The following is a 72,089-nucleotide window of genomic DNA, read 5'->3' on the forward strand; positions in this document are numbered from 1 at the left end:
CTTGGATTAATTGCCATACAGACCCTCCACTTAGTATCGGTACGCTTATGGCAGGTCTTTCCATTTCTTTGTCAGTGTGCTAACCTGAAAAATGGGGATATTAATGAGCACAAAAAATAGCCTGGGTTACTGGATTAGTTCAGTATCTGTCATATACTACATGATGAGGAGTTGACTATCCTTTCCAGAATCATCTAACTCATTTGGAAGAAGAAGAAGTTGAACTCATTTCACGTTGAGGATTCATTTATGGGTACTCTCTGACAAGTCAATGAAACACACATAGGAGTGACTATTAAGATCTAGACTGTGAGAAAGAACAAGACAACTGGTTAATTTCATACTGTCCTGAAGAGCCAAAATGGAATAGCTGCATTTATCTATTACACATCATGACGGAAGTTAAGCTGCTGCTAATCCTTGGAACTATTCAGACTTTCCAAAGTGGGTGGGAGAATAAAGAAAGAAAGAGAAAACCCACACGGCTCTAGGTAAATCTTTGCAACTGTTTACAAGACAAAAAGGAACTCTCTATAGAAACCAAATATAAACAGCATATGTTATTAAACTCAAAACACATGAAAGAATAAAAGAAAGTCACATATATTTTTCAGTGTGACAGAGTCTGAGACAAGTTTTGGGGGAAGTTGAATAAGGCCACAAAAAAGGCCTTTGCTTCTTTCAAACATCATTAAAATACACTTCCCCTGCCTCCCCCAAAAAAGGATTTTGCCTCTTTAGTATGGATGCCGCTCAGAAGCCCATAGAATACATTAAATTCTTAGAGCATACATCCAGTGTCATGTGGTGGAAGGCAACTAGAGATGTATAATGTAAATTTATAACTGGATAATGAAGGTCTTTCCTGCTGAACCCCTGAAGCAGATGGGGGTTGTTCCCTGAAGTTACTGTTCATTTTAAAGGTTTCATTACAGTCCCTTCAAAGAGGATAGTGAATTTCATTTATTTTAGAGTTAGTTCTTATAAAAAAAAGTTTGTCGTCCTATCTATCTGTTTTCTACTGTTGGGTAACAAATCGTCACAAATTTAGGGGTTGAAAACACACCCCCTTATTAGCTCACAGTTCGGTAGGGTTCTTTTTGCAATCTCACCAGGCTGCAGTTGGCTGACTGTATTCTCATCCGGGGTTTGAGATCCCCTCCAAGTTTATTGCTATTGCCGACAGAATTCAGCCAACAGCCATGTAGCTATGAGACTGAGTCTATTTGCTTACTGGTTGTCAGCTTAGAGCCTCTCCCAGTTTTTTAAAGTCACCCACATTCTTTCTCATGTGGTGCACTCTCTCCCACTTCCTACCAGCCCTGGTGGGGCGTATTCTTCTCAAGCTCTGAGTCTCTCTCACTTCCTCATTCCACCACTGGCCAGAGAAAACTGTCTGCTTTTAAAGTGGCTTGTATGATTAGATTAGGCCCACCCTTATCTTTAGGTCAGCTCTGCCATATAACGTATCGTCATTACCAGAAAGAGATCTCATCACGTTTATAGGTCCGAGGGATGAAGGCGTTGAACCTAGGGGGCCATTCCTGGAATTCCTCACCGCACTCTGGAAGGGACCCACAGGACATCTTCTGTTTCCTTCAAGTCATATCAGCAGCATTAAAATACTGCTTTTATTTAAATAAGCATTGCTAACATAACCCATTTTCCTGTCCCACACCATTCCCAGGAAGGTGAAGATTGGTTTCTGGGTTAGTTCCTCTGATTCTGAATATCCATTTAATAAAAATGTACTGAGGGGCGCCTGGGTGGCGCAGTCGGTTAAGCGTCCGACTTCAGCCAGGTCACGATCTCGCGGTCCGTGAGTTCGAGCCCCGCGTCGGGCTCTGGGCTGATGGCTCAGAGCCTGGAGCCTGTTTCCGATTCTGTGTCTCCCTCTCTCTCTGCCCCTCCCCCGTTCATGCTCTGTCTCTCTCTGTCCCCAAAATAAATAAACGTTGAAAAAAAAAATTAAAAAAAAAAATGTACTGAGCCACACTAGGTGCCAAGACATGTGCTGGGTTCTTTGGATCCCAGTGTAAAGACGACAAGTTCTACTGCCCATAAAGAAGCTGTATTTGAGTGCAGAGAATGGATAAACAAACCACTAGGATGTATGACTACATGTGTTAAGTGTTGTGCTGAGGGCCTGGGTGAAGATCTACCCAGTGCAGCTGCTAGTAGGTAACAGCACCTTTGATGCAATGTGATAGAACGTAAAATGTATACTCCTTGGAGACCACAGAAGAGATTCGTAGATGGGTTTCACCACTTAGTAGTTACTCAACCTTGGGGTATTTGCTTAACCTTTTAGAGCGTCAATTTATTGAAATATTTAGTGGAAATAACCAAAGATACCTCATGAGTTTGTTGGAAGATTATAGGGAAAACAACATGAAAGCACACAAGTAGATCTTAACATTTATGTGTCTGTTTCTCTTTCAGAGAAAGTTTTTATAACCTCTAACTCAATGTCAGCCACAGCAGTTCAGGCAGAAGGTGAGCCAAACAAGCAGCTTTATTTTCAGGCTTCTGAGAGTCATGGGGAGGATCTACCCCAGAAACTGTCCTATCACTTGGCCCCTCAGGCTTCCATATGTGGTATTTTGGCTAAGATTTAATGAAAGGTGCTATACAAATTGTTTTGCATATAGGTACAGAACAGTAAATACTCTCATTGTTTTGTCTCTCAGAAGCTTTCAGATTACTCACAGTTAATAAGCACCCAGCATGTGATGACAACAAAGTTGAAATAATAACGTACCAATTAACAACACAGATCTCAGAAAAAGGCTTAACAACAATTGGTCAGTTCTTGTCTGTCAGATATCTCCCTAGAACCCCTATTTGCACTGTTGCTCTGCTTATCAGATTTTTCTTCAAGGGGAGATAAAAAGATATGTTTCACACATAATGTCTGAATGACTCCAGATTCTACATTCACGGGGCCTCAATCAATAAGATATTCATCAGTGTACATGTTCTTTCAAGTACTTTTCACTTGGGTTCTTTGGGAAATTGCAGAATTCATTCTACGGAAACAGGTTCCGCGTTAGGCTTAATTCTGAGAATTATGAACTTCCTGTGTTTATAGTAAACACTGGGAATTTGAGACAACTGGGCTCTTTGTCAATCTCATAATGAGTGACTTTGAAAAGGTGAACAGATCCAAATGTAAGATAAAGCCAGAAGAGCTGGATCATGTGTCTCAGTTGCCTAAACTTTGTCAATCTGTAAGAGTTAACTATAAAGGTTATTCACAATTAACCACAGTGGGAAGCTCACAGTAACTTGTTGGTCATGGATTTAAAAACAACCTCAATCGGGGGGAAAAATCTAAGATTTCAATGTTTCCACTCTCTTTCTTAATCATATTTTTTAAAAATAGAATTTTTAAAGCACAATACACATTATATGTGAGCTTCACTATACATTTTCAAGGATCCCTGTAACTTCATAGTAATCCCACTGATCTCTTTTATTCTACTTAATAGATGCTGTATAACAGTTTAATAAAGAGCAGTTAAAGTAATCTGCCCTTCATCTCTCCACAGAGAAGGTAGGATACCTACCTATCTATAATTATGTATATATGCAACATATTTATACATATAATTATATGAGCTTTACCATATATCTAACTCCCTTGGAAATTTGCCCCAGATTATAGCAACACTTGGTTATAGCCACTCTGTTATCCGAGATTGAATATATCATTTGTGGTTTACATAGGTCAAGAACTTCCTACTTCCTTTGTTCAATCTCACAGATTAGAACCACTTCATTGATAGGTAGAACATTTTCCCATAAGTATCAGTACTAGTAACTATGAATGTAAAATGGAAAAAGGTAAAATATTTTAGGAAGATAGTGCACCATATAGCAAAATGTACTAGGTAATTTATCTGTGATACAATTATTTAGCAATACCACAGATTTTTGATACAAACTGTATATGGGCAACATTTTTCCTTACCCATAAAATATGCAGTGATTGAGTTTTCTAATAGACTTCACATTAACTGCAGTTATATATTTAAATAATTTTCATTTTCAGAAAAAGAAAATGTCACAGCATTACTCTTCATCCTAAATCTTGGCAATTTCAACTCCTGTGTTTTTCAACAGTATCTCATAGCTTTATTTTCTATACTCCAGAAAAAAACCCCTATAATTATTCACAAAGCAGTTACAATAATCCTTTAGAGTAATTATTATTAATCTCCATTTTAGAGCTTATGCATGAAAGAAGTGTGATTCAAACATGTCTGTTTTATATTTCTTCCTCCTCTCTTTCCCCTATGCCAGCTAAACATGGAAATAGCTAAGTTACTAAGCTACTCATAAATTAAGATCCCAGATATTTCAAACTTTGAAACCACATACATACACACTGCACACAAATCTTATTTTAGTTTCTTGGAGGAAGTGATTCCTGAGGTAGTTTTCAAAGTTTATATTTATGTTTAGATGGATTAAACATCTATCCACTAAAACTTTGAACTTTGTAGTTTGTCATATATTACTATGAGCATGTCAACATGTTCCAGTTTGAATTCTTAATTTTTTTAAATGTTTTATTTATTTATTTATTTATTTATTTATTTATTTATTTATGAGAGAGAGAGAGAGAGAGAGAGAGAGAGAGAGAGACAGAGACAGAGTACAAGCGAGAGAGGGGCAGAGAGAGAGGGAGACACAGGATTGGAAGAAGGCTCCAGGCTCTGAGCTGTCAGCACAGAGCCCAATGCGGGGCTTGAACTCATGAACCCCAAGATCATCACAAGATCATCACCTGAGCCGAAGTCAGATGCTTAACCCACTGAGCCATCCAGGCACCCCTGAATTCTTAATTTTTAATTTCCAAACTAATAACCTTTCAGTTACTCAGAGACACTGATGATCTAGAACTACAAAAGGAAGAACATCAGTCAGTGTGTACTATGCTTTGAAATGAAATAAACAGAAAAAATTCTTCATCAAAGTACCTGGGTCTTCATAGGGCCCTTTTGTTGCCATAGGATAGGAGACGAATCTTATGGTTTCAAAGATGTGTGGGAGGTGGACTCATTGACTCCAGAAAGGGAGGTAGTAATGGTAGAGAAAGAACCTCTCCACCTCAAGTGGTTGAATTTTTTTTAATGTTTTTATTTATTTTTGAGAGAGACAGAGAGAGAGAGAGAGAGAGACAGAGAGAGAGACAGAGAGAGAGAGAGAGAGAGCATGAGTAGGGGAGGGGCAGAGAGACAGGGAGACACAGAATCTGAAGCAGACTCCAGGCTCTGAGCTGTGGGCAGCTGTGGGCACAGAGCCGGATGCAGGGCTCGAACCCATGAACCGTGAGATCATCACCTGAGCTGAAGTCAGATGCTTAACTGATTGAACCACCCAGACTCCCCTCAAGTGGTTGGCATTTTGTCAGTCCAGGTTGGGACTAGCGCATGAGAAGCTTCAGAGATGTGAGCAAGAAGAAATGGGCTTATTTTTAGTGGATAACTGTCCTCTAAGCAAAACAACTCCCCTGCAGGGTTAGGTGGAATAGTGGTTTGTGCCACAGATTTAGAACTTTGGGAACTCTGATTTTTAAATATTTGTGATTTTTATGATATTTATGAAATGAGTTGCCATATTCTTGAATCAATTATACGAGCTTTCTTACACAGCTTGTAGTGATTGAGCATGGGGGGGGGGGAGGGGCTGCAACTGTTTCTCTCTTAACTCAGCCCAACTTCCCATTACTGATTTTTGAAAATGCCCTATGGACTCTCTAGTCATCAAATATTATTGAAACCCCATGTAAAATAACCAGAACATTTGTATTTACTTTCCATATGGATCATGCAGGGGTTTCCAAAATAATGCAAAATATATTTGGCTCGCTTGTTTTGCACTTTGTGAACCCAACGTTAAAACAAACCAACAAAAACTAACAATTTTTTCATAACATATAAACCTAGGACACAGCTGGCTTTGTCAATTAGGCCACTAATAAAGAAGAGATATGGAACCAAAAGCCCAAAGAACGGCTCTTCTTAGAAAACAAACAAAATGTTCACCGAGCAAGTGGAAAGATGCAGGTCAGCAAAGCACTTGTAAAACAACAGTGTGGTGACCAAGGCCCTGCCTGGGGTCAGACAGACTGGGGCCTCAGAACCGCTCCACCCTATACTAGACGTACCTCTGACAAATGATTTGTCCTTTCCAAGCCCCACTGCTATTTTTTTCCATGTATAAAACAGTAATAAGGCAATTTTCATCCATTTACATTCCACATGTGTTGAGTGCCTATTATGAGCTACACCCTCTTCTGGTGCCAGGAAAACAGCAACGAATAGACAAGACTGTCTGTCCTTGTGAAAGTTACCTTTGAGTGGGGGTGAAAGAAAGATACACAAAAGAATCAAGTAGATGTATAATGTACTGAAAGATGAAAAAGAGCAAGATAGGGAGGACGAGGTAAAGATATTTTAGGTAATGTGGTCACAAAGAGCCTTAACATTATGGTAACATTTGAGCAACTATTTTAAAGACCAGGGAGTATGTATACCTTTCCTGGGTGAAGATATTTGAGACAAAGAGAATGTGGATCCACGTTTGTGGCCCCCAGGCTGCTGTTCCTTAAAATAAGAACACTTTGCTCTCAAATGCCAAGTCCCATTAGGGTCAACGCCTCAGGGAGCCTGGATTTGAGGTTGTGTGTCCAGTAAGGGATGGGGGGGGGGGTGCTCTGTATGTCAAAAAGACAGCATGCGGGAGTTAGAAGAAAAATTCATGGCAGGTGACCAATAGCCATCATAGGCATCGTAGCAGAGAAACAGTTTACAAATACTATTTCAGAAATGGAAAAACGGGATTTGAAATTCTCTGATTGGCAGTTCTCCTAAAGGATAAACCAGTCATGAGAACAGGAAAAAGAAGAAGAAAAAAATGTTGTAATGTTATTCTAAAGGAGTGTTTAAAATTACACAGAATCACAAACACTGGACACTGGTGATGCTTTTCCCAGGTTATACATATGCTAAGAAAGGTCACATTCTAGAATATCTAGTTTATGACTATTATGTTGAATATTAAGCTGATTATTAAATAGGCCTATAGGATCTAGTCATGTTTCATTATTTACCTTCACTTTTAAAAAATGTTTATTGGGGCGCCTGGGTGGCGTAGTTGGTTAAGTGTCCGACTTCAGCCAGGTCACGATCTCGCGGTCCGTGAGTTCGAGCCCCGCATCGGGCTCTGGGCTGATGGCTCGGAGCCTGGAGCCTGTTTCCGATTCTGTGTCTCCCTCTCTCTCTGCCCCTCCCCCGTTCATGCTCTGTCTCTCTCTGTCCCAAAAATAAATAAACGTTGAAAAAAAAATTTTTTTTATGTTTATTTATTTATTTTGAGAGAGAGTGAGCATGAGTGGGGGAGGGGCAGAGAGGGAGAGAGAGAACCCCAAGCAGGCTCCACGTTGTCAGTGCAGAGCCCGATGTGGGGCTCAATCCCACAAACCACGAGATCATGACTTGAGCCAAAATCAAGAGTCAGACACTCAACCGACTGAGACACCCAGGTGCCCCATACCTCCACTTTTGATATGTAGAGAAAGCTTATGAATTACCCCCTGCCTTACTTATAAGCATCTAATAAACTGATTTGGCTATTTCTCAACTGGTTATTTAATGGGAAACTTCTGTGAATCATTTGATAAATCAGTCTCAAGTCCTCTGAATACTTAGATATTTGTGTATTGGATTTTTTTAGTATAGGGAAAGCCTGTTTCTTCTCCAGCAGGAAGGACAACTCAGTGTCGCAGAAAAAGAAAGCTGGTCACTTTATTTCTTCCCTTCACTGTCTCCTGCCCAGCCTAGCTTGCGTGACCCATGGAGGAGCTAAGCTGAACACTGTTAGAACACCTTGAGTATATCACCAGGGAAGTGAGTGAGGACTGATCTGCTGACCATTTCAGCCTTGTCACAAAGCCACCCTGCTGACACAGAGAGGATAGATAAGCAGCCCAAACTGACCATGACCCTGGGAACACAGAGGAAGGCTGCCCCACCTCTCCGTCACCCATGAATCTGTAGTTAACCTTTGTATATAAGTGTTGAAAGCTTGTGCTTTATGGAATTCACAGGCATCATTCTCCCAATTTCTCAGCAAATTCACTAGCTTTAGCGGGTGAGCTTTATGGTGAAATTAAGGCATTGGCAGACCATGTCATTACACTGACGAAATCTTCTAAATACAGCTCTAAGATTTAAGAATAGCATTCATGCATAATTCTTATAACCTGGAATGATATAAATAAACGAAAACTGGAGTAATATCATAAAGACCAGGCTAATGAACGGAAGGTGGCCTCTCCATGGTGGCTCATTTAAGACCCAAAAGTGGCGTGGATGGATGCTATTATTAAATATACAAACCTGTTTATACAAATAATTGTTATGGCATCTTTAATAACACCAGTATTATAGTTTTGCCCACGTCCTAAAGATGTGTATACTTATTTTTCCTCACTAACCAATATATGTCCCGATAAAAAATTAGAAACAAGGCCCTAATCCTGAATCTATTCATTGCTCTCAGCTCATCCTAAACACGGCCTCCCAAGGAAAAACTACAAATAATCATGTTGATCCTCAACATCCTCCATTAACATTATTTTCCTTCATTTCCTGTTGGTGCTTATACATATGCCTCTGGTCTTCGCGATGTGTTGTCTATCAAGAGGAATTTGCAAACCATTCATGAAATTTAGTCAAAGATGTGTTAAAAATGTGACTAGTACCAGAAATAAAGATTTCAGAAAATATTGGGGAAACATAGGATAAAAGAGAGAGCACAGAGAAAAAGGTAGGTATCCACTTTTCTTTGCTTCTCTACATAGTTAGAAGAAACAAGTATTTTCCTGGAGTGACAATAGACAAAAGAACACTTTTCAATTATGTCATTTATGCCTTTTTTATAACTCTATTCATCATTTGGCTTTGTTTGTATGCATATGTGCATGTGTTTTCTCTTTTGAATAAATTAGGCCTAGAAAGCAAGGAGAAAGAGGGAGGCAGTGACACTGCCCAGGAAGGCACAGAGAAAGTTTAATGGAGTAGGTGATGCTTGGGCTGGAATCTAAAAGACCAGTGCTCTAACCCCTGAGCTATGGCACCAACCACGCTTGGGTTGGAATCTAAAAGATGATGCTTGTGGTTGGATGAAAACGGGGAAGGAAAATCAAGGCAGACAGAATAGAGGTTGCAGAGGCAAAAAAAAAAAAAAAAAAAGTGACATTCTAGGCTTGCCTCGAAAAGCCATATAAGTGGAGCCTTAAAGTATGGCTTTTAGCTTGGCAGTGAGGAGAGGGATAACTTTCCATCTTGAGTTCCACTAAAGAAGATTCTGAGGCAAGGATAGTGGTGCACATGGTTTACTGGACAAGAGATCTCAGGAAAGTCATTTAAGGGAAGATGGGAGTAAACGGGGAAGGGGGGGTGGCGCACAGAAAGGTGAGGTATGTAGCCATTTATCGCTGTGGACAACTGGAATCCCGTGAGGACACTTTGGAAGAGTATGTAGAATATACTTCAGAGTTTCCCAGGGCCTGAGCAAGCCGGGACATTCATTGCCCAATTCCTCTGTCATCACTGGAGGAAAGCACTAACTCCGGCTTGTTTTCTGCATGCGCTAAGTATTGTGCCGCCACCAAAAGAAGCCCTTGGTCGGAGTCATAGGGGCTTGTAGTGAGAAGAAGCTTTCTGTGGTTAGCAGTAAACCTGAGGTGATGAAAGGAGGGCACCAACTTTCTGCCCAGCCTTCTTTCCTACTCTCTTAATGCTATTCTCACATTATCCTCTCCATGCCAGCCTTCTCCATTACTTAGGAATGGCTCCATCAGGGCTCAGTTCTGCACCGTAACCCGAGATAAGAGATGTTCCCCTCAGCTCCTGGAACGAACTAGTCTCTTGGGGGAGAGGTGGAGAAAATAACAGTGTTATTTATATACTCTAAACCCCCAGTCCACAAATTCTTTTGACTTGATATCCTTCTACCAGATCCACCCAAAGATCTGTTGGTTGTTGAAGTACTAAAATATTTAGTGACTTAGAAACAAGTAGAATAAACTCTTCCCTTCCAGAAGAGCCCAGAGTCTGAGAACTTCCTTTCAATGAGGTTTTTGACAATCTTCTTCAAAACAATCGTGGTCAAACTCAGGAGCCCAGGTGTGTGGCCCACCTAAAGACTTTAGATTTAGATTAGAAAATGGAAGGGAGAATTTACATTAGCTTCCAAAATTTTTAAAAATTCTCCTTCTTAGTTAAAGTGCGTTTGGAAGATCCTGTCTCCATATTCCTTGACTAAAAAGACACTAAGCCTTTTTTTTTGCCCTGAGACATTTTTGCTTCAATAAATTACAGTTATTTGTTGAGTACCAATGGCTTCCTGTTACAGTTAAAGAAAATCTAAAATCTGGGGCGCCTGGGTGGCTCAGTCGGTTAAGCGTCCAACTTCGGCTCAGGTTATGATCTCACAGTTCATGGGTTCGAGCCCCGTGTCGGGCTCTTGTGCTATCAGCTCGGAGCCTATGGCTTGCTTCGGGTTCTGTGTCTTCCTCTCTGCTCCCCACCACCTCATACTCTATCTCTCTCAAAAATAAATAGTAAACATTAAAAGGAAGAAAGAAAATCTAAAATCTAAAATGACCTGCAAAGCTCTGGCCCTTCCTGCTTGTCTGGCCTCATCTCAAGTTAGGCCAATATGAGCTTACTCTGGTCTGGCCACGCTGTTCCCTTAACATGGCAAAGTCCTTAGGGATTTAGATGTTCACTTTGCTATACTTGAAATCTCCCCACATTTCCGCTTGTCTAACTTTCTCATTTTATTTACATCTCTGGTTAGATGTTACTTTATCTGAGATGTTCCCTAACCTTCTGTTTTGAAATGTCACCATGCTTTATCTTTATCCCCTTAGACTGCTTCCTGGTTTGGTCACTTTATTTTTGTTCACAGATCATCCCTAGTGCCTGGTACACAGAAGGTGCTCAATGAACGTATGCCAAATGAATAAATGCCTTGGGGTCACAGGATTGTCAGACACTTTTTTTTTTTTGTCCATAATATTTTAATGCTTTTCCACTTTTAAATACTGGTTCCAATTTTGTGATTGCAACATTTGGGATGACAGGCACTTTCATACAAATAAAATTTAAAGGAAAAAAGATCTTAGATGGATTGCAAGGATTATATTCTTATGGAGAAAAAAATAGCATAATTTTCCTATCTGCAAGGAGAAAGTTGTTTTCATTAGGGAAGTCGAAATTTATAGGGAAAGGCTAAGGTTGTATTTATTTGAGGACTAGTGATTGACACAGTCATACTTTTCTATGTGCTTATTTTGTTTCCTTTTTTTGTGTTAAGTGTTTCCCTCTCACTCCAAGACATGGTATATAAGGTTATCCTGACTCCTAATGAGGGCAGGGCAAGGTATTAGTTTCACTTTGTTCAAGTTCTTGCCTTCAGGCAAGGATTTGACAGCATTCATTAAGGTAACAATCTTCTGAATCAGTGTGATTCATTTGGTGTTTTATTTGCCTGTTTTGTTTACATGAACACAGTAAGAGCGGCTGATTAACACACAAAGAACTTTTTAATGTGTGGTTAGTAAGATAGTCTGAAATGATATTAAGACAAAAGAAAAAAAAGCCTTTATATGGAGATTTTGTATATCCTCAAGGGTTATAATTTCGACTTTTGTGTGCCAGAAATATCAAATTGCCTTTATTAGCTTGCTTAAAGATAGCAAGAACCAATAAATATTGTTTACTTCTCCAGGTTTGGTCTGGCCTTCCTATCACTGCAGAGATACCTGTTTTTGTTTGTTTGTTTAAATTCTGAGATCCCCTAGCTTGTCTATGCTTCTGTCCTGAAAGAAGGAGACTATTTAACTTCCTGTAAAGCTGAGGTCCCTTTAATCATAGACCGGATAACAGACCAGTTACTGTGGAAGACTTTTTAGGTACCAAGTCTCACTTTCAATTTAGCTATATTATCTAGAATTTCTAAAATAAATACGTTTCTCCTGCACATAGAAAACACACACACATTTATATATATAACACACATATATATTAATTATAATATATATTATATATATGTATATATATAATGCATATATATAATATATTATATATATTATATGTGTGTGTGTGTGTGTGTGTGTGTGTGTGTGTGTGTGTGTGTGTATGTATAAAGAAAAGATGTAGGAATGATGTTTCCCCTTCTGGGCACAGCATTTGAGAGAGAACAGCTACCATCCATTGAAAAGTAATGCAGGAAGAATTGGCAAACAAAAGACATAAGGAAAAACAGGTTCTGTTACGAACTCCAATTAAATGATAAATATGGTGTCTGGAAGTAGTATGGTTTCAACGAGGTGGTCTGATAATTGATTAAAAGACTTGATCATAAATGTTTTCTTCAGTATCAAGCCAGTACCCCAAGGCATCTTCACTTTAATTCCATTTGTGCGCCACGCATATGGCATACTCCCCACGGAGGCTAAGTGCGGAGCTGTTTGATTTTTCACAGCCACTGAGAAACAGGATTTCTGCAAGAATGGGTGGCTTTCTGGTTCACTTTTCCCCACAGACTTAGCAAAATTACTCACAGACAGTAGAGATGCAAAAATGATTTTTTAAAAAATGCATAATATTGGGGCGCCTGGGTGGCGCAGTCGGTTAAGCGTCCGACTTCAGCCAGGTCACGATCTCTCGGTCCGGGAGTTCGAGCCCCGCGTCGAGCTCTGGGCTGATGGCTCCGAGCCTGGAGCCTGTTTCCGATTCTGTGTCTCCCTCTCTCTCTGCCCCTCCCCCGTTCATGCTCTGTCTCTCTCTGTCCCAAAAATAAATAAATGTTGAAAAAAAATTTTTTTTTAAAATTAAAAAAAAATGCATAATATGAATTTATTCTGTGATATTTTCCTCATTGAAGATATTTTAAAATAAACTAAAATAGCTGATGTTACATGAAGCAGAAATATCTACCAGAATTTAGATAATGGTAATATACATGATTTGACCCCCAAATATCCATTTTGGCTTTCATTTCAAACATCTCTTTTTTTTAAAAAAGTAATATAAAAATGATAGATTGCTGCACTCCTTATATTTCCTTCATCTGAAAAATTTTAATTCAATTTCCAGTTATTTTCTCAACTAAATATGTTAACAGTATTTGCTCTTATTATTTTTTTTAATTTTTAATGTTTATTTTTGAAAGGCGGTGGGGAAGGGCAGAGAGAGAGAGACAGAATCCGAAGCAGGCTCCAGGCTCCAAGCTGTCAGCACAGAGCCAACAGGAGGGCTCGAACTCATGAACCATGAGAACGCGACCTGAGCCAAAGTCAGAGGCTCAAATGACTGAGCCACCGAGGCACCCTTGCTCCTATTTTTGAATGGGAAGAGTATCCATTTTCTGTTTCTTAATGGTAATATTTAGGTCTTCTTTCTCTGATTTTCCAAGAAAATGGTTCATGCTGAGTTCAAATAGTAATTGAGCCCTGTCCAGAACGTAATGGGCAATTACAGATCTAATTTTGAGAGCCTGTGATATGAGTCTGTCCAAGTGGTCAGCTCCATACCTACGAGAAGAGCATGTGGATAACCATTCTGGCCACTTGGGACTACCCTGAAATCTATCTGCAAATTCCATCCCCTGCCCAAACACTAAAATGGCTCTGATGCCCACATAGGCTTCTGCAGCAAGCTAGAATCCAATCTTGTCAGCTTCAGCCTCTGGTGGTCTACTGTATGGTCTATCAAGCATACACTCAAGAAATTTAGACTGTCACTACTGTCTCCAATGTGCCAAACTATCTCAAGAACAAATGGCCCAAATCATTGTGAGAAAAATCATACTTAAATCCAGTAAATCAACCAAACTAGGCTTTTCTACAGCATGCCCAAGTACTGCGTGGCTATTTCAGGGCCCAGAAGAAAAGCAAGTTGATGAATGTCAGTTACACTATTCAAAAGCCCAATGAAGTTAAACACTCGTCCATTTGGAGTCACAAAGGCAATGCTCACTTCGCAGCACATATACTAAAATTGGAATCACAAAGGCATTTATACCCGAGAAATCAACCAGTTGAATAATCCAATAGATCTCAGAGACCCTGGGGTATCTTTATTATGGTCAATTACATAATAAACCACTTCTTTTTAACAGTCTGCCATTGGATATCTTTCTCGGTTTGCATATCATTTAAAAGTTCTTCCATCCATGCTTCGTATTCCAGTTCTGATAAAAGTCTGAAATGTTCTTTTCTCAAAAATAGTAGCTTGGGGGCGCCTGGGTGGCGCAGTCGGTTAAGCGTCCGACTTCAGCCAGGTCACGATCTCGCGGTCCGGGAGTTCGAACCCCGCGTCGGGCTCTGGGCTGACGGCTCGGAGCCTGGAGCCTGTTTCCGATTCTGTGTCTCCCTCTCTCTCTGCCCCTCCCCCATTCATGCTCTGTCTCTCTCTGTCCCAAAAATAAATAAACGTTGAAAAAAAAAAATTAAAAAAAAAAAAAATAGTAGCTTGCCCTTTCCTATGTTGGACTCACTGCCAGGGGAGTAAAAGAAAACACTACAAATAGCAACCCAAAACTAGTCAACCCAAAGAATAAGTTTCGTTTTTCCCCCTTCCTTACACTTTCATTAAATAGTTCTTTCTCCCTAGGAGGGAGCGCTTACCACCATTTCCATACGCCCCAGCATGTTTACAATGATCTCCAAGTAGTTTCTGCACTGGTTTAAGAATTATCAACAGGAGAGAAACCAGTGCCATTGAAACGGTAAAGAAGCGTAGAAACTCCTAATGTCTCTTAAGAGAGAACCCCTAGAGGACTCAACACTGATGAGCAGGAATGGCTGAAACTTCTCCGAGCAGTAGCTGCCTGGAAAAAGAGTCATTCCACGTTGTGTGTTTTTGGGTAAACATCCAAATGTCCTTACTTTTGGTACTCCAGAGGCATCCTGTTCTTTTGTTATTGAAAGCCCTATAAAAATCAAAGTTTCCAGGCAGAAAAGCGAATCTGTCACACTGACTTGCTTCCAGGCCCTGACACTTATTTACTATGTGGTTAATTTGTATTTGATGACAGTCCAGTGAGGTTATGTACAGCTACTGTGTTACATTTTCTCCAGTTGGTCAGTGAATTATATCAGGAAAAAATGCAATTCAGTAGCGGACTGCAGGCCATAGATGAAGGTCATCTTTGCTCGATTATCTAGTCGTGGCAAATTAAAGGTGATTAGATGACTCCTTCCAATTAGTGAATGTGTTTCTTTGCTTGCTTTTCTGAGTTAGTAGGTATTGCAATTCCTATATCCTTTTTCTTCCCAACTATAAACTCAATGAGAGAAAGGATTATGACTTGTTACTATTAGAACATCAACACCAGGGACAATACCTGCAAATAATAGATGCTCTGTAAATATGCTGAAGGAAAGAATACACCAGCCAGCAAAGCTGTTTCTTAAATGCCCACCAGAACACCCTGGTGAAATCAATTAGCCTTGATCCAGAAATCAAAAAGTTCAAGGCACAATGCAGTTCACTTTCATTATCTATCCTTTCATATCTCTTGAACGTTCTGAGCCTCAATTTCCCTGTCTAAAGAATGAGCAGAAATTAATCCAACAAGCCCTTCTGAGACTTGTGTGGTTCTCTTAAAATAATGTAGATGAAAGCACTGTGAGTTATAAGCCGCTGCATAAATGTATGATCAGACATGGCATGTCACCCTGACACGGATCAGGGAAATAATTTAGGAAGTGAGCGGGGGGGTGTAAGAAGGTGGAGAATGCTTAATTTGCCAGAATTCTCTGGGGAGTATGGAATATGGTTGTAAGAAACATTTGATACATTACTTGAGGTACTGAGTGAGATCTTTTACCACTCCTACCCCAAGAGGCATGCTCCACTTTCAAATAATGCTGAATGAAGCTTTCTTCTAAGAATGAGCTCTCCACTTAACTGCAGATTTTTGAATACAGAGTGGGACAGAAGTATGGAGCCAGAGGGGCACTGCTTGAAGCACAGAGGATGACTTCCCTACGCCCAGCAAACTTCCCTGAAAATTAAAGAGACAATCATTTATTTCTTTAAGACTTTGAGATGATGCTTGCCTATCAAAGATAACAAAGCAAAAGCCTGCCTGGGATGTACACATATTGTACATCCAGTCTCATGTATAATCACATCAGAATCATATCGGACCTAGAGAAACTCCAGACTGTGTATCGTGAAGTCAGAATACATTCATGTAGGAGGGATCAAGCTCAATCTTAGCCAAAAAGTTAATCTCAAATAGCAATGTTGGGACAGACCTGGAGTCAGAACCCAATATTCTACCTCCCAGTGTACTAAACGTTTTACAAGTGATTATATTTTAAGCATTGATTCAAAACCATTGAACAGATTGGTGGTTTGTGCCACATTTTTCCATTCTCTCTCTCCAAATGGATGGCCTACATTCAAACCAGGCAGATGAAAACTGGTAACAGCTTGCTAATGGATGTCAGAATCTTAACTCATTTTATTCAAGTGTTCCTTCATTTATTCCTTAATTCATCAAACATGTATTAGATGCCTAAATGGTCCAAGCATCTGGAGTTGCATAGGGAATTATAGTAAATACAAACAAACATTGTGTGTATGTGTGATCTGAAATGTTTACTAGTTGTGGTATGAGAGAAGAAACATACCATTAAAATAAAACATTTGGCTCTTGGGCTAATTGCCAAGATGTTTGAAAAAAAAAAAAAACAACCATGTCCATTTTCTGTGTTCCTCATCATGACTGTGTTAAATCAAGAATATAAAGCCGCCACCAGAGATTTGACTGCAGTATTTCATTTCTCTTACACAAATTAAATAGAATACTGACATTCAAATTATGCCTATTTTCACCTTAATGCTTTTGCAAGATCACCTGAAAACTTCAAAGCAGTTTGAAATAGACTCACCCATATATTAGTTAATTCGGCAAACATGTATAATACCTCTCACGTTCCAGGCACAGTGAACACGTACTGGGGAGTACAGATAAAAAACTGCTCCAAAAGAACTCGTCATTTGAAAACAAGTAGCGGTTGAATAAATAGCTTATGATTCAGCACGACAGTACAACTCCTGCAAGATACAGAGAATGCACAGAGGTACATGGAGGAGAGTGAGGTTCATTGGACTTGGGTGTTCAGAGGTTTCCTGGAGAATGCTAAGTTTAAGTTACATTTGGAAGGAAGGATAGGGGGTGAGGGTAGAGATGGGCATGTCAGAATGAAGGATCAACATTCGCTGAGGAACAGAAGCATACAACAAATTGTGTGCCCTGGGAAATACAACCAACTCATGACTACGGGAGCAAAATACACAAAACTAATTATGATAAAGTTGTTTTTTAGATATTACTAACTTCCATAAGACAAACCCTTGGGCTGTATTAGTTGAAATTTTTACAGAGTCTTCCACATTCTCTGTCTCTCCGTCAGACTGTTACTTTTGTGATCATATAGTTATGATATGGAAAAATGGCCAGCCAAATGCACAACTGACTACATGATGGCAAAGACAGAATTGGGATACCACTTTGAAATACCTTTCTACGGCCACCGAAAGATTTGTCTGAGGTCCGGATCCCTCCTTGCCATCTCCTCCCTAGCATCTTTTATTTTCTAGTAAGTTTTTCATCCCTTCTTCACTCTCCTTCCTTGCCCCCCCCCTGTCCTCCTTCTCTTCTTCCTCTTCCTCCTCCTTCTATGAGTCTACAACCTTCTATGTCTATGACTGCATCCCAAACCTACACTTCCGTTTGTAAAGTGCTTTTAAATCTATGTTTCCAGAATTCTTCAGAACATCCTGTGGAGAATCCTTGCGGAAGTCTGGGCCAGTGGCAATGCGGGCTTACTGTCTTCACAGATCTTTGACAGATTCACATAGATCTGCTATTTAAATTCGGGCTTTGGGCAAGATTTCAGGTGAAAAAAGAGTTCTTATCCTTCTTTAAATTTTAAAATGACTCCCCTTCTAGTATGACTCTCATCTTTTGAAGATAAACTGAGGCAAACAGAGGAGTAGTGACAGTATTGATACTGTGCAGCTATCTAGACAGAATGACACTCAAATATGGGTCTTTTGTTCTCAGATGCTCATCACATTAGATGGTTCCAGGCAAGGGGTCTTTTCTACCACCTCGCCCACTGTAGGGAAAGAAATCCCTGTCTGGGAACTGTAACGACAAGAGGGTCACCGTGCTCCGTGTTTCTCCTTAGGTATAGACCTAACTGCCTCCTAACCTCCTTTAAGCTTTCATCAGAAACCCTCTGTCCATAACTTTCCACATTTAATTCAGTGTGAAGACGTTAATTATGAATTTACTACATTTATTATGCTCAGTCTTGGAAATACAAGGTTAAAAGTATATGTAGTCTTTGAAATGGAGTTTCTCATCCACTTCTCTGGGGATGGGAGACACGGACACGCACGCAGCGGACTCCTTCAATGAAGGAGGCATGTTGTTATGGGTTGAATTGTGTCCCTGAAAAGATATGTTGAAGTCCCAGTCCCCAGGGCTCCAGAAAGTGCCTTTGTTTGGGAATGAGATCGTTGCTGATGTGACTCGTTAAATCAACGTGGAGTCACGCTGGAATAGGGTGGGGCTCTAATCTCACATGATGTGCCCTTATGAGAAGATGGCCACGTGAAGACACAGAGACACAGGGAGGGAGAGCACCATGTGACATGGAGGAGAGACTGGAGTGGCACATCCACAGTCCAAAGAACACCAAAGATTGCCAGCCATTATTAGGAGCTGGGAAAAAGGTATGGAACAGATTCTCCCTCAGAAACCTAAGGACTCAACCTGATTTCCATTCCCTGATTTCAGACTTTTAGCTTCCAGAACTGTGAAACAATAAACTATTGCTTTAAGCCACCCGGCTTGTGGAACTTCATTATAACAGCCACAGGAAACTGATACAGCCGCATAAAGTTCACAGGTGAACAAGTCATTTTCCAGTCAGCTGTGCGTGTGGCACACCTGTGGGAGTAGGTGACATTTTAGTTGGATGCTCAGGTGTAAGTTGGACGGGTCCGAAGGGAAAAGGGAGGGTAGGCGTCCACAGCAGAGGAGAAACAGAAGCAAAGGACAAGGTTTGGAAAGATCTTCTGGCATCTGAACAATGCTGAGGAGTCCTGCACAGCCCCAGCGTGGAACGTGAGGTGCTTTGGGCAAAGCTGTTGCAATGCCCTTTTGCAACAAGAGTTTACTTAAATAAATAAAAAAGAAACAACTTCAAGTTTTGAAATCACTGTGTGTTTGTGTGTGTGTGTGTGTGTGTGTGTGTGTGTGCGCGCACGCACATGCACGTGTGTGTGTGTCTAAATATGTATCTATCCCCAGATGGTTTTCCTTTCTTTCTTTTAATTTCTTTTTAATTATGGCAGCTATTCTCCAAACATGTTTTTGTTTATCTCAAACTAAGTATACAGTTTCAACATATGGAGCATATTTTGTTTTACTTCAGTTTATCTTAAGAAATCAGCTTTCCTAACTCTTGTTGGCAGTGGACCCAAATGATTTCTTACTTTTTATTTCCCCCTTTACTTTCTCCTCTTCTTTTTTTCCTTTTAATTATGATTTATCTGTATCTCTCTCCCTCTCATTTTCTCTCCCTTCTTTCTTCCCTTTTTTCCTCCCTCCCTCCCTCCCTTCCTTCCTCCCTTTCCTTTCCTCCTCCCTCCCATCCTTCCTTCCTTCCTTCCTTCCTTCCTTCCTTCCTTCCTTCCTTCCTTCCCTCCCTCCCTCCCGTCCTTCCTTCCTCCCTCCCTCCCTCCCTCCCTCCTTCCCTTCCTTTCTTTTTCCTTCTGGAATGTCACAAAAGGTGTCTGATGTTGATGAACTGGTTCAATTAGTGGCAAAAACCAACCGTTCCTTGGCTTGTGGATATTTAGTCAGCCTAGAACATACACAAATTAGAAATAATGTGAATAAACAAGCCAGCAGTAATATTTGCTCTTATGTTTATAGTACCACGAACCTGGTAGTCAAGTCTGTTCATAATCTCGACCCAAAGTTTCTTATCTGCTTTGTTGTGCATGATGCTTTTCCAACACTGTTTATTCGCCTTCTTTGTTCTTTCTTTCCTCAGAAAGCTCATTTGCATCTTCTCAGCCTATTGCACTCCACTCACCCTTCAAATTCCAGTGCATGTGTCCCTCCCTTTGACACATTTTATGATGCTCCCTGACAGAATTAATCCTATTCTCCCCTGCATGTTCCCAGAGCTCTGTATATCCCTCTATCCTTGCTTTCTTGTGATTGGAATTTATTTTCATACCTGCCTGCTCCACTAAACTGTGATCAAAAAATGGTTTCTCATTGCTCTGAAGTCTTCAATCTAGCAGAGCAGAGGCACAGAGTAAGCACTCTGTAAGTTCTCACCAGAGACATGTTGGAGTGAAAAGGGATTGCAATCCTTGTACAATGAGTAAAAAGCTTATCTTTAATATCCTTGCAACACCTCTGAAACCATATGCACACTTCCCAATTTGAAGAGTGCTGGGAATGTCAGGAACTGGGCACTTGAGGCAGAAAGCCACCAGGAATGCTGAGCCTAAGACTCTAGGGAAACTGATCCTTTCTTGGTATGTACATTCGTGTAGCAGAAACTGGGCATTAAGTAGACTTCACATGTAGTGTGGAAGCACAGTGATACAGTCATGAATGTTTCTGCAGTGACACTATACAAAAGCGTTTACCACTTAAGCCAACGCTAAAAACTATTGCTGAGATGGCTTCTGAGGGTAAGTGTGCGGTAATGACTTGTGAGGTCTGCTGGAAGCATGAAAAGAAGAAGTAATGGCACGTGTGAGGCATACTTAGCTTGTCTGTACTCCACTAAAACAAAGCCTACGTCTTTCATCTTAAGACCTCCAGAACCTTATTTGACACATTGAATATGATCTACATGGGGCTGTTGGAAGGAAGGAAGGAAGGAAGGAAGGAAGGAAGGAAGGAAGGAAGGGAGGGAGGAAGGGAGGGAGAGAGGGAGGGAGGGAGGGAGGGAGGGAGGGAGATCGTCTAACCTCATAAATAGCACACACAAGAAATTGCCAGCTTCATAGGTACAGGTCTATAATTCCTGCACCCCTCTATTATTATCAAGTCTTTCCGACGGCCTTGTGATATAAGAAACCTTAAAAATTACATTGCATGACCCCTCATTCCAGCAACTTAATTCTAGCAGTGACCTTATAAAAGCCTTTTATGTCCCTCAAGCACTGCTCAATGGAAATCTATGCACTGAGTAGGGTTAGTGGCCCACGAACTAAGCACTGGTTCTGTCTATGTTGCTCACAGTGACTGCGGTCCCCTTTCTCTGACCACCTCCTTCTAACAAGGGGCTTGGAAGTAGCAGTAATATAAGGTGGTAAGGAGAAAAATGCAGAGAGGCTACAATAGATAAGGTGGGTTGGGAACCCAGGGAGGGAGATAGAATGCAGGTAGGTAGGGTGCCAAGCAGGTCTGGTCGGGGAGGAGGGGCAGAGGGCTATGGTGCTGTACAGGGACCCACCGTCACCAGGAGTCAGCCTCACTACAGTGCCCCCTTGGACTTAACTGTGTTCCTCCCTGATGTCCTCACCTTCATTTCTTATGGGCAAGTCAAACAGCTTCTTGCCCTGTGGGAGTAGGACTTCTACGTCTATATGGCTCTTTTCACCGGACAGCCACAGCACTGGACCCCGGATTAAGGTATGTTTGTGCCACATCAGGACTAGGGGACACTGTGACCTGGGAGAAATCCTAATGGGTCGTGTGCATCCTTATTACAAAGATGGTGTGTGAAGGACTGAGATGACAGATGATAATTACAGAATGTTCAATGCTACAGACACATGTCTGGACTATTGTCCTTATATTGTTCTTATGGTACGATATTCCTTCCCACCTGAGGACACTCAATCCCAGGCCAAAAACCAGAGATTGAAAGAGCACATGGTTTATCAGGGGCAGAGTTCTAGAACCTCACTTTGTGACTTTTTGTTTCCCTCACCCTCATCTTCAGAAGCCAGGCTGTCTCTGCTAGGAAGTACTTGTGTTTTGTTCATCTGTTTTTTTGTTTTGTTTTGTTTTGTTTTGTTTTGTTTTCATTACAAAAGGGTAACCTTCCTTATTACATTAGTATCATTTATGTACCTTGTTTCATTTTCATTTAAACTGAAAGTTGAGCAATCTAAATAAGGAATTTATATTTATAGTTAGAAGGGAATTTTCTAGCTGAACATCTCACAGGTCTGGATCCTGAGGTTCTGGGGGTTTGATAAATTGCTTGCCTGGTGACAACTGAAGTAGAGTGGCAGAGCGGGAGTGACAGCCCTCACTGGTACATGTCTCCTGGCCCAGCGCTGCCTTTGAGAGCTGAGTTAATGAAGAGATAACGATCTTTCTAAGCAACATTCAACATTTCAAGTGGTATGGGACAGTGGACTTATACACCACCCATGCTGTCAAGTCTGGGGTCTTAAGAGCTTTGCCACACCTCTGCGGTACCTGTATCTATCAGGCAATTGTTCTCAGGTGTCCTGAGTGAAAGAAGACGGTTTTTGATCCGGAAGGAGATGGGTCCCCATCCCCCGTCTCCTGCCATGTAGACAGGGTGTGGTCTGGTCCTCCTTAGGAAGCAAACCCAGAAGGCAGGTAGGCAGGACTCCCACATGAGAATTAGTAATGTTTTGCCACGGGGTCACCCAACTCCCACCCATCAGTCACCAGCTGACAGGTTTCCCTCTCCTGCTTTCCACTGTGGAAAATCCTCCTCTATTCTCTGTCCTGGGAGACAGCCGGGGTTTCTCAGGTTCTTTCCCTCTTCAGCCAAGAAGCACACACTTACGATTAATCAAACTATGAATGCATATGTCAGTCTGAGGGTGGCTTCTTTAGAAACAGCCAGGGGACTGTGTATTTAATGCTCTGAAGCACATTTTCGCCCAGGAGTCAGGCTAACTTCTGTTGAGAATTGTCTCCAGCTCTGTCAATGATGAAACAGAAGCTCTTCTGTAAACCCCAATTTCATGCCATGAGAAGATTGCACTCTTCGCTAAGACTTTAAGAATGGTTTTGGGGAAATGTTATAGACTTTAAAATAGGAAACCAGCAAAACTCCCACAATCTTCACATTAACATCGTGATTTCTAATTTACAAAGCACTTCCCGCTGGCTGGCCTTGTCAGTCTTTGACTTCAAACCACAGAACAACCACACTGGTTAGGAGGAGTTGGGTATGGAAATCTGTGTCCCTATGCTCCATCCAACTCCACTGACAACACTCGGGCCCTTGAAAAAGCCCTTCCCCTCCTGCCTTCAGCAGCTGCTCCCACTATTTTCTCTGTCAGAACTTTCCAAGGGAATCCTGCCCATCTTCTCAGGGCCCATTTAGTTAACTTCCTCTTATCCTTCAGTTGTGAGCTCATATCAAGTTTTTCAGGGAAGTCTTCCTTCCCCGACCATCCCTCGTCTTTTGTCATCCCAACATGCCTTAATAATCCTATTAGGCTACAGGTCATTTTTATGTTTGGCTTAACTATTTTATCCAGGGCACGTGTTCACCATATAACAGCCCCGTAAATACTGGAGAAGGGAGTGAGTGACCACCACCCACCTTTCTTTTCGGCTGAGAAATCTGAAGCTTAAAGCAGCATGCCAAAGGTCATGTTTCTAATAAGAGTTTGAGGAGCCAGACTTGTAATTCTGAATTTCGGCATTGCCACGTGCTCACTTGGGTGATTTTTCTCTGAGTCGCTGGTTCTCTTTTCCTTTATTTGTTAAATTCAGATAATAGAAACAAAGGGAATAGTTAAGTACGATGAGAGATAAAGTATATACAGGGCTTCTGTACTCAGCATACTCTTAATAAATTCATTCACGTCTTTTAAGTCTGTTAGCTGGACTACTGATCCTAGTCTATAAAATTATCTCTATCTTGTTCAAAAACATCAGTGTCTTGGGGCACCTGGGTGGCTCAGTCAGTTAAGCGCCTGACTCTTGATTTTGGCTCAGGTCATTATCTCACCGTTTGTGAGTTTGAGGCACGCATTGGGCTCTGCACTGACAGTGTGGAGCCTGCTTGGGAGTCTCACTCTCCCCCTCTCTCTGCCCCTCCCCTACCCATGCTCTCTCTCTCCAAATAAATAAATAAATAAGCTAAAAAAATCAGTGTCTCCTCCTATCCATGGGAAATCTGAAGCAAAAAGAAAGGAGGTGCTAAGTGCGACTAGTTTTCTCTTTTCTCCTTTAGTTCATAATGCAGTGACAGAAGAGATTGTGAAATAAACTTTTCAAGGCAATAGAAACAGGCAAAACTCATATTTATTTAGTTTATTTAGCATCTTCCTAAATGCCTGGTATGTTTGTTGCCTTCATCTTTATTCCAATTAATAAGGACTGTTCGAAAGACAGGCTCAAGATGGAAATGCAAGTGTTTTGGAGTAATTGAAATGAAAGATTTCTCATGGTGAAACAAGGTTGAACTCATAGTGCTTGTACTGGTGGATATGCTAAGGGATGGAGCTATGGAAGCAGCCAAGATGGTAAAGAAGTTGTCTGAAGAGAAGGCTTAAATGGTGAGAGAGAGAGAGAGAGAGAGAGAGAGAGAGAGAGAGAGAGAGAAAGAAAAGAAAGAAAAGAAAGAAAGAAAGAAAAGAAAAGAAAAGAAAAGAAAAGAAAAGAAAAGAAAAGAAAAGAAAATAGAGGAGAGAATAAGCATCAGATATCAAGAGATATTTCACTCAAGCTTCTTGACACTTAATCTTGTGTTTGACCCAGCAGGTTACCTGGGGTGTTCTATAATGTTACTATGTCCAATGTATGATTTATATCCTCTGTATCATATTCCTAAGCTATTAAAGGCACAACACAGACCAAGGATATTTATAGAAATTATTGTACTATAATAGCAATGGAATATAAAAATACTATTCTTCAAGGATTCTATTTCAGGCTAAACATTTGAGAAGGATATTGGAAAACCCACACATATATGACTTAATATGTATTATCTAATTCATTGAACTTCAAAACTACTTTCAAATAGCTACATTAGAGGCAGTAATTACACATATTTAAAGCTGGCTAGAGAGAGCTGATCGAGAACACTGACATGGATAGCAAGATGTTTGTTTGTGTATGAGAACAGGCAAGGGAACTGCAGTAAAAACCCGGGTTCCAATTCTAGCTATGCCATTGTATGATCTCTGTGACATTAAGGTTTGGAAGTGAAATGTGGGGATAGTAATGCCTGCATCATAGGATAGATATGATTAAATAAGAATGAAAATAATAGGAGTATTGTCCATACACTAATACCTGTAGTATAGTTTACTTCATAAATTCTGTTTTTCTCTCTAAAGGCATTTGTTCTTTCTGACTCTGTTTTTCTTGATAGTTTTCTGCTTTTTAAACAGGAGAGAAAGAGAAAGTACCTTTGAATACTAAATCATGTATGGTTGCCATGCTGCTGGAAACCACAAAGTAACCATGCTTTGCCTACTGCGAGGGTGCCACTCTCACCCACTGTACCTCCTCCACCTTTCTCCTCCTCTACCTTTACCTCGGCTACTTTAAGGAAAAAAAAAACAATTAGGGGTGAGGCCAAGATCTCTCTTATTCTAAAGGGGACCAAAGTTCATACACATACATTTCCTGATCTTCAGGAGAAGATTCAAGCCTTTTTTACTCTGCATATATATACAACCAAGTCACTTTCTTTTTCTTGACCTATTACACTGGCTAAACCCTCTAATACAATATCAAATAAAAGTGATAAGACTGAGTATCCTTGCCTTGGTCCTGACTTTCAGGGGAAAGTATTTGGGTTTTTCACCACTAAAATATGGTGTGAACTTCAGGATTTTCATAAATGCCCTTTTTTAGATTAAGGAATGTGTCTCCTACCTATAGGTTAATGAGGCTTAAAAATTAAAAAAAAAATTTTTTTTAATGTTTATTTTTGAGACAGAGAGAGACACAGCATGAGCAGGGAAGGGGCAGAGAGAGAGGGAGACACAGAATGTGAAGCAGGCTCCAGGCTGTGAGCGGTCAGCACAGAGCCCGACACGGGGCTCAAACTCACAAACTGTGAGATCATGACCTGAGCCGAAGTTGGATGCTTAACCGACTGAGCCACCCAGGCACCCCTAAAAAAATTTTTTTAATGTCTATTTTTGAGAGAGAGAGACAGAGTGTGAGCAGGGGTGGGGTAGAGAGAGAGGGAGACACAGAATCCAAAGCAGGCTCTGGGCTCTGAACTGTCAGCACAGAGCCCCACATGGGGCTCAAAGCCACAAACCATGAGATCATGACCTGAGCTGGTCAGATGCTTAACTGACAGTCACCCAGGTGCCCCGATGAGTCTTTTTATTCGGGAATGGATGTTGGATTTTGACAAATATTTTTCTACATTTTTGAGATGATCTTTTTTTTTTTTTAGCTTGTTACTATGGTTAATTAAAGTGATGAAGTTTAAATTGTAGATAGTAAGCCAATCTTGCATTATTGAGATAAAATTATTTTGATCGTGATGTATTATCCTTTTTATATACGATTTGAGTTAGGCAAAATCGTATTACAATTTTTGGATTTATATTTATGGAAGATATAAGGCTCTAGCTTATTTTTCTTCTTATTTCTTCATCTGGTTTTGATATCAGAAGAACGCTGGCCTCACAGACTGATTTGGGATGAGATGTTTCTTCAAATTTGTGGAAGAATTTTTGCAAAATTGTGTTATTTCTTTCTTAAATACTCGGTGTAATTCACTATTAAAACAGGTTAACCTGGAGTTTTGTGGGAAAATTTCTCACTACAACTCAACTTCTTTAATAAAAATAGGCTATACAACTTAACTATGTCTTCTTTCCTGATTGTATTTGTATTTATTGTTTTTCAAATAATTTTTCCATTTCATCTAAGTAGTTGAATTTATTGGCATAAAGTTGTACATAATATTCCATCAAATTTTTTTATATACATAACATCCATATTGATGTTCCATCTGTCATTGTAATATTGGTAATATGGGTCTTCTCCCTTATATGTAATCTATCTAGCTAGAGATTTATTGATTTAAGGATATTGATATCCTTAAATAACCCATTTTTTATTTTTTATTTGGTTTTGGATTTTTTTTCTAACATTTGCTATTTTTTTTCTATTTCATTGATTTCCACTGTAGTCTTTATTATTTCCTTTATTGCTAACTTTAGATTTTATTTACTCTTCATTCTAATTCTTTAAAAAATTTTTTTTAAATGTTTTTATTTATTTTTGAGACAGAGACAGAGCACGAGCAGGGGAGGGGCAGACAGAGAGGGAGACACAGAATCTGAAACAGGCTCCAGGCTCTGAGCTGTCAGCACAGAGCCTGATGGGCTCGAACTCACAGACTGTGAGATCATTACCTGAGCTGAAGTCGGACGCCCAACCAACTGAGCCACCCAGGCACCCCGACTTCATTCTAATTCTTAAGATGGAAGCTGAGGTCACTGATTTGAGAACATTTTTTCTTAATAATAGATATTTAAGGCTACAAATTAATCTCTAATTCTGCTTTTGCAATGTCCTGCACACTTTGACATTTGTTTTCATTGAGTTCAAAATACTGAATTAAAAAAAAATATTTTTTCATCTTTTTTTGGCCCATAGGTTATTATTTGAAGTATATTATTTAATTTCCCGTGTTTAGAGATTTTTCACATATCTTTGTTATTGATTTCTAATTTGGTTTTATTGTGACAAAATAGAATAATTTTTTACTTGAATCACTTTCCAGTTTTTGGGAAGAGGGGCCCAGAATATAGTCTATCTTGGCAAATGTTCCGTGTGCACATAAAAAGAAATTTTATCCTACTGTCATTAAGTAGCGTGGTCTGTAAATGCCAATTAAGTTGGTTGATAGTACTGTTCCAGTGTTATGTATTGTACTGATTTTTTGTGTACATTTTCTGTCAATTAATAAGGAAGTAATCTTGAAATCTCTGACTCCAATCGTGGATTTGTCTATGTCTTCTTTGAAGATCTGCTAATTTTTCCTTCAATATGTGGAATTTCTGTTGTTTGGGGGCATAAGTTTTAGGATTTTTATGTCCTCCTGATGAATTGTTCCATTTATCATTATGAAATCCTCCCCCAACCATACCCTTAGCAGGGTTCTTTGTTTTGAAATCTTTTTTGTTTGAAGTTAATTAAGCTGCTCTGCTTCCTTTGATTAGTGTTAACATAATGTTTTCCATCTTTTTTTTAACGTTTTTATTTATTTTTTTTGTTCCTTTGTATATAATGTTTCTTTTTTTCTTTGGCTACATTAAGACTTCTTTTTATCACTGATTTTAAGCAATTTGATTGTAATTGACCACGTTACCATTTTCTTCATGCTTGTGGCATTTGTGTTCATTGAAATTCTTCAATATATAGACTATTTTCAACAAATTTGGAATATTTTCAGCCATTATTTCTTCAAAAATTATTTCTCAGGCCACCAGGGTGGCTTAGTCGGTAAAGTGTCCAACTCTTGATTTGGGCTCAGGTCATGATCTCATAGTTTGTGAGTTTGAGCCCTGCACGAGGCTCTGTGCAGACAGCAGGGAGCCTGCTTGGGATTCTCTCTCTCTGCCCCTCCCCAACTAATGTTCTTGCTCTCTCTCAAAGTAAATAAATAAACTTAAAAAATTATTTCTCTCTCCTACTTCCTTTCATTTGAGGACTCCTATTCCTCCTATTACTAGGCCTCTTAAAGTTCCACAGTTCATTGATCCTCTCAATTTTTCTAGTCATTTCTTTTCGATGAGTTTCATTTTATATAGTTTTTCCTCTTGTACCTCCAAGATCACTAATCTCTTTTCCTGCAGTGTCTAATATGCCATTAATCCCATCCAGGGTGTTCTTCATTTAAGACATTGTACTTTTCATCTATAAAAGTTCAATTTGGGTACTTTTTTGGTATTCTATGTCTATTATATTTTAAATATTTATTCTGAATTCTTAAACATACAGACTACCATTATAATGTCTTATTTAATGTCCTTGTCTACCAGTTTTATTCTGTGTTCATTTTGTATCAGTTTCAATTGATTGACTTTTTTCCCTCAGTATTGATTGTATTTTCCTGCTGCTTTTGTAAACTTTTAATTTTTTATTGGATGCCACAACTGTGAACTTGTTTTTGAGTATTGGATTTTTGCCTTTCTAAAAATATTCTGGAGCTTTATATTGAGATGTGGTTAGGTTATACGAAAATAATTTGGGGGTGCCTGGGTGGCTCAGTTGGTTAAGCGTCGTCTCTTGGTTTCAGCTCAGGTCATGATCTCACAGTTCATGAGTTCAAGCCCTGCCTGGGGCTCTGTGCTGACAGCTTGTGGAGCCTGCTTGGAATTCTGTCTCCCTCTCTCTCTGCCCCTCCCCTGCTCACTCTTTATCACTCTCTCAGAAATAATAAATAAACAGACATTTAAAAAAAAAAAGAATTTGTTTCTTTGACTTTTCCTCTTTAAAGCTTGTTTGGCCAGAATAGGCAGTCTTTAATACAGGATTAATTTTCCCCACTATTGAAGGCTAATTATTCTGAGTATACTACCCAATGTCCAGTTTATTACGAGATTTTCTGCTCTGACTAGTTGGAACATGCACTATTAATGAATGGTACTATGTGACCTCTCAGTATGGTTCCTCCTAATTCTTTTAGTATTTTTTTCCCTCAACTTTGGGTACTTTTCTCATGTGCTCATGCTAATCAGTATCCAGCTGTGTGCTCAAAGGAGGCTCTTCCCCAATCTCTAAGATTTTCTCTCTGTTAAGCTTTCTCCTCTCTGGTATTCTGCCCTGTGGACTCTTGCTATCTCATCTTTCTTGGACTTCCTGCTTCATTTCCTCAACTCAGGGAGACAGCAAGGCTCTGCCTGGGCCCCCTCTTCCTGCCCTACCGTCTGGAAACTCACTCCAGGCAATAATTTGAGACGATCATAAGATTCATCACATTTGTTTCCCATGTTTTGGTTGTCATTGTCCTTCAATGTGTGATGTCCAAAATACTGAGAACTACACTTTCACAAATTTTGACCAGTTTTTAAATTTTTTTTCATGGTGTTAAGGTAAATTATGTCCCTTTTATTCCATTTCTCAAGAGGTGGAAGTCATAAACCAGATCTAGTTTGTGGTTCCAGGTCTCTATACTTTACTTACTCTGAAAAGTCAGTAGCCAGACTAGAAGTTTTATTGGTCCACATGGAGATGAAATACCTACTTTACTTTCAAAACTTTTTTTTTTTTCAATCAGATATACCATTAGTGTGAGTGACTGGAACCAGTTGGCAGACAAATAATAATACTGTACTCTAATGATTCAATATATTTATTCTTTCTTCCCTTCTTTAGAAAGTTCAACCGCCTCAGAAAAATCATTTGCAACTTGAAAAAAAAATGTACTATGCAAATGGTTTGATTTGAAATTAAAATTTAAAGCTATGCTCACTTTTTTTTTGGTCTTTATTTTCCTGGAGGGAAATCAGAGCAGCATACGGCGACAAGCCAACGACGGTAAAAAACTCTTTTTCCTGAGTGATGAGTCATGTTTCCTGTAGTTACTGTCCTTCATGTGAGAATCCTTAATTATTAAACATAAAAAGTGACTGTAAGAATCAAACTGAAAGGTTTTGAAGTTTTGCAAAGAAATGGATTATGCGACTTCACTGCCTAAATCATCCTAATACTTCCTATTTGAATTCAAATTTCATATGACTCATGTCATGCAGCCCTATTAATTATCTCCAGTTTGAAGTGTGCATGGTCCTTCATGATCTTATCTCTCTCCTCTTGGCACTTGGGCCTTCTGTTTCTTGTACCTACAAAGCTATCTCCTACAGCAAAGCCTTCATCCAAGTTATTTCTTCTGCTGGAATATTTTTTCCATGATTATTATATGGCTGGCTTCTTTTCAACATTCAAGTTTCAACTCAAATATTACTGCCCTAAGAAGTGTTTCTTGACTATGCTAGTTAATGTTGTGGGCTTACCACTGTGGCAGTGGTCAGAATTCTAAGATGACCCACAATTGCCTATAGCTTTGCATAATCTACCGTCTTTCGGTATGCACAAGACCTGTGAATAGGTCGGGGTATCACTGTTATCATTATGCTATGTTATCTGGCACAAGGAAGTATACAGATGTAATTGTGTCCTGAATAAGTTGACTATAAATTAATCCAAAGGGCGATTATCCTGGGTGGCCCTGAGCTAACCAGGCAAGGTCTTTGAAAGCAGAGATATTCTACTGTTTTTGTGGAGGAAATAATTGTTTGGTGAGAGTCTATGGTGGGAGTCACCTGACATGGACCTGAGGGCAGCCTCAACACATTACTTTCGGCCAAAAGCCAACAAGAATATGAGGACCTTAGTCCTACGATTGCAAGGAACTGTATTCGGCCATCAAGATGAATGTACTCGGAATAGTATCTCCTGATTGAGCACCACATGAGGTTCTAACTCCAGTTAACATTTTACTATCAGCCTGAGAAGACCCTGAGCAGATGGCTCAGTTAACTCATGCCCAGACTCCTGACCTAGGAAAACTGTGAGTTGACAAATTGCGCTGCTTTAAATTGCTAAATTTCTGGTAATCTGTTATGCAGAAACAGAAAATGAATACACCCAAATCACTTTCTATCACACTGCACTGTTTTATTTTCTTCGTGGCTGAAAACGCTTTGAAGTTATCTTCTATGTATTTCTTGTTTATTTCAGTTATCTACCCCTAGAATATACATTCTACTAGAAAAGCAATTTTGGTTGTCATACTGCCAGGTTGATTCTGGCTATTCTGGCTATTTGGGAGGTAGATTGGAGAGAACTATAAATCTGTTTCTGTTTTGCTGTTTAAAAAAAGAGAGAGAGAGAGAAGCTAATATATACTGTGTAATATTGAAATTTTCTCAGTGGGACAAAATAATCTTTCTTTGGTATTCTTCAATTTACTAAATAATTAAATATGAAAGAAAGACTAAAAATTCTTGAAAATAAGAAAAGCACCAAGCCAAAATTTCGCATAAATCAGAGGCATGCAGCTCTGTTATTTTTCAAATAATACAATTGTTTATGGAAGCCATGCAACATTTCAGCACAGAATTTTATTTTGCATAATGAATAATTTTTTTTTTTTTTTGGATTTCACCCTCTGTAGTTATTGTGACCACATGTGGTGCTGGTGCCAGAACATTCCTCCCTTGTGTGTTTCATGCCCAACATGATCCTCATACTCAGGGCTTCCAGCAGATTGTGTCTGTTTTGTGAATTCTTGCTATTGTTGTCCTGAAAAGGTAATCAGCAACTGCCTGTGCCAAAGAGGAGGGAGAGAGAGCTACATGATTGTCTTTTGTTCTCCTACAGGAAGAAGAGAACTGTGGGGACACTCTTTACTTTTATATATATACATACATACATGTACATGTATACATATGTACATGTATGTATGTATATATATGAAGTTGTTTTTAATCATATTTGCAGTAATATATTCCCTTGGGTAAAAATTCTTCAAGTCTAGAACTCTGTGGCCTGTTATACTCATGCTCGAAATCTCAGAACTAAACAAAGAAAGTTTATCACCTTGAATTCAAATGTATTGCAACATCTAGCCTGTGCTCCTCATGACTGTCTAATGTATGTGGCTGTTAGCAACTGTAAACTGTATAATATGCAGTCTCACCCTCAAACCATAGGTCTTTAAAATGTTACCTATTATTTTGGATTAACATGTTCTGCCTTTAGCTGGTCAGTCTGTTGATGAAAGCCCTAAACCCCAAACTCCTCATTTAAACCAATTTCAATAATATCGTCTGAATCCATTCCAAATTTCAAACCTGGCAAACAGCTTCAGACATATGTGTGGAAGTATTAATCAGTGTCTTTTTCAGATGAATTAAAGGATTCTAGAAATCACTCTCTTCCAAATAAGTATATTTCCCATTGATCTTCATTGGCACCTAAATTTTACCATTAAATTAAAAAAAAATGTGCTCCAATTTACTGCTTACAAAATGATGCAGGTAATGTGCAAAATCTCTCATATATTGCATTTTATTCCCTGAAACACAAATCCAGTTTAACCTGGTTGGCAGAAAATCATATTAGGAAGGGAACAGACAGGTAGTCCTGATTTAAGTCTTGCCTCTATCTCTTCTTAAAACAATCTTGACTACTTCAAACTAACATTTGAGGATTCTCAAATGTTAAAACTGGATACAATAACACTTATCTTACTTAGACGATCATGAATATATCAGGTAATATAAGAAAAAGACTAAAACAAAACATGATCATTAGTGCCTATTATTCTTTAAAAATATTTATTTATTAATTTTAAGAGAGAGCATGCATGTGAGTGGAAGAGAGGCAGAGAGAGAGGGAGAGAAAATCCCAAGCAGGCTCCATGCTGTGCTGTCAGCACAAGGCCCAATGTGGGGCTTGATCCCACAAACCATCAGATCACGACCTGAGCAAAAATCAAGAGTCAGTCATTAACTGAATGAGCCACCCAGGCACCCCAGTAGCTATTATTGTTACTATTTTAGGTGAACTGCTAAGGCATTTATTGACTGCCTTCTATATGTAGTTTGCCAAAGATACACGGAAATGAAATGCGTTTGTTTTATGTGTCTTCCAGGACAAAATTAAGGATCAAATAAGTAAACTATGGGAAGAGACAAAGTTTGCTTCATTCCAAAGAAAAGAAAAAATAAATTACTATCTATCTGTGAAAATTAATTCAGGGAAACCTCACTAAAATGGAGTTGGGAGGCTAGAAAGGGGAACTCTCATGTCCTACCACTTGTCAATTGCAGATCTCAACAGGGAAACATACCTTGTAAATTGACACTACTTTACTCCCCCCAGATGGAGGAAGAAAGGTTTTCACCCCTGGCAGCAGTGCAGCTGAAGAGGAACTGTCACAACTCGGCTAAAGAAAAGCCACTACACTTCAAACTCTCATTTGCTTCCATGCCCTTTTTGTTTATAACAGTCGCTCCCAAACTCTCTCTTTCCTCTGCAAGAGTGTTGCTCTCCTTTGTTCTTGGATTTCCCGATGGTTTTGCCATAGCTTGCTTATCCTAAACTGCGATTCTCTGCTATTACTGAATAAACTTTTTGCTGGTAAAATAACTGACAGTTTAATTAATTTATTTTAATGTTTATTTTTGAAAGAGAGAGCATGAGCGAGCTTGAGCAGGGGAGGGGCAGAGAAAGGGAGGGATAAATGATCTGAAGTGGGCTCTGTGCTGACAGCAGAGAGCCCGATGCGAGGCTCAAACCCACGAACCGTGAGATCCTGGCCTGAGCCAATGTTGGACACTCAACTGACTGAGCAACCCAGGCGTACCGACAATTTTATTTTTAAGGTTCACAAATCACATTAGTATTGTTGTTGCTATTATTTATTGACTACTTCCTATAGGTAAGATATCATGCTAATTGATTTCATGTACTGTCTCATTAAATTTTCACAACCCAATATTCATTACTATTTTATGGTAAAACAGACGGACCAAGCTCAAAAAGAGCTAAGAGCTATGATTTGACCTCAGTTATGTCAGATTACAAAAAGCATAACAATGGGACCTATTAGCTTGGCTGACTTGTAAATATGATTCTCAATTAGATTTCATATCACTTCACTTAAATCGCTAAAGATTTATTAAAATACATGGAGCCTGGATTAGTTACCATGGAGGTCTTACCTGATACCACGACATTTATGCCACATTGACATTTGGAAAACTTTGAGGATGTCATGCTAGTCACATAGTTGTAAAATGTGAAAGTATTTTGGAATCTTATGATTTGTAATAAGAAATATAAATTTAGTCTTTGTCCCTTTTTCTGGCACAGAGCTCCCAAACCCTTAGAATTTCCTAAGTGATAAGAGCAATAAAGTATCTTTTGTTATGTTAATGAGGCGACTTTTAGAAAGCACCTGAGGATTGGGGCTGGTTGTCAGAGGTTCTAACTAAGGTCAGTGATTAAAGGGATGAATTTCCAGTCCCACTCTCTGCCCTCCAGAGAGGGGAGAGGGGCTGGTGATTCAATCTATTGCCATTGGCCTGTGATATAATCCACCCTGCCTGTGTAATGAAGCCTCCATAAAATCCCAAAAGGATGACGTTCAGAGAGCTTGAGTTGGTGAATACATGGAGATGGGAGAGAATATTGTGCCTGGAGAGGGGATGGCAGTTCAGTGCCCTTCCCCACACCTTGCCTTATGCATCTCTTCCAGCTGGCTGTTCCTGAGTTTCTTCCTTTTATAATAAACTGGTAATCTAGTAAATTACCTGATTCTCTGAGTTCTATGAGCCCCTCCAGCCAAGTAATCCAACCTAAGGCGGGGGTAGGAGGGGGTCTTATAGGACCGAACCCTTAGCCTGTGGAATCTGGTGCCAGGCAGATAGTGTCAGAATTGAGCTGAATTCTCAAAAATGTTGCTGGTTTCTGAGAATTGCTTACTGGAGGTATTGGAAAACTCCCTTCCCTGTGTTGGAACTGGGTCTCAGACATCAAAAGAATTTGCAGAAATAATTAAAGACAAGAAGAGAAGGACATAGTTGTGGACTAGAAGAAGACCACAGCACAGATAGTTATGAATACATGTTCAACACCATCTTAAGCATCCCATGAGATTAGTTAAAATGATGTAGAAATGTATGAATGACTTACAAGAATTATACCCATAATAAGCCTCTAATAGCTGCTGATGGTAGTGATAACGACCAAGCAATTTAAACCAGTATGACCCAATAAAATTAAATGTATTTATTTGCAAATCTATCTATCTATTGATCTATCTATCAAACATCTATCTATCCAATCATCATCTCAGGGTGCAGCAATCCTTTATGAATATCGAAAATTAGGGCTGATACTGTCCAGCAAGTGTTTTAGTTAAGCCTCAAATTTTATCCACAGAGGCCAAGACATCACCCTCCAAGTTTCTTCTGTTATTCCAAATTTGACCTGCACAGTTCTGGCTATAAAGGTTGAACTTGAGTGACATGGCTTGGGTGCTTCTCTTGGTGGGTCTTGTGAATTTTTGCACACTGGATAGACTGGACAACTGCCCAAGGTATACGACTTGAAGTACTCCAACATGAACCTATGTCCTGCAGAGAGCCTTCTGGTCTTCTGAAATGGTGGTGCTGGAATTATGTCAATGGAACTTTAATTTTAAGGTCAAGGTGCTAATTCTTATAAAGACAGATGGGCTTGATTGTTCTTCTGGTTACAAACAGATTTCATTGTGAGTTTTTGTTCCTTTTCAAAAAACAAGTTTTGATGTGAAGAAATCAAAACTCTTTAGTGGGGAGAAGAGAATTGGAAGAAGGAAATTAGCACTTTCAGAATGTAGGTATCAGTTGCAAAACAGGAATTTAGTAGAAAGAAGATATTTGAATCAGGCAGCAATGGATTCAGTAGGGCTCAAATCCCTGAATTAAAAAAAAAACTTTTTTAAGTCTATTTATTTATTTTGAGAGAGACAGAGACAGCATGAGTGGGGAAGGGGTAGAGAGAGAAGGAGACAGAGAATCCCAAGCAGTCTTCATGCTGCCGGTGCAGAGCCCAACTCAGGGCTTGAACTCACAAAACTGGGAGATCATGATCTGAGTTGAAACCAGGAGTCAGATGCTTAACTGACTGAGTCACCCAGGTGCCTCAAAATCCCTGAAGTTTCACATTACTTTGAGCTAGATACAATCTACCAAAATGAAAATTTTCATACCTTTAAAATCAGTAATAATAACACATACTTTATTGAATTTGTGGAGATCAAATGAGATAGTTTATGAAAATTGTTTTCTATAAACGTTGTTTACCCTACATTAACCAAGATAATTTCCTTCTCAAGTTTTTTTTTTAAGTTTATTTATTTATTTTGGGAAAGAGAGAGAGCGCGAGCGAGCACAAGTGGGGAAAGGGCAGAGAGTGTAGGAGAGAGTGAATCCCATGTAGGCTTTGCACCATTAGTGCAGAGCCCCACGGGGAGCTCGAACCCATGAACTGCGAGATCATTACCTGAGCCAAAACCAAGAGTTGGACACTCAACCGACTGAGTCACCCAGGGTGCCAAAGTCCCAGAAATTATCTTTGTAGATCTTATATTCTTTTAAATGTAATTAATTTTAATAACATTATTGATTTTGTATTTATCATTGTTATAAACACATTTTCCTATGTTAAAATTATTTTATTTTTATTTCTATTATTTAATTAGTAAGCCTTTGTTGATTCTATTAGGGAGAACCAATAGGTATTATTGTAGTTGTGAGGTTAGACTGTGAGAATAGGACATTAAACAGTTGGTGTCTTGGAAAAATGTGTTTTACTATGATGATCAGGTAGTGATAATAAATGAACAATCCTTTGAAAGCTTACATTGGATATTTAATGAAAAATGAATCTAACATGTGTTGTTCTTCCAGTATGACATTTTTTTGGTATGATCTGTGAACATTAACATCATGTGATTTTAGAATTTAAATCTGAAAGACACTTGAGGAAGAATTTAGTATAACCCCTCAATTTATAGGTGAAGAAACCGAGGCCCCATACTTACAGATACTATTACCCAAGTTAGAAGACAGAATATGTAGTATGATGTGTACTTATACACAAATAATCATAGATAATAATCAGGAAGACAACACACAACATGTTAGTTGACAACAAGTTTATCATCTGGAACATTCTTCTCCACTTCCCCCTTGTACTCTTAAACAATAAACCTCTTACTTAAAATTTCTGCTCAGTTGCTTTTCCTTAGAGAAGTTTCCTTGAACCTCCAGTGAATGTCTACTACCTACTCCCCTGCATGGTCAAGTGATATGGAATATATATAGAATGTTTTTAGTGTTCAGTTTCACACTTAAAAAAAATATATAGGGGCACGTGGGTGGCTCAGTTGGTTAAGTGTCCGACTTTGGCTCAGGTCGTGATCTCACAGTTCATGGATTCAAGCCCCGTGTGGGGCTCTGTGCTGACAGCTCAGATCCTGGAGCCTGCTTTGGATTCTGTGTTTTCCTCTCTCTCTCTGCCCCTCCCCCCACTCTCTCTCTCTCTCAAAAATAAACAAAACATATATATACATACATATATATATATATAGTGGAAAGTTCATTTAACTGAAATCTACCCTCTTAGCAAATATTTAGGTGTACAATATATTATTATTTACTGTAGGTGTAATGTACAGTAGGTCTCTAGAGCTTACTCATTTTTCTTCACTGCAACACTCTGCCCACGGATTACAGTTTCACTTTTGCATGCATTATTCTCTCATTAAAGTGTCTGCATCCTCACTAAGCCATGTATTCCAACAGAGCAAGGACACTCACTGCCAGATGTTTCCCATCACGGAGTTTCCAGTGCTGAACACAAATATTGGCTCATTATAGATGCTCAATAAATATTTATTGAATTAATAGTAAATAACAAGCAAAAGGCAATAAAATGCTATCTTGAAAATAATCCTAAAAAACCTAGAATTTTCAGGGAGAGTTTTCTGACTACATTTATCATCCTGGTGGTCTTTAGAATCATGTCAGTCTCCAGTTTATTCCTAATCATAAATATTTCTGGAAGAATTCTTAGATACCTATTCTGCCTGTATAACAGAGCAACTCTGTGTGTGTGTGTGTGTGTGTGTGTGTGTGTGTGTGTGTTTGCATGCTGAGAGAGAAAGAAAGAGGGAGGGAGGGAAGGGAGGAGGGAAGATGACGGAGAGAAGTAAATCATTATGAAAGAGACCAACTTGTTGCAAAGAAGGGGACAAATTCAATAAGAGAGAAAAATGAATATCATGTGCGGTGAAACCCTAATATTAAAGACATTAAAATGTAAAGTATGGGGGATATGCAGATAATAGCCATATCTGCATATTTTAGCCTCATACTACATGAACTTATATCTCATATGATAGAGAATCATAATACCACGTTTCTTTTTTCTTTTTTTGTTTTTTTTGAATGTTTATTTTTGAGAGAGAGAGAGCGAGAGTGAGAGAGAGAGAGCGCATGAACAGGGGAGGGGCAGGGAGAGAGAGGGAGACACAGAATCCGAAGCAGGCTCCAGGCTCTGAGCTGTCAGCACAGAGCCCGACGCGGGGCTCAAACTCACAAGCTGTGAGATCATGACCTGAGCTGAAGTTGGACGTTCAACCGACTGAGTCACCCAGACACCCCAATACCACTTTTCTAAATATAAAATTACAGTAACAACTCTATTCCTTTTTGAAGTTCACTCAGTGATATATGTCCATTCTCTGACTCAAATCTCTTTTCGTATTAACCCTATTTTAAAACAATAAAATGAGGTTAGTGATAACCTCATGTAGTGCTTACTACTTGTCAGGTTCTCTTGCTAAAGTATATATGTATATTAACCTACTCACAAAAAAACTCCTGATGTAGGTATACTTCTTTTCATTATCCTGAAGAAGGAACTGAGTCTTAAGTAAATTTTTCTTAATGTCACAAAATGACTTGGCTGCTCACCCTAATTTTCCTGTCTGCCTCCTTCCTACCTACTGGGAAATGCAGAATTGGATCAACAGTTGAATCAGCCTCCTCGAATCCAGAAATACAAGCCACATTTTGAGAATGGCAGAGATTCTTTGGATAACCTTGTGGAGTGGAAAAATTTACCTACATTTGACCAGCCACCTATTTTGGGGCTGTTCCATCTGAGGGAAAGAAATGTAATTAGGGGTGAATTTATTGCAGGACATTACCTTGTGCTCAACAACAAACAAACAAACAAATAAAACAAACATGGCTTCTACCCAGTATTTTGGGGGTAGGTAGAAACCAGGTAGAACTGAACGAAAGTTTCAGATAAAAGAAAAGCGTCATGAGCAATACCATGGTCTTGTCACAACAGCAAAATCATGGCTTATCATTTCTGCAAGGAAGAGATATATATTCTATGAAATGCACCATGTCTCAGAATCTCAATGTTGCAGGCCAATATATCTAATATTGTCATCACATGAACAGATCCATCTGCTGAGATAGATTAAAATGGACCAAGATCTTGAGCCCGATGTTTAAAAACAATGCCAATTTTTGAATTTACAATGAGAAATCATTGTCACACAATCAGAGATAGTCAAGTTCATGTAACCAATTTATTTTCGTCATGTAGTCAAGATGAACGGGATGCCAAATTATAATCAGAAGCTACTGCACAGTTTTATGAGAACTGGATACACTCAAAGCCTATATAATCAGCCCCCTGAGTCCCTGTAGGCAGATATACACAGGAAGCCAAATCTTAATCAGAGGTTGCTTCATGACCATGGAATCAGATGTGAGGAGTTTGATGATTCAGACGTCACATGGTGCATCTCACAACCGTGATTCTCTTGGCAATGGGAACAGATATGCTATTGTACATCTTTAGCTAAGATCACTGTCATAACGGTCAGTCATCTCTGCATTTCCAGATATGGAGTGGCTTTATCATGAGGATCAGAAAAACTCAGAGTCAAAATAAATGCTAAGGATTCTGTCCACTTCTATCCTATTTGTTTCCATTTTGTGTGTTTGCCTCATTTTCCTATGATTCCTCTTCTGATCCATTTATTCTATTTTTAGGTGTGACTACACTACTTGGAACGAACTTGCCATACTTTTATTGCAGTCAAATTAGTTGATTTACTGCTCAGTTTTCAAAAGGCGATCTTGTTTCAATCATTTTTGCATTTTGAGGGTCCATAATTAGAGCTCTCAGCTATTATAATTAAAGAAGCTTTTTCTAAAGTTAATTTTTAAAAGAGAAATATTAAGATCAAGTACTATAGATTACTGAGATTTTATCACTCCTTCTTTACCCTACTCTGAGATTCAACTTTGTTTCTTTTTAGCTTCTTATGGCATTGGGCCATGTATTGCTTTATAATTTGATAATTTTTATACCTTTTTACAATTTGCAAAGTGGCTTAAGGGAAATAGCGATTTGCGACTCATCATTGTGGCCATTTCGGTACTTAGGACAATGTCTTACAAAGATAGGTTCAATTAGCCTTTGAATAATTGATTCGGCAAAAAAGTTAATGAGAGCAACTGACATGAAAAGTGTGTTAGGCCTTTCTGTCCATATCCCATAACTAGTGGGATTTGGTGAACGCCACGGCGGCATTTCTCAGTCAATACACATCACTTTATATAAAACACTTTACATTCCTCAGAAGATAATAAATTCATGTGGTTATACATGACATCATCATATGCTAACATTACCCTCGTGATAATGGCCTAAAATGCGCATTTAAAAGATGCATTATTTCAGTTATTTTCTTCAAATGTTTTGAGGTACTAGTAGTAGTTATTCCTCTTCTCAGAGAAACGAAGGCCTAGAAGTCACTCGCAGTCCCCTGTTATTTCTGAAGTCAAGATTCGTACCCAAACAGATGATAGAGCCTATGCTCCTCAGCCCGTGCTAGCCTGCCTTCTGGGTTTTTAGAGATGATCTAGTTTAATCTCCTCTCCCATAGATAGGAGAGAAATAATGGGAGATTAAAAAAAAAAGATGATGGCATTCTCCCATAGTTCTGGTTGAAGTCAGGTGTTCGGTGTTATGTGGGGGTGGGGAGCTATCAGAGATTGGTTACAGGCAGCTCTTCTTTTCAGTCTTTGTATCATATTCCTCTACCTCTGCTCTGTCTGCTCTTTCTTATTCTGTTCTTACTCTGTTCTTTCTTGTAAAATAGCGGCATCCGCCACGGCTCAGTCCCTCATCACACGGGTCTGCTTAACACAACTGCTTCTGTCTCACTCACCTGGTTTGTCTCTACAACTTTCTCTCTATAACTTTTTCTCTATTTCACCATCTTTGGTTTATTTAGCTCCTTGCTAGACACACACACGCACTTTCCATTACCAGGCTTTTGTGTAATCTCAATTTAAATTGCATTTTTCTCAGGAAGCTCTTTCTGATCCTTCCGGACCATATGATCGCTCAGCATTTTCTTTTTCACAGCACTTATTTCAATGTAATATAATGCAGTGTAACTATTTATTTCTTTACAGGTAAAAGAGATGCTAATTCCCTGGCACTGCCCAAGTCCTCTGGAATTATGGCATAATTTTCTGTAATATTTAAGTACAAATGGGTTGAATTTCCACTCCATACACATGGAAGTCCAGACTATTCTAAATGTTTTAGGAACTAATAGGGAACTTAAGTTTCCCTTGATCACTTCTATGTCCAGATCCCTACCACAGGGGCACACCAGTTATTCACGTCTTGCTACCTGTACCTTTGGACATGTCTTTACACCTCCTTGCTCCTCATATGAAATGACCTCTATTCTTTAACTCAACAGAGTACAAGTGTTTCAAACTTTCCTGAAAAGTTGGGAGGGGGGTAAGTTGTGGTAGGGTGGAGTGATTTCAAATTCTAGCACAGCAAATTAAACATGCTCTTGGGATCACCTATTAGAAACACTTAGTGAGCATGACCAAGATCCTGTTTGGGTCTCACCCAACTAATCAGAAGTTTTGGCAGTGGAGCTGAAGCATCAGTTTGTTTGTTTGTTAGTTTGTTTGTTTAATTTACCTATGTTATTTTAATATACAGCCAGGTTTGAGAAGCACTGAATAAGTCCACTAAATCACTCTAAGTGCCTCATTTTTCATAGTAAGAAAGTTCACCAAGACATTTTTCTAAATAAACAATTTCTCCACCAGGCAAATACCCTCTTCTGCTGACTCCTGGCTTTAATATAAAGCATTCTTTTTACCGTACTAGGTGGATTCATTGTTTCATTTCTATTTCTTTTGTTAGATTCTAAACTTAGTGAGGACAGGATTAAGATAATTGTCTTATTCATTACTATTTCCCAGGGGGAGAAAAAATCCTATAGTGCCTGAGACATATTTGTTACTCAATAAACATTTGTTGAATGAGTCAATGAATTTACAGTTTTAGAAAATTTGTAACAAGAATATTTACGCATTTAAATATTGATGTTGAAAGAATAAGAAAAAGATATTTACTAATATATTAGTTAATATTTTTTATTAGAAAAATGGTTTCGGGGCATCTGGGTGGCTCAGTCGGTTAAGTGTCCGACTTCGGCTCAGGTCATGATCTTGCGGTCCGTGAGTTCGAGCCCTGCGTCAGGCTCTGTGCTGACAGCTCAGAGCCTGGAGCCTGTTTCAGATTCTGTGTCTCCCTCTCTCTCTGGCCCTCCCCCGTTCATGTTCTGTCTCTCTCTGTCTCAAAAATAAATATAAACATTAAAAAAAAAAGAAAAGAAAAATGGTTCCTTACAAATTTAAGAATATAAATTTCCATTATGAGTACCTTTGATTTCTCATAAAATTATCATACTAGATCAATAAATTTAATTGCAGGCAAGGAATCAGAGAAGACATAAACTGCCTTTAATCTTTCAGCCTTTCAAACATTGACTCTAATAGTGACTGGAATAAGAAAAAGAATTTCACACAGCGGGGATATCATCAAATATATTTTGTCAAAAGGAAACAGGCAAACAGATTTGGGGACTTCAGCAGGAAGCCTCTAGCAGGGATTTGCTGCCATATGAGAACTGAGGAAGAGGGCAGTGGGCTAACCTTTGCCTGATATTTGTGTGGGTGTCCTTAAAAGGGGGGAAGGGAATGAACTTTTCCACAGCTGAATTCCAGATGTATCCAAAGGAATACATTTTATGTTCACTGATGTCAACTGTCTCCTGACTCTTTCACTAATTATTACAGATTGGACACTGTAAACCCATGTCATTTCAGGCAATGATTCTCAATGTTTTTGGTGTTTGGTGCCAGTCTGATCTCTGCTTCATAGCTTGATAATAGCAACAACAAAAAAATAGTGTCATGTAATGAGCACCTACTGTTTGGCATGTCTTTGCATACATTATCTGTTGTAACATCACAGCAAACCTGAAAAGGGCCATTACCATCTAATCTTTACAGATGAAGAAACTAAGGACCAGAAAATAAAAAAAGGTTGCTGGTGTTCACAGTTAGTAAACAGTTCAATAGCTAGCCTCTCAAACTGAGGTTTTCTTGTAGCAATGTTTCCCGCCAAACCTAAGAAAGAAATCCTTAAAGAATGAAGTTGAGATTAAATGTGAGCATGTTAATTTCAGCTCTTCTTTCCAGTTCCTGGGTCAATGTAATGTCCAAATAAAAGCTCCACTCAGACCAGCCTTTGGACAAGTGAACTACCCAATTAACTAAGTGAGCAACCCGCAAATAAATGAATTGTCAGTTTGATCTTTTAGAATCAAAAACATATGATGCATTAAAAACACATTCACAGTTTTGTTGATCTCAGCATTGCAGTAGAGATACAATTATTAAATAAATTAGAGCTATAATGGCTTTTTTGTCTTCTAGATCTTATTTGGTCTACTTTATGGTATTTCAGAGATTTAACAGTTAAAAAAATATATTTATCTTGTCCAGCCAAAAACGTGTTTCCTAATCTACTATCTAAGAAAGGTTTCAGACATAAGGGGCAGGGAGATGGCCAATTCAAATCTTCTTCCAGATGTTTGGGTTTTGAGACAGCCAGTGCTATTTGCCAGCTGGAATGTAATTGGATTTGGGAAAGGATAATTTCTACCATGAAACTTGAATAACTCATTACTTTAGCCTTCAAGACAAGATCCCTGATAGAGACCTAATCCCAAAACTCTAGAAGTGGGGTGGGGGGACAACCCTCTCCTAAAAGGAAGCTAAGCTATAGAAGCTTTAGTACACTGGAGGTCTGATTTCTCAAAGACAGGATTCCCAAGGATGGGTCAGTGAGACACAGAAAACGCCTTATGCCAGGATGGTTCTCTAAACAGTGATGGACAATTGTTATTTTTTTCCCGTAATATCCACAATATGAATCTCTGCCTGGCCGCTAGTCTTTGCTCACCACTGCATCCCCAAAACACAACAATTTCAGTCTAACTTTCAGGATTGACCTGGGCTAGTCTAGGGATCTTCCTTACTCAAGAGAGAGGGAATGTAACTAGTATTCTAGGATTCAGCCTCAAGTGCTGATTATGTATCCAGTCAAATCTATTTCTGAGACATGGAATGCATTTGTACCTCTTATTTGGTAATCAGATCCTTGTTTTGTTCCTTTTACTTGGCTTTTTTATTTTGGGTCCCATACCTCTAAAACTGGGATCCTGAATTACTCTTTTCAAGCCAGTTGCTACAAATTAAAGCTCTGGCCTTTATGCTTTGGCATTTTAACTCAATTGCAAAGTTTTGCTAATATCGATTAGCTACCTAGAGCCTATTACTTGTTCTGATTTCCCATCCCCTCCGTAAGCCTCTATATCTCCTTCTTCCAACCCCTATCTCGTAATAAATGCTTCTGCAATACCATTTCTCCTCATCCTCCTTCACCTCCTGTCCCTCTTCCTCCTTCTTCTCTTTCTCCTTCTCTTCCTCCTTGTTGTTGTTTTGTATTACTATTATTTGCTTTGGGGGTTATGTAGATGGACTGGACTTATGTCTCGTACCTGTGGCTGCTTGCTCACTCATTTCTCCCAGAACATTTCCGTTTGCCCCATTTCATCGCATCACTAAACTTTGGGCAGACCTATGACACACAGGATCCCATAAATCCTAACTACTGAATATGCAGACAAATATCCCATTCGGGTCAGTGTGTGGGATTGCATAACCCCACATGCCATATAGCACTGCTGGCACATTTTCTTGCAGGAACAATTCCTCTTCCTGGAAATAATCACAACCAGAAGTATTAAATTTTGCAACACCCTGGGAAACCACTTGAATTCTTCTGTGAGAATGAGGAAGATATCATGTGTCAGTTCTGGAATCAACTTCTGTTAGTACAAGAAAACTGTGTTTGTGCTATCTTGATCACAGCAATTTCTTCCTGAATATTTTGAAAAAAATACATATGCTTATATTGCTTTATACATTTAGGTACATAGTACCAAAATTTCCCACTTCAAATTGTGAGAATATTCAAGCAATGGAGGTGCTTCTCCAGAAATATTTAAAATTAAGATAGGTTCTGGCATCCAACTAGTAAACAGGCCCCACCCTGTTGGTGATGATGAGAAGGGGAGCACTTTTACACTTTTGGTGGGAATGCAAACTGGTGTAGCCACTATGGAGAACAGTATGGAGGTTCCTAAAAAAAATGAGAAAAAAAACTACCCCACGAACCAGCAATTGTACTACTAGGTATTTAACCAAAGGATACAAAAATGCTGATTCCAAGCGACACATACACCCCAATGTTTATAGCAGCACTATCAACAATAGTCAAATTATGGAAAGAACCCAAATGTCCATTGACATATATATATATGCATATATATGCATATATATATATTCATATATATATATATATATATACATATATATATATATATAGGAATATTAGTGATCAAAAAGAATGAAATCTTGTGAAGGGAAGGAAAAATAAGATAAAAACAGAGAGGGTGGCAAACCATAAGAGAGTCTTAAATACAGAGAACAGACTGAGGGTTGCTGGAGGGGAGTTTGGTGGGGGGATGGGCTAAATGAGTGATGGGCATTAAGGAAGACACTTGCTGGGATGAGCAGTGGAGGCTATATGTAAGTGATGAATCACTGGGTTCTACTCCTGAAACAAATACTACACTGTCTGGTAACTAACTTCAATTTATATTAAAAATTAATTAATTAAAGATAGGTTCTCACTTATTTGGGATACAGCTCAAAAGCAAAACTCTACCCAAATTTCTGGCTCTATATCAAGCCCTGTATTTCTAGGCTGCATTTTGTGGTGTTCATTTTGGCTTCTGAAGCCCTATTTTACATATAGTATTCATCATCATTCATCATTCATCATCTTATATTCACCAATATAAGAATTATAAATAGGTAAATATATGTATATAGAGACACATGTATGTATACATCCATATGTGTATAGTCATGTGACAATTTTACAAAATTCATTTGCATGTAATGTTTCATTGAAAGTTTCAATATACACTGTACATTAAATACTATCTCCATTTTATGGATACAGAAGCATAAATCTTCACTGAGTTGATTAAAACCTCTAGTAAAACCATGAGCTGATTTTAGGTCCTGTGGTTCCAAATCTCCCACTGTTTCACTGGTTCAAATCTCTCACTTAGCAGTCATCACCCCTCCCTGTGTTGGGTGTCAGTATGGAGTATGTTATTCTTTGAAATGTATGCTATAAAAGGAAGACACAGACCACAATTTCAACAAAGCATCCAGTCTGGTAAATTGTAACATTTAGTCATGTATCCTTGAGAAAAAAAAGACCTCTCTGACCTCAGCCGTAGCAATCTCTTACTCGACACATCCCCAAAGGCAAGGGAATTAAAAGCAAAAGTGAATTACTGGGACCTTATGAAGATAAAAAGCTTCTGCACAGCAAAGGAAACAACCAACAAAACTAAAAGGCAACCAACGGAATGGGAAAAGATATTTGCAAATGACATAACGGACAAAGGGCTAGTATCCAAAATCTATAAAGAGCTCACCAAACTCCACACCCGGAAAATAAATAACCCAGTGAAGAAATGGGCAGAAAACATGAATAGACACTTCTCTAAAGAAGACATCCGGATGGCCAACAGGCACATGAAAAGATGTTCAGCGTCGCTCCTTATCAGGGAAATACAAATCAAAACCACACTCAGGTATCACCTCACGCCAGTCAGAGTGGCCAAAATGAACAAATCAGGAGACTATAGATGCTGGAGAGGATGTGGAGAAACGGGAACCCTCTTGCACTGTTGGTGGGAATGCAAATTGGTGCAGCCGCTCTGGAAAGCAGTGTGGAGGTTCCTCAGAAAATTAAAAATAGACCTACCCTATGACCCAGCAATAGCACTGCTAGGAATTTATCCAAGGGATACAGGAGTACTGATGCATAGGGCCACTTGTACTCCAATGTTCATAGCAGCACTGTCAACAATAGCCAAATTATGGAAAGAGCCTAAATGTCCATCAATTGATGAATGGATAAAGAAATTGTGGTTTATATACACAATGGAATACTACGTGGCAATGAGAAAAAATGAAATATGGCCCTTTGTAGCAACGTGGATGGAACTGGAGAGTGTGATGCTAAGTGAAATAAGCCATACAGAGAAAGACAGATACCATATGGTTTCACTCTTATGTGGATCCTGAGAAACTTAACAGGAACCCATGGGGGAGGGGAAGGAAAAAAAAAAAGAGGTTAGAGTGGGAGAGAGCCAAAGCATAAGAGACTGTTAAAAACTGAGAACAAACTGAGGGTTGATGGGGGGTGGGAGGGAGGGGAGGGTGGGTGATGGGTATTGAGGAGGGCACCTTTTGGGATGAGCACTGGGTGTTGTATGGAAACCAATTTGTCAATAAATTTCATATATATATATATATATATATATAAAGAAAAAAAAGAAAAAAAAAGAAAAAATGTCTACTCTGAAGCTGTTCATAGTTTAGTGGTGAAGGCTATAAATAATTTTAACAGAGGTATCTGCAAAAGGTTATGCTGATTTAGAGAGGGAGACTCCACTCTGCTTTTGAAAGCATAAATAGCCTTATTGAGTAAAGAGTCACTTAAAATAGGTATAGGAGAAAAATATACATCTGCTAAGTGAGGAAGTCAGATTGAGGTAAGTCTTAAGGCTTAAAATAATGAAATTATAAAGAATATTCTGGAATTAATGTGTTTTGGAGAGGGAAGGGTTATACATGAGTCTGGATGTTAGCTTAGGACCATGCTAAGAAGAATCACATATGTCACTCTGAGATTTTTCTACTTATCCCATAGGCAGTGGGGAGCCCTCCAAGGTTTATAAATGAAAACATTGAAGGAGATCTTGAAACCTCCTGGCCAATTCCCTGAATTTGACTTCTCTCAAGAGCAGAGTCTGAGACAAAAGTTTTGGTGCAAGTAAGATTTGGGGTGCAAACTCAGGAACCAAGGTGAGGGAATGGATAGGGGGATAGGGAAAGGAGAAAAGCCAGTAGTGGATGTCAAAATGAGTGGTTTATCACTGTGACATCTAGGGCTCAAGTCTGCTCGATTCACTAGAAGACGCAGAATACACCATAGTATTGCCCTACTGACTGTGGAGAATCTGGGGCATTCATCCACGCACTCTACTCTTCATCCATGGAGGAGAAATCCTCGGGCAATAACTTCCCAGAACTTCTGGCTTGACCTAGACTGAGCACTCCCATGTGAGGAAAGCCTTTAGGTGGACAGATAAATACTAGCTCTTACGGAAGCCATGTGTAGGTGATCTCATAGGTGGGACTGGTTTTGTAGGACTAGAAAGAAAATCTTTTTTTCTCTACAAAGTTGTGAAACTAGCCTATTTTATCTGGGAGGCATCAGTGGAGACCCCCTTGAGGGGGCTATGAATTTTAAGTCATTAGGATTTTCTTCCCTGTCATCTCCTTCCATGGATCTGCCTCCACGGTAAATCTGAAACATGCCCAGGCTGTATTGCCCATGATAGAATCTCACTGCCTGCTGAGAGGGTTGGCTTTTAGAAGCTGGGGTATCCTAATTGCAGTCAACAGGCTTCTTTTGAATGCCTGTGGGGCTTGGGAAAGCAAACTGTGTGGTTGTTATTTGTCTTCCCTGGGATATACAGTATCAAGAAACAAGGCCTACCTTCCATCTCTTTTGTTGCTCCTGATTGCAAATGACATCCTTATGTGGGATGCATTAAGATCCTTTGTGTCCTGGTATCAGCCGGAGGCCTGCTCAATGTACACCCTGGCAGCTCTCATTATGAGGAATAATAGGCAACATGTTTCCTTAAGATTTGTTATCTTTTCTCACTCAGCCCCAGCCAATGTGTCTGCTGGGCATTTTCTGGGCCCTGCTTTGCTGTAGTCATGTAGAAGGCGAGATAGCAGAGCAGCATTTGTTATGGGATCCCAGCTGTAAGCCTGACATCTGCTGAGTATTCTGTAACTTTCTTTGAACATAATTAAATACAATCACTAGCCTCCCTCTTGGCCTCCCACCATAGACCCCATTAGAAAAGGAGAAGAATCTGACATCAAACCCTATGTGGAAAATGCTGAACAATGAGACTAATTCAACCTCCATTCATCCATCTATTTTTGCTGAAGAAGCATTTGAATCATTATCATCCTAAAATTTGCTCTGCTTTTCTTCCTTTCTTCCTTCCTTCCTCCTTCCCTCTCTCCTCACTCACCACCCCCATACTTTTTCTCTTTCCCTTCCTTCATTTTTGTGGGAGAGGGGAGCTTACATAGTTCAGAAATCCTCAGTTTTTTTTCTTTTCATATCCTTTCCTTACATATTTTATTCAGTACATTCCAGTACCTATGCAAGATAGACATCTGCCCTTATGAGTTTAAAGTTATCCTTTAAAACAAGTTCACGGGGCGCCTGGGTGGCTTGGTGGGTTAGGTGTCCAACTACGGCTCAGTTCATGATCTCACAGTTCGTGGGTTTGAGCCCTGCAGTGGGCTCTGTGCTGACAGCTCAGAGCCTGGAGCCTGTTTCAGATTCTGTGTCTCCCTCTCTCTATGCCCCTCCCCCACTTGTGCTCTGTCTCCCTCTGTCTCAAAAATAAATAAACATTAAAAAAGTTTAAAACAAATTCAGAAACATGGAAGCAGATTAGTGGGAAAGTCATTGGCTGTGGAGTCAGATGTACTTGGGTGTAAATGCTCCTCAACTATTTGCTAACTATGTCACCTCAGGGCCCCTCCTTTCCTTATGTATAAAGTGGTGACTGCAATTTTTTTTAACCTCACCCAATTGTTGTGATGTATAAACTAGTTAATATGCCCCAGCACATAATGCAACACGTTGTAGCTTTCCTTTGTTCTACTTGTCTTGGATAGTCCTTTGAAAAGGGTTTGGTAATCCCTGTGTTTTGAATAAATAAATGTTGAAAGAGAATATAGGGCAGTGTGTGGCCAGATTAACATATTCCCATACTCACAGAAACATTTCAGGATCAGAAGGGACTTGCACTCTATATAGATGAGGAAACAAACCACTTGAAGCAATATGCTCCAAGTCATATAGCTACTTGAGGATTGAGAGCTAGCTGAAGCCTAAGTCTTGTGACTTCTCTTCCAACGTTCTTTCCCTTTCACTGATCTAGATTGAATTTGAGAATATGGACAACCAGTCCAAAGTGGAAGTAAAGACTATGCTCCTCTATTCCAATGTCTCTCACACCAGGATGTATCTGCTACTATTCATTTTCTTTTTACAAAGTGTTTAGAACAAAGTCATTACATTTTTGTGGTAGAGAACATCAATTGCTCACACAGCTGTCACCCTTTCCCTCTTCTTTTTCTGAGAAAGCCTTCACTCCACATAGAAGCTGAAAATGATCACTGCTTCCTTTTTTAGCCTCTTCTGAAACTTAAGACATGGGTATAGGATTAACACAGGCTGATGGTATATAAGGGGATGTGTTCTGTTACTTTCAGCTTACAAACTTCATTAAAAAAAGTAATTGAAAATAAGAAAAGCAATCAATAACATACTTGTTTGCATGTCTTTGCATATATCCACATTTACGTGACCTCACACATACACACAGAGACATGGGCAGTTGTAAGTAACATTTTGAAAACTTTTCCATATGGTATTACTAATTTCCCATACAATTTAAAATTGTCCTACCCCATTACTTTGGCTACATAAGAGTCTAAGTTGTGACTAAATGGATGTTTATTTAAGCAATTCCCTATTATTGATCATTTAGCTGATTTCCAACATTTTATAACATAAATAGCAGTTTCATGACCATCCGTGAAACTAGAGTTGTCTTTCTTTCCCCACAGCATACAAGTTTTTCAAAACACTGCATTTATAATGGCATTACTTCACTGAAGGGTCTGTGAATAGCAAGTCACTTTTAGGTAGTATTACATAATATGTACATAATACATAATATTCCAAAGTATTCTTTATATTCAATATCTCTTTGAATTTCATAAGGATCTTTTGAAGATGATTGGATAGCTATTATTAACTCTATTTTTTCAGATGAAGAAACTAAGGATTACAGTTGGACTGGCTGTCTTAAAAGCTAAGCTAGTATATGACACACCAGTGGTGGCTTCTTTTGACTGTAAAGTCTAGTACCTAAATCTTTCTTTTCTTCCTATCTCCTTGCCTTGCCCTATCTCCCTATTTTTTTGACAAAAGAAGTCATTATATGTCCTTGAGTTGCTTATAATTCACTGGAGGAGAAAGACAAGTAAATTGACATTTACATTATCTTGTGACAAATGCAGTGATGGTACAATGAAGAAATGGCTCTTCAATCGAAAAGGACTGCTATAAAGAGATTCCTAGGAAAGGTAAAATTTAAGGAGAGATACTTTGTATCAAGCTCATAATTCCCACTTGAGGAGTTTAAAGTTCCCTCTAGCCAATTATAACCTCACTTTACATCCACTTCTTTGGAATGACATTATTACATTCCAACGAGACAGAGTTCCTCCCTGTCTTTGGCCATCAACCCTTATCCTCCCTTTAACTCCTTGACCATACCTATCCTCTTTCATTACGGATACAATCTGTGGTCTTCGCATTTATCAAACTTAAAATAATCTTCCAAAACTTTTGTCTAAATCCTATTCATCACATGGAACCCACTTCAAGGTTTATGTCTTGTACGAAACCAGAATCAACTCCTATGGCTAGGCCTGAGAAATACAGAATTCTCAGAGCATCGTGGAGAAGACTACAACCTTCATTTTGTAAACTTTTCCATTCTTTTACCACAATTCAACACTAGACTGCCTACCAGCATCAGTTATTGCGACTTGGATCAGGGCTACAGAGACATTTGGGTATGGCCACTGCCAAGAGAGTCATTATAGTCTAGGGATAGTGTGATGATAACCTTCTTAGAAATGACCTCTAAATGTGTCCCTTTTCTTCCTTCTTACATATTTCCTTTTTTGTAGCTTTCTGAGAAAGGTTGAGTTTTAGACTATAATGGTCTTGCAGATTAATAATCTCTTCAGAAGCTTAGAATAGCTTCACAAGTGAGACAAAATATCAGAAGGCTGAAGAGATGCCACTCAGCGAGGAGACTGAACAAAGCTGGAGAATGGAAAAATGCCCTTCAAATATACAAAAAAGAGGCAGCCCGAGAAGGTGTTGATTGACAAAGACATCTACTCAATGGGCTTTGCCTTTGGAAAGCCCTTCCCCTAGATTCTCAGAGATTTCTGATAATGCTTGGCAACACTGTTGCTATTGCAAATGGCATTTAGTTTTATGTCAATAGACTTCACTGTAATTAAAATCAATCAAAGCATTCAGGGGATTTGGGGAACGTTACCATCTTGGCATGAGATCAGTGCAACAGAAAAAAGACATTTTGGTTGATGGCTAAGCCATACTCCTGGAAAGATCACTCAAGAACTCAGAATTTTTGGCACTGGAAACAAAAGTACTTAAAGATACTGCTGAGAGCAATTTCCATAAACTGGATCTGAATTACCAAACCATTATGGGGGGCCCAAAGACAGGCAAGTTATGCAGACCATTAAAGGCTAAGTTGGCAAATATAAATTAAAAAATCAGCTCCAGAACTATTTTCTATTCTGGAGAACCTGACTGTCCACACAGAGAAACACATTTAACTTTATCATAAATACTTGTTTTAGCCATTTATTGTTGCATAACAAGTTACCACAAATTTAAAAATTAGAACAATGCACATTTATTATCCCAAAGCTTCTGTGGATCAGGAGTCTTATGTGGGTTTCCTTAAAGGCTGTGACCAAGGTGTCAGCTGGCTGCGTTATCATCTGGAGGAATGACCGGTAAGAATCTACTCCCTATCACTATGTGAAGAAGTTCACATAGGTAAAAACCTATGTTCACATAGGCAGAATTTATTTTCTTGTTGGAGGACTGATGGCCCCAGCTTCTTGCTGGCTGTCAGTTTAAGGCTGTCCTCAGTTCCTACAGGCTACCCACAATTCCTTGACATGTGGGTTTTTCCAACATGGCCCCTTAATTTCTCAAGCTAGCAAGAAGAATCTCTAGTGTCAGTTGATTAGCAAGGTGGAGTCTCATATATTTTCACAAAATCATGACAGTGATGTCAGATTCATCCTTTTTGCCATATTTTATTGATTAGAAGCAAATCACAGATCCCTCCCACACTCAAGAAGAGGAGATTACACAAAGCTGTAACCACCAGGAGGCAGGGATCTTGGCTATATCTTAGATCTGTCTGTCACTATAAGGAATAAAAAAAAAACTAATAGTTGCATATGCATACACTGAGCTCTAAACCCAGGAATAATCTTTAGCTCTACATCTTTCCTCTCTGGAGTACTGTCATAGTTTCCAAATTTGTCTTTTAGCCCCTAATTTTACCCCTAAAAAGTCATCCTCCCGAGAACAAAGTTCATTTAAAATCCAATTTTATGGGCGCCTGCATGGCTCAGTTGGTTAAGTGTCCAATTCTTGATTTCAGCTCAGGTCATGATCTCACAGTTTGTGATTTTGAGCCCCATATCAGTCTCTGCACTAATGGTGGGGAGCCTGCTTGGAATTTTCTCTCTCAATCTCCATTTCTCCCTGCTCCCCCCCTTCAAAATAAATAAATAATCTTAAAAATATCCAATTTTAACATGTCACAGAACTGCTGGTTCCTCCTCCCTCCCCTCTTCTGCCTGTCTCAGGTTATATCCAGAATGGATGGAACTACTGAATGGGTATAATGTCTCATCAGTTTTACTTCTAGCATTTTCAGCTCTGCCTCTTATCACACTTCTTGTAGTTCTCTGCATACAGCATGCTACTTCTCTCAATATTTGCCTATGGTCACTGCTTTCCTTCAGATAACTTCCTCCCCTCCCCTGGCACTTTCTTCACCTGGAAAACTTTAACATGCCCTTTAAGAAATTTCTGGCTTCACCTCCTGTAAGAAGGATTCTCTATTATTTACTTGCAGAAAATTTCACACCATTTACTACTCTGCACACCTCAACAGCTCAGTACTCACCCACTATATTATGTTATATATTATATTATATTATATTATATTATATTATATCATATCATATATCATATCATATTATATTATTAGATAATTTTGTTATTCTGTCTCTTCCACTTGGCTCTGCACTAATTCAGGGAAGATTTGTTTTTCTACCTTTCAAAGTTCCAAATGGTTACCACCGTACAATGTCATTTGTATCAATGGATAAATTAACAAAATAGTTGTGGTTAGTAAACATATAATGTCAATTTTCGCTTCAAGATTTTTTTGGAATGCACATTCTTCTAATTAGACATCAGTGTGCTCTAACTTTAGTAATAGTATTTTTTCTTCTTTATGGGTATTTGAATTTTACCTATAGTTTTAGAAAAATGTCTAAAAGCTTATGAACATTAAATACTTGAGATATAAGTTGCAAATATTCCCCCTTAATTTATCATTTAATTTTGCCTATTATACATTTGACCAGTTTTTAAATTAAAAGTTCATAAGGCAAATATTTTATCTTGTGTGTTTTCATGACGTTATCTTCTCTGGCTGACATAGAAAATTAAATTGTTCATGTGCCAAAGCGGAAGAGGGAAATTTACTTGTTCTTTGGCTAATACTCATACCATAATCAGAATAGCTACGTAAGATGTAGCTTAAGTAAACACACATCTCACAGTGTCTCACATACATCAGGTATCCAATAAGTAATAGTTATGACCTACTATTATTTACAGTATAGCCACACAACACCTATATCTCTATAAACACAAACAAATACAGAAACGCGAACTCACCCATTCATGTGTTCCTAATTCAGAAACTGAACATGTTTAGGGTTTTTTCTGAAACAATTATATTTTGGTTGTTTTTTTTTTTTAACATATATGGCTTAAAACAAAAATTACTTATCATGTCTCACCATCAATGAGTTGCTAGGTTTGATGAGAGGTTCCCCTGCTAGGGCCATCTGGGGTCATATACGTGACCACAGTCACCTGCTTGTCTACCTGGGGCTGGAGGTTCCCACAGGCTTCACTCCTATGTTTGGTGATGGGTGCTGACTATTGACTGGCCCCTCTCTCCACATGGTCTCAGTGTCCTAAGGATGCAAGTGCAGAAGCTTCAAGGCCTCTAGAGGCCCTTCTCAGAAGTCATACAAAATCACCTTCACTGTATTCCACTGGTCAAAGCATATCACAAGGCCAGTTCAAAGTCAAGAGGTGGGAAAACAGACTTCGTGTTAGGAGGAGCTGCAAAGAATTGAAGCCCATTTTAATCCACCAAATTCTTACAGCTGGACATGAGGGCAAGACCTAATAGGGTTCCATTTGGTCATTTGAGCAAGTATCAGAACAGAAGAGGAGCTGAAATATAGCTCTGAGTGAGCCAGGGAAACTTTAAAAAGAGAATATTCTTCTCCTGTTCATTAATCATTACAAAAATATTACAAAAATAAATAAATTAGGTACCCCCCACACATAACGGGGAACACTTGCAATCTTAGCTTTTACATCCCAGCAACCTGGTTTCCTTTTAAACCCCTAATTCTGCTTTATGTATAGATGTGTGTATGTTCATATACGTAGAAATATATAAACATATGTATTATTTACATATACGCATGCTGTTATTCACAAACTGTATACAAGTATATTTCCATGGTGAAAAATATTTTAAAGTTTCAATCCAACTCTTTTATTGTGATTACATAAGAGAGGAAAGTAATTTATGTAAATATAGCCTGAAAGCCTTTCAAAAATTCTCTATAGCACATTTTTGGCTTCTCCCATCATCTGTTGATATAGTGTGTGTCATAAAGACCACACAAGATTTCTAATTGTATATATATTTTAAAATCAGGCACACACAAAAAAGTGAAATAAAAGGCAAGGTTGGAAACATTTTCCTAAAGTGTCACTTTAAGTGATTTTTCACTATGGGGTAGATTAACAAAAATACAAAAGACTCTTTGGGTAAAAATAGCACAGATCAGTACAGGAAGACTTTGAAATTTGTGGTTCTTTTTTTTTTTTTTTTTTTTTGGAAAATTCAGCATGTGCCTTGCTAACCGTTTATAGTTTCAATTGACCCTGGTCCTATATCTGTCTCATTTCAACTTCCTGCATCCCTAAGCTTAACCTCAAAATACTTTGATCCACACGTACTTTCTTTCCCAGGAGGCAGATGAGTAATCCTGTCAGGTCAATGATCGTCATAAATTATAATTAGATACAGAATGATGCTAACAGGAGATTAACAAAGAAGAGAGACTATTTTTGTGATGCGATCATAAGGATTAAAAAAACATTGATACAGAGTTTAAAAGAGTAATGGTGTAAGTAAATCAACGGATTTTGAGTGGTATATATCACAAATTATATATATCAATATATCCCAGGTTGTTGTATAGATTCCTCCAGTCTCTAGGGCTGCGGATGACAAACCATGGGCTGTGTGTGCCACAAGGCCAGCTCACTCTCTGCGTTTGTAAATCATGTTTTACTAGAACACACTCAATTATCAATGTATTCTCTGCTGCTGCTTTTTCTCCACGATGGCAGAATTGAGTAGTCATGACAGAGGCCACGTAGTCTGCACAGACTCAGAAAATTACTATAGTCAAGTTTGCTGATCCCTGCTCTAGAGTCTTCCTCCGGCTAGGTCAAGGAGATTAAAAAGTAGCAAATGAAGGCAGGAGACATCTGGGTTTGCTGGGAATAATATTTTTATCAGGGTATTGTCAAAAATTTGGGGTTTGAATTTTGGATTCTGGACAAGCTATTTAACCTTGGATTCTTCCCTTTCCAAAGTCTCTGCTAACCTAAAGTGAAAGTTGATTAACATTCTAGAACAGCTTTGTGAATTATAAATCTGCAGTGCATGTGTGAATTACTATTAATCATAGTAGTCATTTAGTATTGTTGACCAAAATACTTTTATTTCTTTAGCCTTCTATAAGCTCTGTAGACTTGCAGTTCTATCTTCTGGGAATACGGTATGACTGCAGAGTTTGCTCTGACCTATGAATTGGGAATCAAAACGATTTGTGTCACTGTGCAAGAAGTCACCGGGTAGGATCTGGGAACATATTAACTAAAAATGAAGAAAATCCAAATTAGGTGTTAACTTTAGTCAATAATAACGTATCAGCACTGGTTCATTAGTTGTTAGAAATGCACCATGGTCGTGTACAATGTTAACAATAGAGAAAACAGGGTGTAGGGTTTATGTAAACTTTGTCCTATCTTCCTAACTTTTCTGTAAATTGGAAACTATTCTAAAGTAAAAAGGGTTTTGTGTTTTTTTAAAGATTATCTTGACAAGCATTCCTAGGGACTCATACATTTTCTCAATAATCAAGTCTTCAATAATAATCAGGGATTTCGGGGTCACATCAAGGCTTAGAACAAAATGCTTCATTTGCTGTTCACATATGTATCAGTTTTATTAATTTATTTAAATGAATATTGCTGAATATCTGCATTATAACAGATCACATTCCAATCACCATGCTAAATACAGGAGATATGTTAATGAATGGCTTATAGAGTTGAATCAGATTTTATCTTTTCTCATTAATTGAAAAAAAAAAATCTTTGGGTCATTCTGAACTGTGGTTGTTTTTCTTCCACTATTGTTACTATAAACTATTTCAGGAGTAAAGTCCTCAGTTTTTAAGGGGTATAACAATTGAGTTCAGGCATCTCTGTAACTGGGGTATTTCTTAGACTTCCTTCTTGCCAAAAGGAATGGATATAAATCTCAACTTGGCCATCTTGGCTCAAAAGCAGAACACAGAGATCATTGTTAAGAGATGAAGTTGTAATGCAGAAGCAGAGAGAACAGAACGGTGCAGCAGGCACAACTCAGTGCAATTCCCTGGGGATAAGTAATTGCCAGCAGATTGTTACTGAATGTATTGAAGACAGAGAGTACCTTCTTAAATTTAGTGAATTTTAAACAAAGACTCCAGAGTAGTTAAAGATAATGAGGACTGAACTTTGTTTGACTGCAAACTAAGGATTGTGCATTCTCCCGGATCCCTGATATGTGCTCTTATACCTAGAAACGCCTACAGCAATGCAGAAAAAAAAACTGAGGCACAGAGGCAAAAAGAAACACAGGAGAATGTGCAAAGTAGATACCAGGGTTTCAATTCTTAGGGCTGAGAAATTTGAAATTGTTATTATTATATATCGTTTATAGTTTGCTTTGTGAACACACACACACACACACACACACACACACAAGATTAAGATTCTGGTAGACTGTATAAAATTCTCAAACCACAGTGTGAAGTTCAGTCAGTCTAAAGTAAGAGAATCTCTCCATGAAACATTCTGTATATATACAGGCTAGTTGGAACTAATCTGACAGTTTCTTTAAAGGCTGTCATTTAGGTTAGCCAGATGATCTGCTATGTGGTTTTGTGTGCATTCTCAGAACAGCACAGTCTAGAATTACTATTTGCATTGAAAGGAGGAAACGAGTTCATATGAGTAAATTCAACTGCCAGATATAACATGGCAAATTAGCATTGGACCCAGATTCAAACCCATCTTCCTAACAGGTACAGCCAAGGTTCTGATGATTAGGGTAGGCAAAATTATGATTCCCTTATCTCCTGCAGAAGATAAGCCTGCTTCAGCTAGAACTGAACACATGTGCTATATTGAACGTAAAATACATATATTCTTACCATGAAACTGCTCAAGATGAGCTAGTTAGAAACAGAAGAGTACAGAGTCTGATTATTTGCCATGGTTTCTTGTGAAACACTAATGTCTTTAATCCAGAATGCATGGGGTAGATGTGAGTGGGATAACTGGGTGGCTGGACCAAAAAAAAAAAAAAACTTCCTTGAGAGCCACAAATGAGTTAGCAGAGTGGTGCTGGGGTCATTAAGTAGGCTATAGATAGAGAGATAGATAGATAGAGATATATAAACATAGACAAATAGATAGATAGATAGATAGATAGATAGATAGATACAGATATATGTATATTCAATCTTGCTTTCCCCATCTACTACTTGTGTTATTCTTTCTCTTCTTCAGCTGACTTTGGGCATTTTTTTTTTTTCTGAAATTTATTGACAAATTGGTTTCCATGCAACACCCAGTGCTCATCCCAAAAGGTTGGGCATTTTTTTTATATTGAAATATATCAAACATTATAAAGCATATAGGACACATCTGAATGGCTAAATGATAGTAATAAAACCAAAAATGCCAATACCCAACCAAAAGTTTTATGGCCATGAATCTATCTTCTGTCATTGCTTTTCCTCCCTGCAAGAGGTAATCCTAATCTTCAATTTTGTCTCAATTATTTCCGTGCTTTTCTCTGTACTTTTACTACCTATTTCTGTATCTGCATTGAATAAATTATTTAGTTTTTGTTTTGATCCTTTATGTAAATAGGGTAATCATTTATGCTTATTTGCCGTCATTATGTGTTTGAGATTCATCCCTGTTGATAATGAATTCTTGTTTCCTGTGGTTACTATTTCAGCTCATGAATACTTCAGTTTATTTAGTCATTTAGCTGGGCTGAACATTTAGATGCATTTAGAATTTCCCAGTATTTTGCTGACACTGCTGTGAATATCCTGGTGCCTGGCCCCTATTCCAGAGTACAGGTTCAGTCTACCTAGGATAATCACCTAAGAGAGGAACTGCTGTGTATTATGCCAGGAACATGTTCAGATTTACTAGGTAATTCCATTTCTCCCCCAAAAGAGTTGTACTAATATGCTCCACTAGCAGGGGATGATAGTCTCCTCTGCCCCACATGCTCATCAACATTTCCTATAATCCAGCTGCATAATTTTATCAAACTGCTCTGTGTGAAATATAAGCTTAGTGGTCTCATTTGTGTTTTTCTGGTAATACAATTGAGCAACATTCTATCGGCTTACGGTCATCTGTGTTTCTATTTCCTGAGAAATGCCTATTTGTGTCTCTTCGTTTTATTTTCATTTCTTTCTTTTTAATAAAGAGGAAGTCTTTATATATTCTGGACGTGGGCTCTCTGTCCATTACATGTGTTAAAAATATCTTCTTCCAATGTGTGGCTTATCTTTTTCACTCTCTTCATGGTATCTTTTAATGATTAAGAGTTTATGTTTTTAATTTTCATGTGGTTACATTTATCAGGCTTTCCCCTTATGTTTTATATTTTTAATGTTCATTATAATTTATTTAAATTTCACTTTAGGGGGCTCTTTCTGGCTTGCTGAACTGTGTTCCTCTATTGTGTAGGTCATATTTATACCACCGAAGCCTCCTTCAGCTCAGCCTTCAAGTTTTTCTTTCAGTTCAGTTATTCTCAAAAGTTGTCTGGCCTTCCCTGCTTTCCTGTCTGAACCTCCTTTGTGGGGTATTGCCGTAACTAATTGAAAATTATTCTAAATGCCCCCAAAGTCTAAAGAATCACTGCATATTGGCTTAAATATCAGCCTCTCTCCACCAACGTTACCTCATATCCGGTACACTTCCTGAAAGGTCAGGAACTTGAGGGTTCTCTCTGCGTGTCAACCAATCATAGTCCAAAATCACAGTGATCAGGCGCTGTGAGTACCTTCATCTCATCTGCACAGAAATACTGTATTTTTAAAAAAAAGGAAGGAAGATTTTCTTTCTAATCCCTCCCAGATCCACATCAAGATGAATCACTTGCTCTGATTTTTAAACACACTTGAATGAATTGTTTACCTTCAAAATGGTACAATTAAAGATCTTTTCAGGTTTCTATTCAGCCATGCAATGTGGCTCTTGGCCCAGGCTTGTTCCTAACCACAAGATCTCCCACCAAACAATAGATGCACAGAATTACTTGCAAGCCTTACAAGAGACATGAATAACCTTCTAAACATTTTTTCCTTGTTATATAAAGGGAAAGGCAGTATTCTGGAGAAATTTTTGGATTATAACTTAGAAGATGTGTACTTTAACCTTAACTCTCATGGTAGAATCATTCCCTGTGCCTCAGTTTCCACATTTGTCAAATGAGGAAGAGTTTCAAAATCTTTTGTTGCTGTTTTTGTTTAAAATACATGTTCAGGGTGCCTGGGTGGCTCAGTCGGTTGAGCGTCCGACTTCGGCTCAGGTCATGATCTCACAGTCCGTGAGTTCGAGCCCCGCGTCGGGCTCTGTGCTGACAGCTCAGAGCCTGGAGCCTGCTTCGGATTCTGTGTCTCCCTCTCTCTCTGACCCTCCCCCATTCATGCTCTGTCTCTCTCTGTCTCAAAAATAAGTAAACATTAAAAAAATTTTTTTTAAATAAAATACATGTTCCATAAGAGACTCTTAAATACAGAGAACAAACTGAGGGTTGATGGGGGTAGGGAAAATAGGTGATTGCCATTGAGGAGGGCACTTGTTGGGATGAGCACTGGGTATTGTACGTAAGTGACGAATCATGGGAATCTACTCCTGAAGCCAAGAGCACACTGTATACAGTATGTTAGCTAACTTGACAATAAATTTTACAAAAAAAAAAAAAAAAAAAAAAAAAAAGAGTTGGACACTCAACCAACTGAGCCACCCGGTGCCCGTTGGATTGTAATTTCTGTATGCTATCCCAAAGTCTTTGACATTTATTCAACATTAATAGCCTTTTCATTTTGCATATAGAGGGAAATACAGAATTTCTTTCTCATATATGAGTTCCTCTTTCTCTATATTTTAGGAAATAGATCTGTTTCTATGTATTTTTCTCCTTAGTTTTGGATGTTTAAGTTCTTTTATCAGCTAATTTTGAGTCACTCCTTTTGGGATACATAGAACAAGAGGGACTTAGAGGTAGGGACTATGAAATAGAGGTAAAATGGATGCTTTTCACTCAATAAATATTTTATTGAGTACTAATATGTGCTAGGTATTCTTTCAGTTGCTGTGGTGCCTCAGTGAATAAAAGATTCCCTGCAAAACAAAATGAAATAAACACATCTTCACTGTTTTAACACTGTTTCTGGAAGTAAAGACCTCACAGTTTCAAATGCTAAGTCAGGATATGTCCTCTTTATTGGTTAAGAAGATTAATTGCTGGATGGGGGGTGGGGAGGAAAGGCCCTCAAACCCTTGATACTTTGGGATAGGGTTGGAGACAGTTCACCAGGTTGACTAAATATGACTGGACATAGTATCTTACTCCAGACACTGACCTCATTTACCACCGTGGAAGGAAACAAACTTAATTCTGTCCAGCTGTATTTTCCAGCTTTTCCACATTTTCACTGTCAGTGAGCTCAGACAAAACTCAGCATTATTTTCAATAGAAGTTGGCCTTGATTATAGACCAGTATACCAAATTTCAGATTCATCCCCAAAGAAGAAAGCATTTTCATTAAAACATGTTTGATTTTAGAGCCTTGCAATAAACCTTTTTTCTTTACTCCCTCCTCCCTCCACAGATATATAAAACAAATTCTGAAATACAAGACAGAAAGACCATAGTAAAGTTCTTCTTGAATGCAGAAAGTACAGTGTGAATGCCCATGTGCATGCTTACAATGGGATAAGAATCTCAATAGTCATTCTAGTCACTCATCTAAAAGTTTTTATTGAAGGGGCGCCTGGGTGGCGCAGTCGGTTAAGCGTCCGACTTCAGCCAGGTCACGATCTTGCAGTCCATGAGTTCGAGCCCCAAGTCAGGCTCTGGGCTGATGGCTCAGAGCCTGGAGCCTGTTTCTGATTCTGTGTCTCCCTCTCTCTCTGCCCCTCCCCCGTTCATGCTCTGTCTCTCTCTGTCCCAAAAAAAAAAAAAAAAGTTGAAAAAAAATTTTTAAAGTTTTTATTGAAGATCAGTTTATGAAAACGGCATCAGGCTAACTCTTGTCCTGGCTCCCATGAAACTTCTAATGGGAGAGAAAAACTCTAGAAGAGTTTTAAGCAGGCATTGTTGCTCAACCTAGAGATGTCTAAGAAATACACCTTCATTGGGGCGTCTGGGTGGCGCAGTCGGTTGAGCGTCCGACTTCAGCCAGGTCACGATCTCGCGGCCCGTGAGTTCGAGCCCCGCGTCGGGCTCTGGGCTGATGGCTCAGAGCCTGGAGCCTGTTTCCGATTCTGTGTCTCCCTCTCTCTCTGCCCCTCCCCCGTTCATGCTCTGTCTCTCTGTGTCCCAAAAATAAATAAACGTTGAAAAAAAAATTTTTTAAAAAAAGAAATACACCTTCATTGTCTATAGCTTAATATTTGCTTCCAAGTCCCCACTCTGCTGGAGGAAAATGGCCCCAGTTCTCCTGAGGGTTTTATGCCTCTAGAGTTATGCCACTGGTTGTGGGTCATGTGGGGTCACCACTAAGGTCCTCAGCCCTAGTCTGGGTGAACCTAGGATCACCACTCTCTGAGATTCATGGCCCCTTTGGTCTTGTAGTTTTCTCTATTGTTTCTGTGTTATGTTTAGAGCAAAGTCATGTTTTATTAGAATTTCTAGTTGTCTAGTCATCTTGTACAACCATGTCTTCCATGGGTCTTTCTTGTTTCCCCAACAGAGCAGCCAGGAAGTGGTGCTCTGACCTCTCTTCCCCCCACAGCTGTCTTTACCCCGCATAAGGCCTGAGTGGTGGGTTGGGTGGCTGGAGTTTCTTTCTAGTCTTGGATAAATTTTTCTCACTTCCTGATTCCAGCCAGGATACCTGTTCTCTGAAGAGATTACATTTAAAACAGATTTAAAGAGGGGCACCTAGGTTGCTTAGGCGGTTAAGCATCTGACTTCAGCTCAAGTCAGGAACTCATGATTTGTGAGTTCGAGCCCTACATCAGGCTCTGTGCTGACAGCTCAGAGCCTGGAGCCTGCTTCAGATTCTGTGTCTCCTTCCCTCTCTGTCCCTTCCCCACTTGCACTCTATCTCTCTCTCAAAAATTAATAAACATTAAAAAAATTTTAATTAAACATAAAACAGATTTAAAGAGATACAAGATCCAGTCATTCAGATTGAGAGAAAAGCATGTTTAGTAGATTCAGCAAGATTTGGTTGTATTTGGAGAACTACTCTAAATATATCACTTCAACTATTCACTGCAATAACTCCATAAGTACTTCTGACTTTATTAATAAAAATTGAAGTTCATATTGTAAAGTGATGCCAAAAGTTCACAGCTAATATATACGAAAGTAACTATTTTAATTGGGATACCTCATAGGACTGAAAAGAAAAATATGTGAGATGGGATAAACCAGAGCACCTGCCTTTGGAATAGAGGAAGAGATTCACTGAGAGGTATATAAATGAGTCCTGAAGAATGAAAAGTTGAAAGACAAGCTTCAGGTTATGAGGATGCTGTGTGTGAAAACCCTTAGATGATAAAAAGGTGAAATGTTTGATGAAGCAAATGAAGACTGGAGTTGTAATATCAGGCATGAAGGCAGCTGTGCCCCAAAGCGAGCCTAAAGAATAAGGGAACAGAGATGCAGCCCAGCCTTGAGAACCAGGATGAAGTTTGCAACCTCAGATTGCCTTACAGTGACATTATATGGTTCTAACTCCACCATGAAAAAAAAAAAAGAGGAAGAAGAAAAAGAAGGCTCATGTTAGTTTCCTATTGCTGCGGTGACACATTCCCACAAACTCAATGGCTTAAAACAATGCAAATTTATTTTATAGTTTTTTGAGATCAGAAGTCCAAAATTGTGTCTTACGGAATTAAAATCAAGGTGTCGGCAGGACTGCATTCCTTTCGGAGGCTCCAGCAGAGAATCCATTCCTTTGGCTTTCCTGCCTCTAAAGGCTGCCCACATGCCCTGGTCCATGGCCCCCTTTTAGTAATGACATCACTCTAACCTCTGATTGCATCCTCCTGCCATCTCCCTCTCTGACTCTGAGCCCCCTGCCTCTCTTTTATAGGGGCTTTTGTGATTGCATTTGGCCCACCCAAGTAATCCAGAATAACCTCTCCACTTTACAATCTTTAACTTCTGAAGATCTGCAAAGTCCCTTTTATCATGCAAGGTAACATTCACAGATCCAGCATCATTAACCCACAGACATCTTTGGGGGACCATGAAAATGCTGAAAGAGTTGTACTTTTTATGGAACCAAATAAATTACATTGTATGGGTATAACATTGAATAGTAAACAGATGGAGTATACCAGAACAACATTCAGTGGTAAAAAAATATATATATATATGGACTGGGATAACAATGAACTAGATCCTATTTAGCAAGACAATTAACTATTAATTAACTATATATATATATATATATATATATATATATATATATATATATGGGTTAAACAACTTGAGGACTGATGATGGACATTTATTTTTTTCTCCTATAAGAAAAACTATTCAGAGGGATGGCATAGATTCAGATGAGAAATATCTACCCCTTTATTAAAGAAAGAATCCAGATGAAAGAGTGGCAACTGATTTAGCAGATGTGCTGGGTATCTTCCCTTTGTCCTTGCACATCTACTTTCTACCTTTTCCCACTCTGGTATCTCTCCCAGGAATCTGTCCTTCATGAACTCCGTCAAAGGGTGCTCTTGCCCCCTGACTTCTGATTGGGCTACTCCAATAGGGATCCTCAGAAAGAAATTTTTCGGGTTAGGGAATCTATTCTCCCTGACACCTTACTTGTTGGTTTGCTGCAGACTATCTCATCCCTGCATTAAAAGCAACTCTCGTTAAAAACCTCTCTCTTACTGGTTTCTCCTCATTACTGTCTTCCTCCATCCGTTGGGTCTTCCCTGTTTTTTGTGGCTCCCTGGACTCTGCTCACAGCTTTGTTAATTTTAGTAAAGCTTCTTTACATAATCTTATTTCGTAAAACGCCATCTGTTTCTTGCTGGGGCTCTCACTGATGCAGTACGTCAGAGAGAACCATACAACCAAAAACATGTAAGAAAACTATGGGTGAAAGAAGAGGTGATATATGGTAAAGAATGCAGGTGGGGCTCACAACTTGGAAGCAGCAGACAAAATGGAAAATGGAAGTGAGTAGAACCAGAGGTGCCAGATAAAAATTCATATTGGGGAAGAGTTCACCTATTTCTCGCCTCCTCAAACAGGATTCCAGCAGGCAGGCTGCTACTATGCATGTAAGAAGATATATGAGAGCAAAATATAAACTTTTTTTTTCAGGTAAGTACCCATAAGATGTATTTCACATGTACCTGTTCTAAGTAAGGTACTCTAAGGTGTGCTCCAGCAAAATGAGAGAAGAAGAAATAAACAAATAATAATCAAAGAAGATATGGGATCTGTATAAGAGGGAGAAGAGTAAAAAGATGTCCCAGGATGACATCTTTGCCTCCGGTTGGAAAGCATCTGGTTCAGAGTGGAGTAGGAGAATGGAAGTCTCCAAGAAATAAGAGTTGTTTACATGCTCGTTCAGCCTTACTTGGAAGCTTCATATGTGTTCCTATTTTAAAACAAATAAAAATTGACAACTATATGTTAAGATACTGATTTGTCATGATTGTGACAAATTATTTTCCCGGTGTATCGTGGACAATTAATGCTTTCATTATTATCTTGATGTGGCATAGAAGTTTGAAGTTTATATTTAGTTAAACACTTGAAATACTTCCTTATGATTTCTTCTATCATATTTCTACATGGAAATTTTTACTGGTATAAGGTGTAGTCAAATATGTAACTATTGCTGCAATTATTAGGCTCCTTTCCCAAAGCTTCTCTCAACCCACTGCTGAGGCCTTGTTCCTGCTTCTGATCTGTCGGATGGACAGAATGGCACCACCATGAAAGTTTCAACTGACACCATTGTTGAAGTGTGACGAACTGATTGAAACCAAGAGTTTCAGCTCTCAGACACAGAGCAACTATTCTGGTCATCTATTGCTACAGAACGAACCAACCACACAACTCGGTGGCTTAATGTAGCAACTTAGCATTATCTCTCATGGTTCTGGAGGCCGGGAGGCTCAGCTGTGTATTTCTCATTTGGTATTTCTCATACGATTACAGTGGGGTTGCAGATGGGGCTGGAGTCATAGGCAGGCTTCTTCACACACATGTCTGGAGTCTGAGCTAGCGTGGCTAGCACAGCTGGGACCTGGTGCAGCTCTCTATATATAGCCCCTCCACATGTCTAGCATGATGGTCTCAGGGCTCCAAGAAAGAATGTTCCAAGGAAGTGGAAGCTGCCAATATTGAAGGAGTTGGCCTGGAAATTGGCCTAGTGGCCTGTTGACAATATCCTATTGGTCGTAGCAGTCACGGATCTCACCCAGATTCAGAGTGGGAGGTGTTTCACTACAACTGGATTTGCACTGATTCCCTCAAAAACTAGGACAATCTGCAAGTGAATCCTTACTCATCATGTGGAGCATATGTTGGGGAAAGGGAAGAGGCTGACAGTTCCTGATGAGGTTAAGTATTTGTATTTCAATTTGAAAATATCACCTAAGAAACCAGTGTCTTGGTAGATAAATGATCACAATCTGAAGAAATTATATTTGAACCTTTGAATTATAAACACAACAGACATTTATATAAGTCTATACTTAGTTGGTTGAGTGGCCTATTCTTGGTTTTGGCTCAAGTCATGACTTCATAGTTTGTGGGTTCGAGCCCTGCATGAGACTCCATGCTGAAGGTGCAGGGTCTGCTTCGGATTTTCTCTCCCTCTCTCTGTGCCCCTCTCCTGCTCATGCTGTCTCTGTTTCTCTCAAAATAAATAAATAAACTTAAAAAATAAGTCTATATGGAAGCTTTAATTCAAAATCTGACTTCTAGAGTCTATTAGCTTTTAACAAGGTTAATTTAACAAGGTTAGTTTTCAGGGGCACCTGGGTGGTTCAGTTAGGTGTCCAACTTCAGCTCAGGTCATGATCTCCCAGTTCATGAGTTTGAGCCCCACATCAGGCTCTCCACTGTCAGCACAGAGCCTGCTTCGGATCCTCTGTCTTCTCTCTCTGTCCTTTGCCTATTTGTTCTCCCTCTCTATCAAAATAAACTAAACAAAAAAAGGTTAATTTTCAGAAATGCAATTCTGGCTGATGGATGGTGGAAGAAATAAAATTTAGTGCTTGATTTGAACAGGGTCACTTATTAGATAATCCCACAGAAACAAACAAAAAAACCCAACAACCAGTATTCTTGAATTATATTCCAACCAGTATAAGGAAACCTCCTACAATCACAACCAAGCAGATAGTGTACATATGAGAAAACTGAGGAATGCCTATCATGCTGACCCACAGCATTCAATCTCTCCAATAGACACAAAAAATGTAAAGTTATGAAATAAGCTGTGGAAGAAGAGATTCTCTGAATCATTGGCAGTAGTTGAAAGAATTTGTCGACTGGCAATTAGCAGGGAAGCTCCAACCTCCTCACTGCCTAGCAGTTCATGTAATCTAAGAATCAGCTTGGCCCCTGCGAGCTAACCGTACCACTGAGAAGGTGATGGCTCACAATAACTTTGACATCACACCTGGAGGATGTCCCTATTGCCAGCCCTCTACTCCAAATTTCTATGTGTGTCTAAATAATTTGGAGATCCTGGTAAAACATGGACTCTTAGTTAGTAGATCTGGGTTCAGCACCGAGATTCTGCATTTCTAACAAGCTCCCAGGCGATGCTGATAGGGCCAGTCGGTGGACCAGCCTTTGAATAGCAGGACTCAGCCAACATATCATTTTAGTGAACTGTTATGACTGTAAATAAACTTGAGACTGAAGTTTTTATGATTCAAAGGCCAGTGAAGTGAGACAGCAAGTCTCATTATGGAAATTAAATAAATTACATATAAAGCTCAAGACTTCTAAAGCTGATAGAGACCTTACAAATTGTTTAATAAATTAACTGAAATTAAGGAAGATGACCCAATCAGTAATAAGTCACAGCTGTGCAACGTGTGCTAGTCTGTCTCTGGTGACCATAAGATGGCTACAAACCTCGAGAAGGGATTATCAAATTGTATGAGAAGACCAAAGGTCTGATGACATCCACAACAATTTTCCACAAAGCTCATCATAAACGTAGTGACAAAAATGTAGAATCACTACAATGATAGGTTTATAACATTATGGCATATTCCACTGTGATTACAAAGAGCTCACTTGTGTCATTATTATGATAAAGATCTCACTTAAGAAAAGAAATATCACATACCCACTTTCTTGTTTTGGCAAGCCACCCATACTGCTCTCTATTACAGAAGAAAATTTAGCATGAGATAACAAGTCTCCACCCAGCCATGCACATCTGTCAGATCTTTCTCATACACACCCTTTGTGGTGGGTTGAGTGTAACATAGCCTCAGGCTCTATCACTCTGCCCTTAATTAGGTGGGAGAATTGACTAACACATAAGAGATAGTGTAGCATCTAATATTAAGGTGTGTGTGTATGTGTGTGTGCGTGCGCGCGCGTGCACACCATGTGCGCACGCTGGTATACCTATCTATGTATTTATTTGTATCTTTATAGATGTCTGGATAAACAAAACCTTTTTTAAGAAGTCTCTGGAATTTGAATTAGATCAGAATAAGTCAAGAGAAGTGAATGGGAGACTTTTCGGGACTGGCTTAGGGGAAAGGGATTTTTTTTTCAGAGGAGTTTTATAGGAAAATCAATCGGTCATTTGGTTGAGTCTGTTTTCCCAGAATGGGCCTGGAGAAATAAAGCTCTAGCTACTCAAGTCTCTCCAGAATGATCCTTAGCTTTGGTTAAAAAAGCTGCAGTGTCTGCTACTTATCAATAGGGATAAGTTGATCTAGGAATCAAGATGTGGTTTAAGAATCCATTAGATGGATTTAAGATGTGGTCTTAATTTAAGATGTGGTCTAGAATCCAGTGACAGAAGGCTGTGTGTACAGTGGCTATGAGAAGACACTGAAGTTCTATGAACTTCACAGTATTCATTATTCATATAAAATGGGGATACATGACCAATTGACCATGGGGTATGGCTCACACTGATCATTTAATGAAAGTGTCTGAATACTTAAAGTCATAACAGACTGTCAAAAAATTAACCTGGTTACTAAGTCAGCTGTGCTGGGTTTTCTCCTCACTGGCTCTCCGCAACCTCAGTGTCTGAGAAAAAACCCATGACTTGTTCTATGAGTGCAATGCTTGGGATAAGTGGGATTAATGTGGGGTTATTGCTTTATGTTTGGAAATTTCCATACAATGGCGGCCTTATCACTTCTACTACACAAGTGACTTACTCTCCCGAATGGGGAAGTCATTTGTGCCATCGCTGTTCTGGATGAAGGCAGAGTCCTCAAATGTGAAACTTGCTCCTCTAAGATGCCAAGCTATTCTTGGTCACAGGCAGGAAAACAGGAAAACACTGAGGTATTGAAATGTTCTGGAAAGTGTTCCCTTGACCTAGGGAACTGCCATGTGGAAGATGACCAGGAATTAGAAGGTAGCGATAAATCCAGACGGAAGATGATATGCCAGAGATTAATGTCAATGTACTTACATTTATAGCACTCTTTGACTTTCCTTGACTACAGTTATCCTCTCTTCCAATGCTTTCCTAACAAAAATAAAGAAGTTTAGTTACAAACATTGGTCTGCAAGACAGAAGATAAGCTGCAGTAGGATAGACAAATGATGGAGATATACACTCTTTTCCTGCTTCTCTCCACTAAGGACAAGCTGATCTCTTCATGCTGGGGTCAAGTTTACTCGAAGGGGGTAAGTAGCTCTCAGGAAGTAGCTTCTGATAGTGGGAATCAGAAGCCCACTGTGAGTTCTTTCTTTTTCCTTCTGAATAGAAAGACATCCTTCACAGCACCAACTAACCTTTTACAAGTATTTATCTCAAAAAGGCAGTAAAGATATTTGTTTTGGGCTTTTGCCATGGACTAAAACATAATGACCTCACCAGATAAACCACTGTGTACTTTCCAGGAAGTAATATAAAGGATAGCAGTCAAAGAGTAATGAAAGATGAGTCTTATGTTTTCCTCTACGTATAGCAGAGTTGAAAAAGTATCCATCGATGGAAGTCCAGTGGTTGTGAAGTTCTGGTCAGGGCAGCCTGATG

General features: G+C 39.0%; 1 pseudogene; it reads right to left on the minus strand.

Moving 5' to 3' along the window:
* Positions 1-13,419: 13,419 nt before the first annotated feature.
* LOC122496093 lies at positions 13,420-15,232 on the minus strand (annotated as a pseudogene).
* Between the last annotated feature and the right edge of the window lie 56,857 nt (positions 15,233-72,089).

Source organism: Prionailurus bengalensis, chromosome F2 (assembly GCF_016509475.1).
Source record: "Prionailurus bengalensis isolate Pbe53 chromosome F2, Fcat_Pben_1.1_paternal_pri, whole genome shotgun sequence".
NCBI lineage: Eukaryota > Metazoa > Chordata > Mammalia > Carnivora > Felidae > Prionailurus > Prionailurus bengalensis.